This window comes from Myripristis murdjan, chromosome 14 (assembly GCF_902150065.1).
Source record: "Myripristis murdjan chromosome 14, fMyrMur1.1, whole genome shotgun sequence".
NCBI lineage: Eukaryota > Metazoa > Chordata > Actinopteri > Holocentriformes > Holocentridae > Myripristis > Myripristis murdjan.
Window position 1 is genome coordinate 24,903,963 of NC_043993.1, and position 68,861 is coordinate 24,972,823.

The 68,861-nt window shown below is 38.8% G+C and overlaps 3 protein-coding genes and 1 pseudogene across 4 annotated transcripts; 2 read left to right on the forward strand and 2 right to left on the reverse strand.

The window, feature by feature from the left end:
* The first annotated feature begins 617 nt into the window (after positions 1-617).
* On the forward strand, positions 618-28,620 carry kcnip1b (Kv channel interacting protein 1 b). Of its 2 annotated transcripts, XM_030068821.1 has the most exons (8): positions 618-855; positions 22,986-23,110; positions 23,941-24,010; positions 24,116-24,186; positions 24,334-24,441; positions 25,955-26,059; positions 26,576-26,638; positions 27,560-28,620. In XM_030068821.1, exons 1-8 carry the CDS (start codon positions 768-770, stop codon positions 27,605-27,607), a joined length of 678 nt encoding a protein of 225 aa, XP_029924681.1. In that variant the 5' UTR covers positions 618-767; the 3' UTR covers positions 27,608-28,620. The 2 variants fall into 2 exon arrangements, with proteins under 2 accessions (XP_029924681.1, XP_029924680.1); XM_030068820.1 differs by having other exon boundaries at positions 23,941-24,186.
* Positions 28,621-31,326: 2,706 nt separating this feature from the next.
* npm1a (nucleophosmin 1a) lies at positions 31,327-38,344 on the forward strand. The gene is made up of 11 exons (XM_030069419.1): positions 31,327-31,484; positions 33,198-33,277; positions 33,688-33,807; positions 34,425-34,518; positions 35,081-35,196; positions 35,312-35,367; positions 35,484-35,550; positions 35,666-35,746; positions 35,915-36,025; positions 36,136-36,210; positions 36,890-38,344. The coding sequence occupies exons 1-11, from the start codon at positions 31,436-31,438 to the stop codon at positions 36,938-36,940; spliced, it is 900 nt and encodes a 299-aa protein (XP_029925279.1). The 5' UTR covers positions 31,327-31,435; the 3' UTR covers positions 36,941-38,344.
* A 1,893-nt stretch (positions 38,345-40,237) lies between these two features.
* Positions 40,238-43,776, reverse strand: LOC115370996 (T-cell leukemia homeobox protein 3-like; annotated as a pseudogene).
* Positions 43,777-52,943: 9,167 nt separating this feature from the next.
* Positions 52,944-57,616, reverse strand: LOC115371954 (claudin-7-A-like). The gene is made up of 4 exons (XM_030069606.1): positions 57,106-57,616; positions 54,395-54,559; positions 54,201-54,285; positions 52,944-54,041 (listed from the first exon to the last, which is right to left on the reverse strand). Exons 1-4 carry the CDS (start codon positions 57,326-57,328, stop codon positions 53,891-53,893), a joined length of 624 nt encoding a protein of 207 aa, XP_029925466.1. The 5' UTR covers positions 57,329-57,616; the 3' UTR covers positions 52,944-53,890.
* Positions 57,617-68,861: the final 11,245 nt, after the last annotated feature.

The window sequence follows — 68,861 nt, forward strand, 5'->3', positions numbered from 1 at the left end:
ACAAGGCAAAAAGAGGAGGAGAAGAAAGAAGTGACCGGGCAAACACAGAGCAGAGGTGAGAGGAATCGGACGAGGTACTCAGCATTACCTTGGACAAGCCGAACTTTGAGTGCACGAGGCTCTTCACGTTCTCTTTCTGGAGTCCTTCAATAATTCATCTTCTGCCTCATCTTTGTCTGTGGAACATAACTTTATCTTTTAAAAGTTTGAGGCACAGGTCTGGGTTTTTCTTTCCTACAGACATTTTTGGTGCTGTTTGCGATTATAGTGCGGGTTCAACAGAGCAGCATTTGAACTTCATCAAAGCATTTTGTGTATTTTCTTTTCTTTTTTCTTTTCTTTTTTTGATTGAGTGAGTGAAATGTGTCTGGTGTAATTAGGTAAAAGAGTGTTTGTGTGAGTGAATAAATATACAAATTCATTGCAACAGAGTTTAAAAAAGCTGCGTGACAAAAGGTTCATCTCGTAAGTGACTCCATTGTTTAGCTCAGTTTTTTTCCCTTAAAGGGGCCTTGAGATGTCATATTACAGAGCCTACTGTCCATAATTTGGTTTGCAACAAGGATCACTCCCCGTGTATATTATCTGGAAACGGGCTAAAAAAAAAAAACTTACACACTCAAGCCACATTTTCTGAAGTGACATTACTTTCTGTCCTTGGGAACCTTGCAAGATCAAACCTATTTGGAGACATATTGGAGGATATTGGACTTGCAGTGTTTCTCCAGTGACACCTCGGCCCTGTCTGCCCCTACCCCTACCTCAGGATGGCTGGCTGTACCAGCCGCTGCAGACAGGGGGTGGTCAAATTAATCCAGTCGCTGCAGAGACTGGTCTCGGGAACCCTCACAAAAGGTACTGTGACTTTTTCATTTAATTGCCACTTTCATCTTTCACTTAAAATGTTTGTTTACTCAGTTCATGGCTGCATGTCTCTGGGTGTAGTTCCTATGATACTACAGTGTGTGATTCTGTTAGAAGGCTACACTTAGTATTACAAAAAAGACCCAGAAAGTGGTGAGACTTGTACTCACATAAAATAATGGGAGTTTAAACATTTAAACAGCAGGTGCTTCCATACAATAACACTTTGAGGCTGATAAAATGATGCACTCAGCGTTAAGTGTGCTGAAACCTAAAGCGGTGTTTCAGTATACTGAAAACTTAAAGACGGTAAAACCCACTAACTTGGTATGTCAGAACCACCTGCAAAAGTCATATTTTTCTCTTCCCAGTATACACCAGTTGCATGGGCTCAGGCTTTAGAACCAGTTGGCACCTCTGCTGCAATTGACACACAAACATTGTGGTTAATATCTGACCTATTGTTTGACAAGAAGGTGAAAATTTAATCGCTTCAACAACTAAAGTGTATCCATAAGCACCTTAAGTGTGTATCCATAAGCACCTTAAGTGTGTCTTGTTAAAGTGTCCTTGAACAAATTAAAAAAAAAAAAAAAAATCCAATAACTTTAAGACACCCTGGATAAAATAAATGCAAATTACCTTGCATTTGTTAATGTGATGGCACCCACATGTGATGCAGTTCACAGTCATATAAGAATACAGTACACTTCTTGACTGGCAACCTGTCCAGCCTTCTGCCCAGTGCATGCTGGGATAAGCTTTAACATCCTCGAGTGACTCAATACGAATAAAGGATAAACTGTCCTTGTACAAAACACCCGTTACAGCAGTTTACCTAAGATTGGTACCAATCAGAACATGAATGATGCTACTTGGTGGAATCAGAACTGCTAATTTTCAACATTAGGGCAAGAACTTACAGCTACATAGTATTTGGCTGTTTAATCTGTTTTGGAAGTTAAAATAATTGGGTGAAGTCAAGTATACTGGACCATCGGGTAAAATGGGCTGAGTGTAATTGGAGGATCTTTGCTGTTTAAAATTGAACAGCCAGGATTTTGCATTATTGCTACCACAATATTTGAGCTGTACCAAGGGATTTGACTGGCCAAAGATGGTAACCCTATGGGAAATAAGCCTAGGAAAAAAAAAAAAAAAAAGTCAATTATGATGAATGCTGTAAATACAGATTTTTACTGAATACCCATTGAATTTTATGGCTCTTTTATCTACTGGCACATTTTGCCATAATGAGTAAGACAATGGGCCATTTTGTCTTTCTGCCTAAGTGTGCTGTCATTTAAGTTGTTTAAATTTGACTTCCTCCTCCGACCTACTTTAACCCACACACAAGTTCTATTGCTATTTAAGGTGTATGCTGCAAAGTTGCGGAAGGCTGACTGAATTGACGACCCCTTAGACTCAACAGACAAAAAACACAAAAAAGAAACGTGGAATAAGCATGAATCTATCTGTGTGCCACAGCGATGATGAGGAACGTCTGTACTCCTCAAATGTGCTTATTTCATAATTTTTGTCAGTTGAGTAAAGGGTCTTCAGTTAAATTGGTCATCTGCAATTTTGCATAGTTCACCCCCTAATGGGTTAACTCTTCAATTCATCTTTTTTCATCTTTTCATTTGAAATTAATCATGAGAGTGCCTATTGTGTGTTATGCACCATTTTACTGGCCCATTTAACCTGAGCACCTGGCCCATTTTACCTGAGCTGAGAACAGTGTAATACATTGAAAGGCTGCCTCCTGTTCAACTTCAGCATTAATTCAAATCATAAATATTAAAAAAGGCCTATTAAAACTGATGAGATGAATGGGATCATTTGATCTACATACTGTAGCTCTGTCAGTGGTGTCCTGGCTCATTAAACAAAATATAACTAGCTAGCCCATTATAGCTGATGTCACCCTATGTTTTATTCACCCCACCCCCCACCCCCCACGGGGTTGAGAAATCGAAGTAGAGTTACAGATGGCAAAGCGCTTCTTGTGTGGGTGCAGATGAGGCTTGTTTGAGTCTGTTTTATAACACTGTTAAGGGTTTTAGGGTTTTGGTAAATGTGTTTTCTGAAGCAGTTGTATTGTCAAAGTGTTTTTTTTTTTTTTTTTTTTTTTAATGGTTGATGGAGTCTGTTTATTGGATAAAGCCGGGGATGTTCTGTAGGGATCATGATCTGGGTCACTCTGTCACCTTTGGGAGTTGAATCACGAGTTCAAGTTCAGCGACACTTGCTGCTGTGTCCTCTGTGCCACTCCCCTTAGGCAACAGCTTCAATGTATTTTCAATTGTCCTCCTCCTGTCTGGGCAGCATGGTGGTACAGTGGTTAGCACTCACAGCAAGCAGGTCCTGGGTTCGATGGCCGGCCAGCCAGGGAGTTTGTATGTTCTTCCCATGTCTGTGTGGGCTTCCACCAGGAGTCCCAGTTTCCTCCCACAGTCAAAATACATGCAAGGTGAATTGGACATATTAAATTGCCCCTATGTGTGAATATGTGTGTGAATGTCCTTGTTTGTCTATCTGCCCTGTGATGGACTGGCGACTTATCCAGGGTGTTCCCCCTGCCTTCCACCCAAGGAGTGCTTAGATAGGCTACAAAAAACAAACAAACAAACAAACAGACAAAAAAAAAACCCCTCTATATTCTGAGTTGCCATATCACGTCACAATAGATAAAAAATAACGTGTACTTAATGTTTCCCAAATCTGCTATCCCTCTGTGGGTCTGTGTCTGTAAAACTTTGTGTAGACAAAACTTAAAAGCTGCATACACAAATGTGGGAGCACACTTCTAACACACTTTGTATACAATCCAAACAACATATGTTCCCCATTATCAATCACAGTCACAGCAAACGGAGCTTTATTAAGTTCAGTGGACTTTATGGGACCGCTACACTTTGAATTTAATTTCATATTTCAGTCTCATTCCAGATAAGGACATGAAAAAAGCAAATAGCAGTAGATCAAAATCTATTCAAATAGATTTCAACCAGTAGTCCTAAATCAAAAAGAAAAAAAAAAACACAATAGATCTACTAACACTGGATTGAGTACTTAAGCAGTTGATCTACATTTTAAGAGTGACCAGAAATCACTTATAAGAATGCAAACTGAATTATAATTGCTCTTGCTATAATGCCTGTTGAATGCAGCTTCCCATTCCACACATGAAGTGTATAACACATAACACAACATGTATAAAAACATTTTCTGCAGGTAAAATCATTTTTGTGGTAAAGGCGTGCATGACATGGATAGCCGCTGTACTCCTCAAATGAGACATTATCAGTCAAAGGGATTTAATGCTAGAGCATTTTGTTTTGGACTGTATACACAGATTAGAAACATAACCATTTAACCCGCTCTTCAGACTTTATGTGGATTTATGTCATCAATAACTTAAAGAAACATACATATAAATTTCTGTTCATGTCTGATTTTTCTTTATCAAATAAATAAAACACTATTTAACTATGTGATAATGTGGAGAGTATTCAGCAAACATTCTCAATGAAGACTCTTGGAATACTTTTCAGTGTCATGTTTTACTTGTATTTATTTAAAATTAATCATCACTCATCAATTATCCAGTATTTCAGAGAAACAGAGTAGCATCAGCAAGAAAACACACTCATCCCCCTTTTCTGGTGTGTCTCCCTCATCTCTCTCTCTCAGTACACACACACGCTTGGACTTTGCCTGTTTGTATATCCCCTCATGCTGCTGCTCAATTATGCCATACTCTAATTCTGCGCGATTTTAAAACAAAAGTGACAGCCTTGGACTTGCCTGCCATGGTAGCTTAACAACTGCCCTGCTTCTCTGGCATATGGGTTTTTAGATGACGCTGCTCACAAGCTGTAAACCATTTATGAGCACGTCTGCTGCCATGCATTGATTCTTACGAGTTTGACAGCGCGCACAAATCAGGATCACATCCGGAGGCTGTTTGCAAGGGAGGAGATAGCCACAATATTTAGAAATAGGAGCCTCCGGTAATGCTTACCATTTTTTGTATATTTCACAGAATCTGAAATATGATTTGTCATTTTTTTAACCAAACAAATAAGCTGCACGGCTGTTTGTTAGTACACAGCTAAATAGCCAGCAGCCAGTCGTTTGAGAACTTTATCCTCAAAAATAACCTCCAAAAACACCCAAAGCATGTGTTTTTCAACATATTGACACTCACTCTGAAATGAGATGTGTTTTACCTTTATTGAAAGACAGCTAAATTTCACTATTTACTACACACAAGTCTATGCCGCAGCCCAGACTGACAGGCAGTTGCAGCCAGCCGGCAAAGAGTAAACAAGGACATTCCACAGCGATGGCCAAGGTAGCATTAAAACTGCATGAGAAAGGCATGACTTGGGTTGATTTTTCAAGTTTCCATTGGCTCTACGGACTGTCGTGGAGCGCCGTACACCTAGGCAAACAAGTCATACAGCAAGTGACGCAGAGTCAGAATTGAAAAAATATGTCCTATATATTAATAAAAATGGAAAATTACTGTCCTGGCTGGTGCTATGCTGAAGCCCATCACATAAGGATGAGATTAACCACTTATTTTTAATTTCATGTTCTTGCAGCTGTAATGAAATATAAAGAAACATTATTTGATTTCTATACCTAAGCTGGCAGTGAAACTATGTGGGTTAAATTGGTGGTTTAGTCAGCCGTTGTTCTGTGTTAAGAATAATACAGCCCACTCGTGGCTGCATGGGTTGACAATCTAGGTCATGCTTTGTGGTCGCATTTCTATCTCCCCACCTCCTTGCCTACTTCCAAGACAGTGTCTGAAAACCGCATTAAATGCTGAAGGAGTGGACAGTCTCTTATAGAACAAACTTGTATGCAAACACAACTCCAAATCTACGCCAAGGGGCCAATCCCTGTTTCCCATCCCTTGGCCCTACCTCTAGTTTCGTAGTGCCCTCAACTGGGAAGTGGCCCTTTAGAATGGAGCTATAAGTGGTAGGGGCTGAAATCTTAAATGGGACACCATTTTGTATGTCATCAGTAGCCATAATCCATAGGGAAGTTCTAAGTTTATCATTACAATAGAAGGGAAGTGAGTCTGGTGAAAGATAAATCAAACTAAACAGCACTCTAATGCTTCATTATCGGGCAACTGGTAAAGAAAGTGTATTGACTACTGTATTAAACACAACAGAAGACAGGACAGCATTCCTGTAACCATAGCAACTCACACTGCCCTGCACTGACATTGATTTAAATTTTCACACCTCATTCGCAGGATGTGGAAATAAGTCAAAATGCTGGACCGTCACGCACAGACTGCTGATTAAATGCCATTCCGTTGACACTGTGAATAGCAATTTTTGTGAAATGCTTGTCATAAAGAACCAATTATAAATTTCATTGTAGCTTTATTAAACTAAGACATCCTAAGTGATTTTATGATTTTTGCATGTTAATTTGTGAATAGATACTACATTTATTGGGCATCTTTTCCAGCATTTCTTCCACATCTCTTATACCCCTCCGTTTGCAGCCTGCATCTGGATATGCTCTGTTTAGAGGGCTGGATGACCAATACTCCTCAATCCCTAAAAGAAATGGGACACCCTACCCTTCACGGCAGTTCACAAAATAGAAGAGGGGGGTGGGTGAATACAATGCATCAATGAATGATGCTGAAGTTTGTTAATGCATGAAAGAAACTTGGGAGAGACTAAGAGACTAAGATCATGTAGATGTCGGAAGACGTGCGTGGCAGTATCAAGAGAAAACAGATTACAGATGCTTCCTCTCTTTTTCTGTCTCTGTGCCTCTCTATTTTCTGTCACTGTCATTCTCCTCTGGAAGATAATAATCTGTCCCATCTGTCTTCTTGTCCTCTGTCCCCCTCAAAGGATGAGCTCATGCAATGAAGTGTGAAGTCCACAGAGGCTAAGTTCCCCTGACAGTATGTGTGTGTGTGTGTGTGTGTGTGTGTGTGTGTGTGTGTATACCAGGTATTACTAATGTTGTGGGGACATAAATCTGTTAACACATTCATGATGTGGGGTTAGGATAAGTCTCCAGGAAATGAATGTACATCAATGTAATGTTTTCTGAAATGATGGAGACATGACTGTGTATGTGTGCGCACGCATGTGTGTGTGTGTGTGTGTGTGTGTGTGTGTATGTGTGCGTGGGTTGCGACCTTTATATCTTCTTTGAGTGCTATTTTGTGTTTTTTGGATTGTAACACATGATGCTGACCTTTCATGTCTTAACTCAGTGAGGGTGCAGCTGCCCCGTACAGTGGAGTCACAGAGTTAGAATGCAGTATTTCTGCATATATTCACTATGTAAAAAAAAGTCCAAAAAGTAATGTTGCTGCTGTGTTTGTCAGTCCTTCATCTAAGTACTTAATCACAGGTGCGTATGTGTCTGGAAGAGGCTCAGATCAGGTACAAGTAACACCCCACACTGCATTCACCAGGAGAAAAACAACATTCCTTGTCAGAGGTTTAAGTATAGAAATAAACATTTATTTGTATCACCATGCTCAAATTTCCTATTGCCTCCTTATAAACAGAAGTGCATCATTTCTGTTTGACTAACACTGATGATGACCCTATAATCTAAACGTTTGTCATTTTAATCTCACTGAATACTTTTTTGAGCAAGAAGTTTTTGCCTGGTGAATGCAGTATGTGGGTGTTACTTGCACTTGATATTTCAACAAGTCCTCAAACCCATACAACCACATAGGTTATTTTCTCCAGCCCTCTAATACAACCCAAAGGACCGCAAGCTGGGTTGCAAGCTACCCTGCCAGCCACTGAAAATGCTTGCCTATGGTTAGGAAATGGTTAATGTTGAAGTTAGGGAAAGATTTGCAATTGGCAAAATTGTCCATCTCAGGGAAGTGTATCCTCTGAAACAGTTTGGTGTCAATACATCAAACAGCTTCAGAAATGTGTGCATTAGGAAAAAAAAAAAAAAGTTTCATGATTTGCTATACTGCCCTCTGATGGAATTTTGGTGTAAACTTTTTGGTGGTTTTACAACTCATCAAGAACTGTTGACTGAACTCTCATGTTGATACACTCTTTTTACGTGTTATAATTGCTGCTGCAGTATCTAAAATATTTTTTTGGCATTTCCATCTTAGTGGCAGTAGCCTGGAGGGGTGGGGGGTTGGGAGGGGGTTGCAGCAAAGAGCCCAAGCTATAATCAAACATTGGATGTGCGGAAGCTTGATTCTTTTTGAAAGTTGTTCATCCTGGATGTCCAGCACCTTTTTAAGTTTTCAAAAGTGTAGTAGTTCCCCTCATCTGATGCAGTTAAAATGAATAACAATTAATGTCCTGCAAAGAAAATTAGATAAGGCGTACTGCCAATATTTCATCATGTTCTTCAAGTTCAGAAACTTCTCTCCTCCATTATTAACTTGTAGATCTCTAAGACTGACCAGAGTTTACTGAAGAATGCAATATTGGTCCAACCCATAATGAAGGGTACTTTAAATTTAATTTCCTCCTCTAATTTGAGGAGTTTGATCTCAAACATGTGCAATATCATGTTAGGGCTCTTGGGAAATGTTATATAAAATTTTCACAGTCATGCTTGAACTTTCAATGTCCCCATTTTAAAATCGTGTTTACAACTGGAATGCTGGTTCCCACTGAGAAAAACTGACTGCATAATGAATTAGGGTTACTGTACTGCAATGCATGTTTGTGGATGTGAGTTCAAGTTCAGCTGAAAGACTTTGTTGGCTCTAATGGGAAAATGTGGCTTTCATTTTGTTATACCAGGTATAGAACAGTACATAATCACAACAAACTCATATAGGGACATACAAGGCACATTTAAACAAATGCGAAGTACGTTAACCCCAGGTCAAATAAATGAGAAATATCTTCACCATGTTTCATTATTGTGTTGTTGCTTGAGCAGTCTGACTCTTCCCAGCGTCATCATTATGGGGCTAAGTGTGCATCTCCAGAGAGTTCAGCAGAGGAAAACACCACCTATCATATGCATGGATAGAGGCATGCTAACACGCACAGATCTGTCGTCATTCAAGCAGGCACATCAGGTAACCTGAAAAAATGTGTGAAGTCACATGAAAACATGCAAAGTCCACTATTATGCCCAATAACTGTGAGGTAAATTAAATGGTTTTACAATACAAACTGAACAAAAGATGAACTATAAAACTTACTTATATTACATATTAACCTCTAAAGTGCTTTGTACTTACAACTATGGAAATATATAGGCTACATATTTATCTTTATGCATTTATATTTTGCATACTCCATCTGCACAGTGTATAGAGAGAGGTAACAGAGACTAAAACGTGAAAAGGGTCTCAGGTTGGATTTGAACCCAGGGTGTTGCTTCATCCGACTGAGCAAACTGAGCTACCAGCACAGCCCTTTAATTTCAGTTTTAACAACACTGAAGTGGTTGACTTTGCATGAGGTTGACTTTGAATACAGAGCAAAGAGATTTATAATTCAAAGCACTGAAGCTGCCATATGGGAAATGCACAATGTCAAATTGTTAAGAAATGATGGCAGCGCTAATCAAGGACAGTTCTGAGCATCTAGGCCCAGAAAATCAATAAAACTAATCATACTAGTAGAGTTAATAGTCACAGCCAAAGGCAGTCAATGTTGCCCAACAGTGCCAAAGCAATATGAGAGCATATCGTATTATGAGAAAACAGCACTCAAGCAACAGCAGCAGTTCCATTAATTAAAATAAAAGAAGGATGTCTGCTAACACTGTTGCTCCCAAAACAAGGCACTATATCAAGATGCACAGACCAACATTTTGTTCACACAGACATTCATCAGAGTCTTAATAAATTAAACTAAGACACTTTTCTTCTATTTTCATTTTGGTCATTTGGATTCAAATTTTTACTGTAAAGCAGTTTATGCATAATTGTTATATTTTGGTGCTAATTATAAACAATGACCTTGCAATATGAGTCAGCAATTTCTTCCTTTTCTTTTTTTAATCAGTGATTTCAAAAACAAAATGGTAAGAATTTTAACATGAGGTTTGTTTTCCTGAGCTTTCTTTTGTAATGAGTAAACATCTTGTTTGTATATATGGACTATGTTGCCTCAAGGTTAAGGTCTCATAGAATAAATTATGAGTGCTCAGATGGGGATAGAGGCTTTCACCCCATCCAGCCTCAGACCATTCCTGTCCTTAGTTATTACCCGCCCATCACATTCACTTATTCATGTGTCCTCTAACTAAATAACCTTGCAGTAAGAGTAAAATGGCCTCATACTGCAGTCTTGAGATTTAAATCTATGACCCATGCATCTCTACCGTACCTCTACTACTGTACAACCTCAGCTGTGCAGAATTTGAGTTTTGCATCTTCTTTGTCATAAGCTACCTTTCCCAAATACTCCCCCTTTCTCTGTCTATCCCCCTCTGACGCTTTTCCTCTCTCTTTCTGTAGCAGTAAAAGCATTGGATTGGAGCTGACAGTGTGTGTCTCTGCTTTTAATTTTTAAATCACCCCACCACACACTTTTATGTAACCGCCTTCCTCTCGGTTTATTTTTATCTCTTGCCTCCTCTCATACTCTCCTATTCATTCTCTGCATTAATTCACCCTGTCTCATTGTTCTTCTCTTTATATTTATATCCAGATCGCCTGTGGACACACAGGCACGCCGCAGTGTGTAGTATGGTGTGTGTGGTAAGGTACTGGGTTATGTCTGCATACTGTCCTCTGTTTATCTGATTTCTCCCATCATTTGTGGCCAAAAGCAAAGGCACAGGGCTCTGATTGTATTGAGGACAATTGTACTATGCTGCCACCTGTTGTTCAACAAGTAGCACCACAAGCTTACATACATGCTGAAATGAAACAGGTTAAATATGAAAGTCGTGTGCTTGCCCACATAACCCAAGGAAGCCCATTAAATATATTTGCATTATTATGAATATTGCAGCTGTCTTGTCTCAGCTGACTCAGCTCAGTTTTAGGTTCAACTGAAATGGTATATTTCAACTTTTTGGTACATAACACACTGCTGTAAGCCTTTTCTGCTCAGACCACTACGTAGTGACAACTTCATATATATATATATATATATATATATATATATACATATATTTGCCCCCAACATGGTTGTGGCGGTCTGGTGAAGTCAGTTCTGTTAGATAAGGTGCCTGGCTACTGCAGATGTACTTTAATGGCTGCTTGTGAAAGCAGAACTATTTAAATCAGTGCAATGGCTTTCCAGATTAAGTTTGACAATAAAATCTTGTTTCACTGCTATTTTTTTTTTTTTTTTCCAGTTTAACAGAAACTTAATCTTAAAATTTTCCTTTAAAAATGCTAACCTGCATACTTTGTCCTGAAAGAGAACATAGAGCCATTATTAGGCTTACCTCTACTCTGGCCTTCCTGTCCACTTTTCATTATTTAGAGCTCATTGCTTTTAGAGTTGTTATTGATAATGTGCGCTTAATGGTGTGAAAAGGGGTAATGATCCATATCCAAAAGCTACCAGATAGGCTTATTGTTAAATTTCATTCAGCTAACCATGACTTGTATTCAGTGCAGTTTTTATGTGAACTCCGAAAATTACCTTTTCTCGTTGATAGTGCTTAGAATAAATGAATGCATTAAATAAATGAATGCAATAAATAAATGAGTGCATTTTAAAATATGCACTTTTTGCATATATCAAGCCAGGGTAAAAGGTTAAGAGGGGTGGTGGTGACTGTTTTGAGTGGCTGTATATCCATAATTCATATATTCAAGAAGGCTTTATATATAACTTTATACATTCATTCATCATAGCCTGGATTTCCCCCTGTCTAGTAGATCTAATATGGAGTGTGCAGATGACAGGGCATAAGAGATCAACAATGGGTACTGTTGTGTAAGCCTACGGGAGAGCCACTGCTTGTTAACCCTTTGGCTCTGAAGCTGTCCCAGGCAACAGAGGAGTAAAAACTGGTATTTTCCCCTTGATCTCCAGGCTGTGGAGCTGCATCATACTTCTGCTTTTTCTCCCTCTTCTTATCTTTGATTTCACAAAGGCACTATTTTCATGCTGTTCCAACTACCAACAATAAAGAAATCCTTTTAAGGGAAACAGAGCTGAAAATGCTGCCTCAGATATTGCCGGCTTACCTCAAATTAAAGACAAATGAATAAAGGGACTTCTCTCACTACCAACCCTGTAGCGTTTTGTTATGCATTCCTCAAAACTGCAAAAAAGGCAATAGGTAAATTCAGAGGTGGCAACAAAAATGGATATTTAGAAAAAAACAAAAAGGAAAAAACATGTCAGTAATGCAAAAGTAAGGATCAAGCAACTATGAAACAAATAAAATGCTCACTTTGTCAATAATAATTGGAGTGAAATCCAACAATGGAAAATGTGAGTAGAAAAAGATTGGAGATACCTATTGAATGAATATATCTTGCGATGCACCTGGACACATCATCACTGATATCATCTGAGGTCATCGGGTGTTTCAGGTCTTTCAGCATCATGCGCATTTGCCCAGGTGATCCAGTCAATGTGACTAAGTTTCAGCCTCTGTCTAGGCAGTGCTATTCACCAGTGGATCGCTTCTCCTGGTCTACAGTGGCCCTCTTAGCTGCCTTGGTGGTGGTCTTGATGTCTCTCTGCCTGCTTGCCCCTGTAATGACCCTACAAGGGGATTGGCCTGCAATCCTCCTTCAGTTATCTCCAGCAGTTAACCTTTTTCGGTCATTAGCTTTCTCAGTGTGGTGTTCCCATGGGGTGGTGAGTTACAGGATGACCCGCTTGGGGACTTCTTGTCTGGGTTCAGAAATGTTGTCATGATGGCTTCAGGGAACTTAAGCTGCTTCCTAAAATCTGTTTTCAGCTTCCAGTCTTGTGCAGTTACAAGCAGGCCACTGGACTTGGTTCTAGCAGAAGAGATGATCTTATTTCCTGGATGGGGGTACTTGCAATGCCTGATCCCACAACACAGTGAACTCTGAGACAGCTGACTTCTGTTTGATATCTCCTGAGAGATGACCAGGAGTGGAAATAGGCTAGAACACACCCCAACAGGATGTTCTGGGAGTAAAGTTTGAGGGGGAACAGAATTTGGTTCAGGTAGTCTATATTTCCCTTCAATTCTGTCTCTGTGCAGCTCAGTACAAGGCTGTGTACTGCAGTAACAAACGTAAGTCTAACTAACAAAAGTATAGTGCCACAGCATGTCAACAAGTTTGTTTAGCACTGGCTTATCTTTTTCCACCATGGACTGAATTTGAGCTACTCTTGCTGCTGCTGCTGCTGCTGCTGCTGCTGCTGTTGCTGTGCTGCACCACTGCTCAGTGTGGGTCCATGATGTAAAGCAGCAGCACTCCTGTTTTGGTGAATTTCACTGGCTTATCCAGGAGCTGCATCTCGGTGATGATCAGTTACTGGATTTACTGGAATTCAGTTTCATGGTTAAGGTAAGGAGCATTGTCAAACAACTTTTTTGAGTGAGCTGAACATTTTTCAGTAATAGCTACCTAACATTTCCTGCCGTGACAAAGTCGCCCAGAATGAGAGACACATAAAACTGCAGGCACTGAAAATCACCACAATTTTAGACCAGCAGTTTTAGACAGAGTGGTAAATAGCTTTGAAGCTGTTAAATTATTTACAACAAGCCCAGGATCCTTACCCTAACCTTAACCTAAGCAAACCCATGCCTGAACTTAACCATCTCCAACCAGTTTAATAGTGCTGCTCTAAAACTGTGGCTGGTCCAGATTTGTTGGCCTGTTGTCAGTCCATTATTTCAGCAGCTGACCTTTTAAATTGTTCTTTTTTTTTTCTTTTTTTTTTTTTTTGTAATCTTATTTGAGGTTGTAACAAGTTAAAAGGGTAATTTTATAATTCCTCCTAAAGTAGCTGAGATATGTTTGAGAATAGATGTTCAGCATAAGGATGATCAAGGGGTCAACCTGTATATTTCCGTACTCTTATGTAGTATTTCTGTATATCGTCTCTGCAGAGATGGAAGTAACTAATTACGTTTTCTCATTTTACTGTAATTGAATAGATTTTTGTGTACTGCTAGCAAATAAAGTCTTTAATTTTACTTTTACTTAAGTTTCACTTGAGTTTTATACTTCACTACATTTTAAATCATATCCATTACAGAGAACAAATGATCAATGACAGATTGTGGAACCTTTGACAATGAATGCTCAGTCAAGGGATGGGATGACCATTTCTCACTCAGCTGGCAAAATATGTAAAATAAGTATAGAGGAAAGAGGAATTATATCAGTGAACTCACCTGGTGATGAGAACCATGTAGACTCACCCAACATGTTATGTGCTTATTCCACATTTGTCAGCTGAGTCTACAGGGTCCTCACTTCAGTCAACCCAGGGCAGTTTTGCACAATGCACCTTTAAAAGGATCTAGCTTGAACTGTGTTCTCTCCTCCTTTTCTACCTGCATGGAAAAGATCACACCTAACCGAGCTACTACTTCAAAAAAGTAACTCCATAAGTTTTACTCTGAATACATTTTAAATGATCCGCTTTTTGCTGTTACTTTAGATTTTAACAGCAGCACCTTTACTTCTACTTAAGTAAATTATCAGCAAAGTAACAGTACTTGTACTTGTGTATCAACTTGTCGTACCTCTTCTTCTCTATGAGAACACAACCAGTGCTGCAAATATATTCAACAAAAAGAAAGATGTTTTATTTTCACTTAATTCATTTTATGAGGAAAAAGCATACTGACTGGTATTGTGCATACTGTATGTGAGATTTCTATAGGTGATAATGCCAAGGATCCCATGGTAGGAGTGTCACTCCAGTAAGATCTGGCCATTTTCAGCACTGGTGATGACATCTATGTAGCTGATAAACTGCAGAGAAAAGGAAGAGATGACAAAGTTTTCCATTTAGATTGCTTGATGCTTGGCAAAGGCCACTGTGAGGCTGATTTGGGGGAAAATGACATTTTCACATAGTACCATTTGTCATCTAGTTAAGAGCAGCTTTCTTATCTGTTAGTGCTTGTGTGTGCTTGCGTGTTTGTGTGGATGTATGTCTGTGCATGCATACATGCATGTGTTAAGTTATATAGAAACTTCTGAATGTAATTTGAGGAAGGCTTTCCATCATTACTTACAGCAGCATGGGTTTTATGTGTCAGAGGCGGCATCACAGTGCTATTTAATTAAGTTTTTAAATGAAGAAACAAGAAAGTGAAGAAACTAAGAAGCCACAGAGAAAGGAGAATGACTGTGAACATTTATTGTGCAGAAGGAGAACTGCTTACTGTGAGAGAGGGGGATAGTAATCAGAATTATTCATAACTTGATGTTTAATTAATCACTGCATGCTACGTTTTCATCCTAGCTCTACCTGGGCAATCACAAGACTGACCTCTTCACAAACCACAAACCACACTCCCACACACACCCACCCACCCACCCACACACACACACACACACACACACACACACACACACACACACACACAAACACACACACAAACACTTATTAACTAATTTGGTTGAAAACAATTACATTATGTAAGGATAATTCTTCTCAGCTGGGGACGTATTTCTTGTTGTTTGCTGCTATACAAACAGGAATAATTATCATTAACAAACAACACTGCAACAAAAAGAAAAGCATGAAAGGTTTTGTGAAAATAAACACTACATTTGCAAATGATTAGAGAATATAAGGAATTGAACTCATGATGTAATATGCCACAGGCTCACTCGTGCTGCTGTGTTTTCTTGTCTTTATCCTCGTACGTCTTCCACAAGCCTTCCGGTCTTATTACTGCTCACTCAGAAAAGAAAACGAGGCGGAACGCAACTTTCAAGAAAAGGGAACGCCGAAATGGCATAGAAAAAAGGGAGCACATGAATTTTTTAAGCCACGAGAATATTTTCTGAAGCAACCACACATATACACAGAGAGAGAGAGAAAGAGAGAGAGAGAGAGAGAGAGAGAGAGAGAGAGAGAGTACATTTACATTTACATTTTAGGTCTGAATTACAAAAAAAGGGAGAAAAAAAGCCATTAATTTTATCTGCCACTATGCCTCCTGCCTTCCCTAAATTGCACTTCACTCACACCAAAGCAACCACTTTATAGTCTGAATGTCATTTCGTACATCAGGTGATTGTCAGTTTTAATCCCCAGCTGTGAACAACCTGTTCCCTCTGGCATGTAACACACTGAAACAGATTACAGATCAAATCCTATGACAGACTAAAACTGTGTCCAGGGTGTGTTTTTGCACATCTGATGCCTTTTACAACAACAAACAGCACTGTTAAAGTAGAAAAAGCTGAACATCATTCTGTATGCAGGTCCCACTGCTTCTCTAATGCTCATAGTGTAATTTTATTTGATTGCAGCTGCTTGATGAATACCAATTGACACAATTAAGCGTGATAATGTTGTCTGTTTGTGCTAACCTGCAACAGAAAAAAAAAAAAAAAATCACAAAGTCTCTGTTTTCTGCAGAGTAGGATATGGTTGAGTGAGTTTTTCCATGGAGATAGAGATTTAGTTGTATTTCCTCCCAGTTTATGACAGGTACTGCTGTGGCTTTACAATTTGATTGCTTTATTTGTTTTCTCTTCATCTCTTCATTTCCATTTCTCTCTCTCCCTCTCTCTCCCTCCCTGTTTATCTGCTTCTGTCTTTTGCACACCTCTGTCTCTCTCTTGTCTCTATAGTAGGGTCATCCCAATGAGGCAGTGGCAAATCAATAATAAGCTATTGTACACACAACACCAGGCTGCCGTCACAGTTAACAGGTTTCTACATTTCCATTATGGTGCAAAATGAGCTCAGGGACCAGGTGATTAATCTGAGGATATGTTAGACTGATAAGCCAGTATTTTTTTTTTTTTTTTTTTTTTTTTTGTGTTGGTGTTGAGTGAAATAGTATAAAATATGCATTGTAATGCATACAGTGTGCCTCAGTTTTCAATCCTCAGTGTTTTTTTCATCTGCTTCCATTTCCTACTGTGGAGTGTGTGTAATGCATCAGGTACTGACACTTTATAACAACGGGGCACAGAGAGGCAGGGAGAAAGAAAGAGAGGGAAAAGGCAGAGATGAGTACTGAGGAAGGGAGGGAGTGGCGTGGAAAGGCAGGAGCAGCGCGCGCGTGTGTGTGTTTGGAGAAGGGGACCAGAAAACCCAGAGAAACGGCTGAGAGAAGAGGGTCTTCCATCAGTGACAGATCTCAACACCAGCGAGGAAGAGATAACAGGGTCAAATGTCCCTTTAAGATACAGAGCAGTAGAGGGAGATAAAAGAAGAACGACAGGCTGACACACACACACAAAAAAAAAAAAAAAAAAAAAATCTGTGAAACAAACAGGGGACGACTCTCTGGGTTGTTTGAACAGGCTGGTTTCCACGGTGACAACATGGGTGCAGTGGTGGGCACTTTGACCATGCAAACCAAGCAGAGGAAACCATCCAGAGGTACGTCAACATCAGTCAGAAAGAGACGGAGAGGAGGCAGAAGAGAGGGGGACAGATAGACCAAACTAACAGAGAAGGGGATCAATTAAATAGCCAGAGAGATTATTTTCTTTCATATAATTATAACATTCATATAATCATTTCAGCAAGTGGCACAGATTGTTTATTATGTTGTTTCTATGGGGGCACATGCGCAACATCTGTGTATTTAAATGCTATTAAATTTGTGCCCTAGCATATTGTGTATCGACTGTCTATTTCCTTCTGCTGTCGTAATGAGATTTTTGGGACTTTAAGTCTGTTTAGTGCACAAATAAATTCATGTTTTATTCATTTGCATATATTCCAGCAGCTCCATCTCTTGTTTTTGCCATAGCATATTCACTTTAGTGACATTTCCATGGAATAACAATAAATTATTTAAGCAGGAAGTTGCACAGTCAGAGACAAGAAAAGGCAAAGTAATGCATTCAAATAAATACCCTGACATACCAGTTTCCTATGTATGTGAAGAGCCCATAGCATTGTTGCGGAACTGTTTGACGAGAAACAAATATAGGAAATATAGGGAATAAGCAACAATGAGTGAAAGTGACTGTGTAAACTGGTTGTTGGATAAAAATAAAGATTTCATGCAAAGAAGTGTGTGGCATCAGGCGAGGAGGTGAGGTGCGAGGCAGAACGCATGTGCCACGATCATGACTGAGGGGGTACAGGATGCCATAAATCTGGATGCCCTTGTGCAAGACGGGATCAAATTCAGTGCCTGTGACTCCACATTAATTCCTGTGTTTGTGCGTGTGTGTGTGTGTGTGTGTGTGTGTGCGCGCGTGTGTTTGTGTATGTGAGTGTGAGTGTGCACGGATAAGAATGAGTGAACGAAAGAGAAAGCGTATTGGATGTGTGTTTGTGCAGGAGCATGTGCATTAACACGCAGCTCACATATCATACCTCTCCCTGGCCTTATGCTTGAGAAGCCCGTTGTCATGGAGACTGGGTTGTGGGGCATAAGAGGAGAATGAGAACAATGCTCAGCTGTGCCTGTTGGATGAATGATAAAGTTGTAGCTCCTTGATGAAGGAGCAAAGTCGACACACCAGGAAACAAAGCAGTGACTCACTGTCCGATATTAGTTGTAGCACCCCACCAGATGAGAGTCATGTTTTGTGTTTGCTTTTACAAAGCTGGAAAATGTTGTTGATGTCAGATTAAAAAAACTCCTATTTTGTTGATTTTCATGTTTTAGCTTATATTGGAGCAGTACATCGTTCATCTTCTAAATTTCATTAAATGGAGTTAAGAAAATAAAATAACTCCAATCTATTAAAAATCTCTCAAAACTATGTGGGTTAATAAAAAAAAGTGTGATGGTCAAGCTTAAAAACAAAGCTTTTTTCTTAGTTCATGAAAACTTAACATTTTGAAGATGTATTTCACTCAGCAGAAATATATAATTTTGTAGTGAAATCTAGTTCTTGTGCCAGTTAACTGATATTTAATGTTTACAAAGATCTGTATCTCACATGATATATAGATGCAAATGGTCATGAGTTGAAACACTTTTGCTTAGTATTATGTAAGTGCTGTAAAATACAATTTTGCACTGGTGATGACGATGCTACAAGGGCAGATACTGAATATTCAGTGTAGCAGTTAACCACTGAAAGCGGATGAGTGAAGAGTCACTGAAAGTCCCTTGTGTACGGGCCATTAATCACATGGATTGATCTATGTGTTTTTCTCCTTTAATAATTAAAACTGGCTGTGGTTTTGAATAGCATTTTATAATTTATGGATGAGTAGATCATTTATGTTGAGAGGTGTCTCAAAAATTGCCTCTTCACAGGATCTGATATGGCTGTCTCTCATGCCATGATTGCACACCATTACATTTACTGGATCCACCCCCTCTGCACCTGCTCCTGCGGCTGATCGAAGCTCGCCATGTCTCTACATAGACAACACCGATCTGCCGTTGTCAGAACCTCCTTCTCCATCTTTGGCTTGAAGCTACCTCCATATTAAAACCATGTCTTCTTTCATCGCATACAAGCCATTTTCATTTGCAGTGTGGCAGTATGAATGGTGGCTTGTCAGCTGTGAAATCACCACCTGACACAGCCTTGTAATTATCACCACCACTTCATCACACAACACTTCTCTCCCAATAGATGCTGATGAGTGTTTATCTGCCAAGCAGCTGTTGCATCATTTACATGTCCATCCCAAGATGCCTTTTTTGAATGATGGTCCATAAATGGTTGATTCAGCTGGACCAGACTCATAGCAGACATTGATACAGCTTAGCATTACTGCCAGATGTATTTCATGACATTGTTGCCATGGGACTTGACAGTCAGCTTTGGTAATGTAGGTATGGTGCCTGAAACATCTCCATGAGAGAATCCCACACAAGTAAATCTCATAATTCAGATCTGGTAATCTGGTAATTTTGCCATTAAGCTGATCTTAAGCCCATGTCGTTGGTGTGTGGAAAGTGTAGCCCTAACATTAAAATGTTGGCTACATTAAAATGTTGATGCCCATCATTTACATAGCACAACCTTGCTGCTAGCTTTGTGGTGAATCATTTATCTCTCTGCTGCAGCTTCAGTTTCTAGCCTTTAACATAGTCTACCAATGCACTCATGTTCACCCTCAAAAAACGTATGAAAAATGGTTGGAAACAGTCGTTCTTAACAGGTTTTATAAGGTCAGCTCATGATGCATTCATTTGAACTCAGACCTCAGAATTGCTACCCTCTAAATTTCCAAAAAAAAAAAAATCTTCCTTTGAGTTTCTTTGTCTTGTGACCTTTCATTTATCCTGAGCTTGCATGGTGATTGCAAAGTTGTTGCAGGTTGGAAATTTAGAAGGTAAAGAGAGGAGAGCAGGACAATTATAAGTTGAGGTGAATGCAACATTAGCCAACTGTACATTCACACTGCAGAAGGGTGTGGATGCATACTGGTCAATGTAACACCTAATCATAAATGCCCAGAAAAAAACCCAAAACAAAACAAAACAAAAAAAAAAAACATTGGCATTTTCCGTTTCTGCAAACTGCAAATACACTGCAATTTGTATGTTTCTGAACCATAAAAAAAAAAGAAAGTTTCATGTGAACATGTAAACTTTAGCCAATGTGGTTGAGGTCGGGTCCACATCACTTGATTATGAAGTTCGATTCAATAGTAGTATTCATTTTAGCAAGCTTACACTAGCTAGCTGATATTAATGAACATTAGCTAATGTTTCCTAACCTTAACCATGACCTTTTTCCTAACCTTAAACACTGGTCTACTTTGAAAAACACCAAACCTATTCTTTGAAGATTTTGCATCAAGAGCTATGCATGTGTTCAAGCAGTTTCTATGGGCATACCCTAAATTTCAATGAGTGTCCCCATTCCTCATCCTGCCTCCCAGATAAATGGCCTATTTTCCCCGTTAATATCTAAAATATCCAGTTTTGCCACTTGTGCCACATTGTGACGCATCTACCATGTGGTGCTGTTCTCCTCTTACTCCCACAACATTTTTTTTTCACTCTGCCACCTCCTTCTTTCTCTCTTCCTGCTTCCCCACAGCTCCCTCTCCCACTTCCTCTCCTCTAATCAGCACCTCTGCCTCCTCTCTTCCCTCACTTTCATTTTCTGCCTCTACATTTATGATTACGCGATGATTAAAAGTCTTTAGGAATAAATATTTTATACTGAGCGGGTGAACCACAGGGGGAAAAAATGTACAAATTGTGCTTGACACCTTTTTATTCAATCCGGTCGATCCACGAATGCTCATGCATATCATGACTGTCTCCAGGACGTCTCCATGACAACGGCACCCGGTGAGATCGCAGCTGGAGCTCAGGGGAAGATGGAGGGGAGATTGAAAGGAAGCACATGGCACCCAAAGAACAATAGGTTTCAGATGATAACTGTACATTTGCATGGCCTGACTTCATTGATCATCAATATTCCAGATGTAACTAGAATCAGCAAAAACCTCAACATACAAGATAAAATCAGGCGAAAAGGAAACAGGTCACTAAAAAGGGCAAAATACCTTTTTCGGAATTATACATTTTTATGATAATTTGCTTAATCTATGGCTCATATCTACCATGTGAAAGACTGCTTTCAGATTCACACCTTGTTGTCTCTCGTTTGATCGTGGTTAACAGATATTAACCTCTCTGGATAAGAATATTGACTATACTCATGTTCTAGCGATATTCTAGGGACTTTTTTTTTTTTAATGTGGATTGAAAGTGAAATGTAATAAATTAAAGTGAGGATCCACATGAGTATGATTAACTAGATTTTTGAGCTAGAGGCAATTACTGCAGACAGAAATAAATGCAGCCAAGTATTTTAGGATCACTGACTTATCATCACATGCATGGTTCTGGGAACTGCAAAAAAAAAAAAAAAAAAAAAAAAAAAAATGAATGGCCAACAGGATCTTTGATAAAGGGGAAATGACTCAGACTTAGGGTGTCTGTAGAAGATGAAAAAAAAAAAAAGAAATACAAGAGAGCACTGCGGTGTTGAGGATTTCTCCTGATACCTTTTGTAGAATGAGTCACCGTTATTGAAAAGCAGCAGTATCCCCGGTGTTTTGATCTATTTCTATTTCTGAGTGAAAATGATGCTGACACAGCCCCAGTGGCACCCTACTAGGACTGTGTCTGTTTGGCATTGGTTGTCTCTGTTTCACTTTAATCTATCTGGGGCTCATTGCCAAGTCATCATGATATTGCTAATCAGCTTTCACTGTGCAGTTGGGGTTTTATGGAGTTTCGAACTTGTGTATTTGCACATTGTCACTGAATTGATTTTTTCAAGGATGCCTCATGTGATATCAGTTTGTCTTTGAGAAAAACGAAAACAGAAAAAGATGATTAGTATCTCATAGACCAAATGACTAAGCAACCACTTAGCCTCTGTTTATGTTAATGAGCTCTTATAGACGTACACATATAATTTTACATGTTAAAAATTTGTATAAAGTGAATTGTGCCTCCTCAACTCTTCTTCAAAGGACCTGAGGCTGCCAGTAAACTTAGATGTGTGTTTGTGCACTTGAGCATGTGTGTGTGTAAGTGTGTGTGTTGTGTCCACAGAGTGGTTTCTGGAGCATTGTATTCCCTTATACCTGCAGACAGTCTTAGTGATACACACTTGCCACGGCATCATTACCCACCATTTATTTCTACAGCACAAAATACCAAGCACAGTGTCGCCATCAGAAGAGTCCCTCAGTTCCTGGGGGAAAATCCAATTTGTCATCCTGTTCTGTTCAAATCCATCTGTTCCCCTCTCTCTACTGCCTTTGTGATCCCTCAAACACAATCTCACCTTTCCTCCCCCCTTATCTCCCCCTAATGTTGCCATCAATAAAGTCCCTCAGCTCCTTAGGGGAAATCCAATTTGTCAACTTGTTCCTCCCGTATCCATCTTCTTCCACTCTCAGCCTCCTTTGTGATACACTTCTGAAACATTTTTCTTGTCCTGTTATCATCTTTTTGAGACTATTTCTGAAACAAGGGCCGTAGGAGTTTTCAGATAACACACTGTACTGACATAACAATCTTTCTCTCCGTCTGTTTTTTCCCTGTCCCTGTAGATAGGACAGATGACGAGCTGGAGATGACCATGGTGTCTCACAGGCCGGAGGGTCTGGAGCAATTAGAGGCCCAGACAAATTTCTCCAAACAGGAGCTACAGATCCTCTACCGTGGTTTCAAGAATGTAAGTCTCTCTCTCTCTCTCGTTATCTTTGCTTTGGTATACTCAGTACTTTATCTTCCTTATTGTTAACTAAAGGTTCAACTACATAAAGCTGCTGAAGGTCTATTTAAGTGAAGACCCTTCAGACTCAACTGAAAAAAGAAAAAATGTAACAAGCATGCAATTTGTTGGTTGAGTCTACATGTCTCTCAGTATCAGCCCGACTCACTGATAACTTACATGGTTATTCCACATTTTTTGTCAGATCAGTCTCAAGGTTTTCACTTAAATCAGCCCCAAGCAATTTTTGTTATGCGTTCTGTCCTACATAATGGCAGCCAGGAACAGAAACAGTGAAGCAATAAATGCATGTTTCCTCGCCTGTCAGAACCATAAAACGGGTTTATTTTGTTGAATACATTGTTATTTATTTTCTCTCTCTCTGTCTCTCCCTGTGCCACAAATACATTTAACCTCTATCCGGCACTAATGGAAAGACTGTGGGACTTCATTCCAAAATGAGATTTTAAAAACTGTGACATGTTGCAACATATTATTAATATGAAAGCAAATTTAATTATAGATTGTCCTGAAAAAAATATATTGCTGGCTTTGGTTATGAAATGTTTTTTTTTTTTTTTTCTTCTTTTATCTGAATTAAGCATGCAAATTCTTCCTTCATATGCACCAATATGATCATGCACCCACAGGACACAGAATACTCAAATTCTCTGAAGACAAAACTGCTTTAAAACACTCATAGGTTGTCTTATCACATGTTTGTATTTTGGTCAAATTAATTTGTGTTAATGAGAAAAACTGTGTAGTTAGCAGTGTGCTGATTTCCACAGGAGTGTCCAAGCGGAGTGGTGAATGAGGAGACATTTAAACACATCTACGCACAGTTCTTCCCTCACGGAGGTAAAAAAGGAAACATCACCGTATCTCTTTTGCTGGTGTTAAACAAGCTTTTTAAAATCATAAGACCTTGTATATTTACTTGTTGTTATTCCTCTTTTATTGCAGATGCAAGCATGTATGCGCATTATCTATTCAATGCATTTGACACCACAAACAACGGATCCATTAAGTTTGAGGTAAAACCAAACATTCTCCCTTTTAATTCAGTTGCATGTCAATGAATATTCAGTTTCTACTCTTTTCTCTTCTTCAGGTCTGATAACTTTCCTTAAATATTTTTGTGCTTGCTGTCCTCTTGTTCTGTTTCCATGTGTTGCTGGCAGGACTTTGTAATGGGACTGTCTACGCTCCTGCGGGGAACACTGAGGGAAAAACTGGAGTGGACTTTTCACCTTTATGACATTAACAGAGACGGATACATAAACAGAGAGGTCAGTATGCACTCTCAATTTACCACACTTTGTGCGACATGAATAGGAATTGGCTGTCTGGTGCAGACTGCCATGAAGGTCATGGGTATTAAAGAACACCAGTCCCTCCAATCGATATCTGATCACACAAATGCAGAAAACACTGTCCAGTCCATCTCATATTCCTCAGCTGCTACCCGATGGCATTGAGCCCCTTACTGTGAACATAATTTCTTCAAGTAAGATTCTGAACAGCGGCAGTGGTTTTCAACCTTTTTTTCAATAATGTACCCCTTTAGAAATATTTTTTGAGCCAAGTACCCTCTGGCCAGTGCAAAAAAATATGTGGAGAAACAAATGTCCTCGCTCCATGACCTTGGCAGCAGATTTAAACCACAAACACACACATATGACACCTTCGGGAAACCTGGAGGGAATACCAACTTTAAAATGTGCTTTATAAAAAAAAAATATATACATTTTTTTTTAAAACTTATAGCATTGGCTATTCTTTATGGTTTTTTTTGTTTGTTTTGTTTTGTTTTACTATGCATGACTGACATTTTGTAAATTAACATGTTGAAAAAAAAAAAAAAAAAAAAAAAAAAAAACTCACGTATCCCCTGCAGTACTCCAGTGTACCCCTAGGGGTACGTGTGCCCCCATTTGAGAACCAGTGTCTTAGGACATAGGGAATCTTACTATCAGGTTGCTGTTTCAGACACTGATGGAGCTTGGTTGGACCTCTGCATGGAGGATTCTTTTGAGAACCACTGTCCTAAGACATAACATCTCTGTTTTTAGAACCTATAAATCATGTTTGACACCTTAGTATGTTCTTGGATTTGTCATTTAGTCATTTAGAAGAGTATCAAAAGCAGAATATGTGTTTGCACAACCTCAGCTCTGCAACCTGAACAAAAACCTTTAATCAAGAGCGGCGGACCAGACTGTGGTCGCTCATTGAAAAGCCTGTGTGTTTGACCCACTCGCCCCCTTTAGACTACATCATGTTACTGCTCCTTAACACAACCGCGTACTTTTGATACTGGGCTGGTTATTGAATAGCTTGTCCAGCAGACTGCATTTTTTACAATACTTCGTACAACATGAGTTGTCAAAGCAGTATATCACAGCTGATCAGATTGTGGCGTGGCTGTAAAACATAAACTGTAAAACATTAAGCCTCCAGTAGATATCGTATTGGCAAATATTTGATTGCGAAATTTGAGGATATCTTGCTTTGAGTGTGTTTTTATGTGTAAAAAATATTGCTAAACAAGTAGTTATCAGACGTTTTGTACTTATAAATATCAATATTGATACTGGCCTGAAAAACCCATTGATACAGCTCTATTACTGTAGGCATATGCATGTTTGTCTCATGTTTGATTAGATAATGATACTATGTCTGCTTTTTGTAAATAGGCTGTCATCCAGGCCCAGACAGTTTTCCCCATGGGGACAGTAAGGTTTATGTTACTGTTTCTAACATGTGCCTCTAACCACAGTGTGAATCCTTCTGCTTTTTCAGGAGATGACAGAGATTGTGAGGGCCATCTATGACATGATGGGCAAGTACACCTACCCTGCAATTAAGGGAGATGTCCCGCAGCAACACGTGGATGCATTTTTCCAGGTTAATTCATCTGCACATAATATACAGTATAAGATAAAATAAGCTTAGCATAGCATAACATCACATAACATTAAAGCCAACAACCCAACATTAAAAGATGCTTAAATGACGCTTTCCCTCCAGATTCCTCATAATGTTCAAACAGTAGGGGGTAAAACAACCTTGTTGCCTCTTATCACACCCCAGTAACTTCTCCAGCGAATGTTTCTGCTTTTACAGAGTAACAAGCTTTGTGCTATTGCTGTATCCATTTTCCCCATGGGCAATTGCAGTTTTGCAATTATGCAAATGAACTATTCTCAGTAAATATAGCAAGAGAGTGGTGTTTAGTCTTGCTGCCAAACTGTTACTGCAGAAAAGCTCTCACAAATGACGAGGACCATGTTTTGTTCAGTTTACTGTCACACTGTGTTGTTTAAGTTGCTATAATCACATTTCCACAATGCCAATGTGATGAAATACATCCTGAAATTCATTAATGTAAATTATGTGTTGTGATGATTTGTTTTTCCACAGAAAATGGACAAAAACAAAGATGGGGTTGTGACTTTAGAGGAGTTTATTGTAGCGTGCCAGGAGGTACGTAGTTTTCTGCATCGTTATTGCTGAAAAAATTATTGCATGACGGCGCGCGCACACACACACACACACACACACACACACACACACACACACACACACACCTTGATGGCCAGCTTCTTTTACACAATCTTGTCCTGCCCCCTGAGGATTTCATTGTCTGCCATGAAGAGCAAGGATAACATTGCCAGCAGTTTTAACACATTAAATAGACAGCAGCAGTGGGGAGTAGTGGAGGGGAATAGATCACTAATATTTATGAATTTACTTACACCTGGCTTTTTCAGGGTGTCATTAATAGGATCAGTCACTGATTAAAATCTAAATTACTAAATACGAATTTAGTAATTCAATACAAGCAGATATTTAGGTGTTCATAAGGTAAATACAAGCAGATATTTAGGTGTTCATAAGTGTTTGCCAATGTAAGTATTTATGAGATGTATTCACAAAGCATCCAGAGGTCAACATCTGCTTAAAGAAGTTTAGAAACTAGGTGCATGTTGGCTCTGTAGAATAAGGACAAAGGAAGGTCATATCTAAAGCTGCCATTTTTATGCACCTTGTACATACGGCTGGGCTTACAATACACTGAAAAAAATCCCCATTTTAACCAGACATTTAGTCCCATAATCAGTGTTTAAATCAAGAAGTGAAAAACTTGGCCAGTGGGATGAAATAAGCACACTTGTTTCCAATGTAGATTCAGGATTTTTTTTTTTTTTTTTTTTTGTAATTGATTAGCATTGGAAATAACTTGCATTATACTAAATTTTTCCACTTGTTTGGAGAACAAACAAGGTTTTAACACTGAATAGGGGACTAAATGACTTGATGGAGAAACTAAAATGGAGATCGCTTGCACAACTGTTCCCTCACTGTATCGCTCTTCCGTAATTATTTTTCTTATCTTCTCTGCAGGATGAAATGATGATGAGATCCATGCAGCTCTTTGAGAATGTGATGTAGGGCAAGAGAAGATGACGGAGACAGAGGAAGAAGTGGAAAATGAGAGAGCTTGGCGTGTGTGCGTGTGTGTGGATGCATATGTGCAATACATCCAATCTCTCCTCCTCCTCCTCCCATTTTGTCCAGCACTGGTCTGGATGCAGCCAGAATCCCCATTAACAACATGAATGAAGGGACTGGGAGAATGACTGATCACTCTTTTGAACTGGGATTATGCTTGTAGCCTTCTTGTGGAGTTTTTTTCTTCCCCACAACACACCAGGACTCATATCAGGCTTTGATCTAAGAACAGTGTTGTCAGTCCTGTCTTGGAGATGGGCCTGGTAAAGACAGACATACTCCTTCAGAAGGCTCCTCCCGCCCAGCGAAGAGCTACAGTTCAACCAGCAGAACCGTTTCTTTTTTCTGCCAAAAGATGCTCTTTTGTGCCAAAATAAAATGCATGCTTTAGCCAGAGGTTTTGAATTATCTCCAAAAGTTTGCCAGATTTGTCAGAGGACTTGGGCCATAAGAGCCTCAATATTTATCTCATGCATCCAGTGGTGAACAGATATGACATATGCTGGAGTGTCATGTTTTGTTTTCACTGATGCAACAAGCCTGTACTTTTGTTTTGGCCTTGCTGTCGCTTGCTTGTCTAGTATGTTTGATGCTAGTTATAATGCTGAAGAAATGCAAAAAGAGTACATGTCATGGGTATTACATATAATGAGGTTGTGTATTTGCGTGTGTGTGTGTGTGTGTGTGTATGTGTGTGTATGCATCTGTACGTCTATTTTCTGTCTGTGGGTCAGTCTGTACCAAGGTTTTATTGAAATGAAAAGAGAAAAAAAAAAATAGATTTTGATTCTATTACATTTTCACCTTATGCTTTGCTTATTGTGGTCAAATAGATGTGCTGTCTAAAACTAAAAATGCATTGTGGAAAGTGTGCAATTAATTTTCAGTTTTCAAGTTGAAGTGCCAGTGAAACAAAGATGCTGTCATATGAATTCGTCAGGAATAGGCTTGTTTATGATATAAGCAACACCTTTTTTTTCGAGATTTTTTTTTTTTTTTTTTTTTTCGAGATCGAGATTCAACATAAACTTTATTGTCCACAATGAGAAACTTGCCTTGGACATGCATAGCTGCTACATAAAGAGAGGACAACAGACCGCGGACAATAAACTGTATTGTTGGTCTTAATGACATGTGGGTCTTGCTCCTATTCATATCATAATCTAATGACAGTCAGATAATAATAACTGAGTGAAACATTTCACGCTGGAAACCGGGAAAAACATGTAAGGAATCAAAACATTTCTGTTTGTGTGCAGCGGACATTTGCACCACTAAGAGTATCAGATAATAAAACAGTTTTAAATGGGAATACCAGTGAATGTCAGCTTTGGAATGTGCTCTGCTGATGCCATCAAGGACAGCTCCATCTGCATCTGCACCAGTGAACATTTGGTACTGCCTCTTCTATCCAAACCAGATCTGCCATGTCACTCTGATGTACTGATACAGGCAGAATAAAGTGGAACGGCTGACTCCTGCAGTATCAAGAATCACCCTGTCAATCACAACATATTAGTCATTTAGAACAAAGATCATGGTCATAAAACAAAACTCACCTGGCTGCATTTCTGGGTGAAATGGTTTACGGCCATATGTGAATGTCCTATTTGAGTTCTGAGAATAAAGACAGAATTTTGAGCTTAATCTCTTCTGAGATTAAAGCCAGAGGTCAAATTAAAATCCTCCGCCACAGCTCAGACACGACAATCCCATTCAATCTTTGATTCGCTGTCAGAGGAACAACTCTGTGCTGTGCGGTACATCAATGTGACATCACAGGGTCTTGGTTTCCTGATGTCGTGTTTTGGAACAGAATTGTTAAATCTCACAAATTCCAATTAAATGATTCTAAGCCATAATAATTATTATGTGAATTCTTACACAGAGTTGTTTCAGCCATAGCCTTTTTGTGTGTGTGTGTGTTTGCATACACATGTGACTGAGGAATGCCCTGTTTTTTTTTCTTCCATATCATGCAGGTGCAAGTGACTGACAAAAATGCCCAAGCCTATACAAAATCTGTCCAAGCATCAGGCAAACACTGCATGCATTACCACACACACCAGCTTTTAGCCTGCAGACAGAGATCCAAGTTGGACTGCTACCAATAAAAGCTATATGAGCTATGTGCCAAGAATGCAGGCTTTTACTCTCCTCCACAATAAACTTATTTCTGACAAAAAGATCTGACTCCCTCTGAAAGGTCAATACCATAAAGATTCCAGTCAAAAATAGAAATACACTATTCTCAGAATACATACAACAAAATACAGAGTGTTTGAAAAATTGCAGCCAAATGCAGCTATGGATAATATTTTTTCTTTTCTTTTCTTGTTACATATCACCTATAGTTTTCAAGTTGCATTTTAGGTATAAGTACAAATAAGGAGTTTAATCTCTTTAAGGACAATTTGCATCACCCTTTCACTTCTGCGCTGAAAAACAATTGATGTGGAGTTGAGCCGTGAAGTCCAAAATCTGGCTGCCTACTGCATGATTTCACTGGGTCATTGGGAAACATGTTTTCACATGATTTCACACAAAACATTATTCACGCTGCACTGCATAAGGGTTATCTGACATGCTCTTCTTTTCATTTAATCAGTCTCATTCACCCAGCTGCACAAAGGGCACATGGGTGTGTGCCTACGCTATACAGTGCACATCAGTTATGTCTATAGGATGAGGTGTGGAGTTGCCATGGCAACCGCTGGATTGTGCTATTGTGCCATGCCAGAGATAAGCACATAATATTGTCCAGTGATGAGGATATCTGCAGCAGATTAGCATGCCATAAGTATTTGAATTATTTTGAGCACAAAGTATATAAACAGTTATTTTGACATACATCAGTGTAGAGATTGTATTCAGTTCAAACACCTAAGAATGTACTTCTCAATATCTAACTTGAATAAAGGTTTTTTGTCCAGTGTGGAGAAATGTTTTGCATAGACATTGTTTCTGGCTGGTAATCCCTTTTTTAAATAGACCACTGTATGGTAAGAGGTAAGAACACCACAATTTAATTTCTGTTTTGTTCTCCAGACCTTTAGAATAACTTATTTCTTCTGTGTTATTTAATTTATGCAGATATAGCAACTTCAGCACTCAGGTTGCCCTCTCTTAGAAATTTGCCGGTGTATGCAACATTTTGATTGCTTTTGCAGTGGTTCAAAATTTAGAAAGATTCTTTGTTGTTTTATGAGAGTAAATAGTGACATCTGGCTGTCAGATCTTACACACAATATCTATCTCTGCATTGGTAAACTTGTTAAATTTTTAGGCTGGAGCATGCACACTGCCACTTTCAGGTGGGCCACATACAGTATTTTGTCCTGGGGATGCACTTTCCTACACAAGAATATCCATCTTAATAAGACATAGTCTCATAGTACACAAGCCAATAAACTTGGTCATAGAAAACAAGATTTTAAGAATCAATATCAGACTTAAAGGATTTATTATTGCAATACATATCCATCTTTACAAGCCATCTGGAGGGACTAAGTCGTGGGTAAATAAATTTGTTAACATGAAACCAGATTTATAGTCAGCACCACAGCTCAGCATCAGATTTAAATGATTGAGGTGTCGTACACAGTGTAGGACAGCAGGTGGCGGTGTGAGTCTTTGCTGTGATTTGCCACCCACCAAAAGCACAGAAGAAGCGAGGGGGCAAGTAGTCACGTTAGTCGTGGTTAGTAGTAGGTAGTTGGTAGTAATTGCTGAACAGGAGACAGTGTGCCTCCACTTTAGTCCAAAAAAATGAACGGCTTAGACGAAGAACAAATGGCACCGCAGAACTTCCTTTATGGTAAGATAATTCCTGCGTTTCTTGTCACTTTCAGGCTACTTCTTAACATTGCCTGCCCCTCGTCTCATTGAGTTATCACGTTAGCTGCTACTCCACCAGCTCGTCGTGGCCGTGGAGTGGAAATTTACACTTTATATTTCTAGAAACGCCGCCAGAACAAACTGTTAAAAAAGCTGCGTGATTGAAATTTAGTGATATTTTCCGCATTGAAAGCGCACAGTTGCCGGTTGACGGCGTGGGTCCACTTCAGCCTTGATTTGCTAAAACACGTGTTTGCCTATCATCATGGCGGCGCCCATAGTCTGCAGTTTTCAGGAAAATGTTAGATATTTGCGCCAAGCGGGATCTTCCAGTCTCGTTCCAGCTTGCATCTTATTTTTCTTCCTAACATGAAGCAAATTTGTGAAGTGACACTTTTAGCTCGGCGAGTGGCTGGGGAAACCTTCATCTCAACGTGGGTTCATCCACATGGGGACCTTAGATGACCCCACTGCGTCCCCGTTACCTTGGATTGGCCTACTTTCGCATTTAGGAATTTCACGAAATCGTAGCACGTTACCATTTTATCATTATTAACCCTTCTTAGTTTTTATCTTCATGCTCTCAAGTGGAAATATTCAAAATACATCCACTTTCCTGTGGTAGTTCATACTTTTCCTTGCCATGCCTCCCTTTTGCTTGTTTGATCATGTAGACATGAATATATTTCTTAAGTAATGTATTGAGGCATTGTACTATAATCATCATGTACATCCAGGTATAAGTTTTTGGCCATTCCTTCTTTGGGCTACATGTTGACTGCAGCTCCACATTTTAAGATGAGGTGGGAGTCAGAATGTAGGGAAGCAACGTGAACTTGTTCTTACTTGATTTGGTGGTACAATTATATTCAAATGTGCCTGATGTCTGATACAATTCTTGCTGTTTATTCGCTGCAAGGTGAGTTATTGTTTTTACTCAAGAGATTGTACATGTAGTTGCAGATCCATCTACCGTTGAATTTTGAGAAGTTTATTCCGCACATGGACCGTCAGCAAACATGACTTCTTTTCTGAAAAAGACAATTCCCCACACAGGAATATAGCTGTAATATAATACCCCAAGTTGTAGAAAGTTGTGTTAAAAATAATTCAATTTTACATACAGTTGATGGCAGGGGATCTGTCCTCTCTTAGCAGTGGCTGGAATTACAGGGCTGTTTTAAACACTTTTTCAAAAGGCGACACAAATTTATACTATTTGTTAGACTTGAAATCAGTCAGTCAGTATTTGCATGTGCCATTGTTGCAACACTTATGTCATATAACTCACGGTAGTGATAACACGTGTGGACCACTTCAAGACGTTGCCAGTTTAACTCGTTTCATTTCAGTGAAATGCTCCCACACAGAACTGTGTCTCTGCTCTTTCACCTGTCTCCACTGAGGGGATTTCCTCTGCTTGTGCCATGTGGAAATGTTCCCAGCAGTAGTTTGTATGGCCCCCTCTTGTGTGCATTTGAGATATAACACTTTACCCCACAAGTACTGCTTATCTCTGGAGGGACACACGGCAGTGAGCGAAGTCAGTTTCTGTATCACGATTATTTTAATTCGTTGAGCCTAATCAGTATGACTAACCAAGGTGGCTATTAAATCCGTGGAACTGCTGCATTTTGCTTCATTTTGCTTCAATCACTGAATTAATATTTGATTTATTTATTTTTGCCCACAGGGTGCGTACTGGAATCTGGAAAAGATGTTGTATTCAATCCTGAAGATGATGACTTTGAACATCAGCTGGATCTAAGGATGGTAAGTGCCCTGAGAGCCAAGGTGCTCAGGTGGTCTTTGAAAACACTTTATTTTAATGTCTGTGAAAGGTTTCTTGAAGCTAATTTTGACTTTGTGTAGTTGTCTGTATTACAGTTTCAGTTACAAAACTCATAGGGTTTTTAGAGCTAGAATGTCATAATTTTGTGAAAGTGCAGAACTTAAGTTGTGTTTAAACAAAGCCTGCACAATATGAGGAGATTGTGCTATGGCATTGTTCAGTATTGCAGTGGTGATATGACTTGCAGTCAGTGACAGGCAGTCTTTTGCATGGTGTTTAATATGTATGTTCATATTGCAATGACGAGACAATTTATTGGTCAGCACTAGTTTAAACTAGAATTATTGGCAGTTATCATATAAATGTATCTGATCATTTTTGCCCTCTTCAGGCTTGTGTGGACCCCAGTACCAAAGATGAACTTCACACGGTCGAGGTGGAAGGACAGGACCTCGAGGGTCAGAAAGTTAAAGCTGTACTGGTTTCACTTAAGCCCTCTACCCTGCCGAGTGTGAGTAAACATAACCTCTTTTAACGTGTTAATGGACAGATACATAAAAACTAACATAAATGTCTCACAAAGTGTTCAGTTGTGTTTTTTCTCATTAGTCTACACATGCTTGAAAATGGCTAAAGTCATTGATTCAGTCTTGTCAATCTTGTGGAACCCTCAAAGGCTGTTCAAAGAAGCTCTAACTGTTTCTTCACTGAGTTCATACAGACACCATTTATTTTTTAGAGCTAGTTTAAGTAGCATTTTAACAGGAATGAACAAAACATAAATTTTGAGACCTTTATCAAATGAGGCCATCACCATAGATGCAACAGCAACTTTTTTTCACAGGATGCGGCGGTGTTTGTGGTTAATGTGGTCTGAGAAACACTACAACTGACGGCAACAATACCACCGATTTGAGGCAGACGCCATGAAATGTCAACTGCAGTCTTATTTGTTAAGAGTAAATTAAACCATTGTGCCACAGTTGAGTTGACAGTGATTTACTGATGTTGTAATCATGCCACATGCTGCTGTACCAGTTAAACTTAAACTCCAGAGTCCTAATTTGCAAAGAGCACTCCCTCCACTTTATTCACACCATTATTTGGTGATTTGATTGTTTGATGCAGGTGTGTCTTGGTGGTTTCAACATCACTCCTCCAGCTGTGTTCCGCCTAAAGGCCGGCTCTGGACCGATTCACATCAGTGGACAGCACCTTGTCAGTGAGTATTGATCGTTACTAGAACTATAAGTATGTGGAGGTGCCTCTGCAGTGGACAGAAAGCCATGCCATTACCTTATCATGGTTGTCATGGTTAGTTTAGAACCTGTGTGTTAAATGTCAGGTCAGTTATTGCAGGCGGTTACGGTGATCAAAATTGACTTTAGATATAAATCCAGATTAAGAAACATGCAGATTCATTTTCAGGTCTATGAAGAAGAGTCGTCAGATCAGACATAAAATCATCAGAGGCTACTAATTTATTCTACTTAATTTTGTTGTAAATTGCATGATCCAATCAGAGTGAGTTCCATTTGCATAGGAGTAGAATTGAATTTAATAATGTGATGGAATGGTTTCATTAATGGAGAAGTGCTAAAACTCCATTTTGAGACATGACTGAAATGTTAGAGTAGTATGGAGAAATTCCATAAATACGCTCCATTTAAAGCATGAAATACACTAACATATTTTTGGGAAGTATTACTGAGGGCAAAAGTACATTTTGCTGGTACAGGCAATTGGGTGTTAATTGTCATTGACTTAACTTTTTTTTCTGCCAGTGATGGAAGCTGATCAGTCTTTTGATGAAGAAGATGATGAAGATGAAGAAGAAGAGGAAGAAACACTCAAGACTTCAAAGAAAAGACCTGCTTCCTCTCCTGCTGTCAAGTCCCAGGTTTGCTGCACACACATACTTGGCAGTTTCTTAGTTGTAAATTAAAAATAACGAGTTAATGCTTTGTAACTTAGTTGGCAGCTAAATTACCATACTCTTCTTTTCTCCCTCACAGAAAAAAATGAAGATGGACATGGAAGATGATGATGAGGATGATGATGATGATGATGAGTGAGTATAGAACTTAACTGTTTAGACAATGGTTGAACCCGATTCATTTTTTAAAATTCTGGTTCTTAATCTAATTTGTTGTTTGTTTGTTTTTTGTCTGTTTGTTGTTTTTCTAGGGATGATGAAGAGGAGGATGATGACGATGATGAGGAAGAGAGTGAGGCAGAGGAATCGCCTGTTAAGGCAAGTCTTGTTCTTGTTGTTTATAGAATATGGCAGTTCAGCTGAATTTGAATGAGAAGGTCTTTACCTGTTGATCTCGCCATGCCTCCTCACCAACAGCTGCTCTCTCTTACAGGCGAAGGTGACGCCGCCCGAGGCACAAACACCCGCTCAAAATGGCAAGAGCTCGAAACCTGGCACACCAGGTGCAAAGCAGGTAAGAACAATGGTAAACAAACCTTTAGCAGTGCCTAGTATTATCACTGATTATAAGTCCTTGCAGTCTTTTTACATTTGAGCTTGTCCATATTCAGGTGCAGAGGCACAATGCACAAGAATATCTCTGCTGTCATTCTTGCACCCACACATTTTCTGCTCCTTACAGGCCAAAACCCCCAACAAGAAGGGTGAGAAGTCACCCAAAACCCCACCAACTCCCAAGGCACCTTTAACCATTCCTGAGATTAAAGCCAAGATGATGGAGTCGATGAAAAAGGTTCATGTCATGCTGTGTTTTCCTTCCTCCTGTTGAAAAACAAAATGTTTTGTTATGATTAAAGAACACTGGATGTTTTATATTCATCTCACTTTTTCCCATTGTTACAGGGCATAACATTGCCTAAAGTCCAGCCCAAGTTTGAGAACTTTGCAAAACACGGCTACAAAGTCTCAGACCCCAAGGTACTGTTTATATTTGTTTATATTTATATTTTTACCTTTCATGCTTACAATTAGTTCAAAGGGCAGCTGCCAGACTTTTAACTTGTACAGGTAGAGGAGAACGCATTACTCCAAGTTTAGCATCCCTTCACTGGTTACCCTTTTGGTTTAGAATTGATTTTAAGGTTTTATTGATCACCATTAAAGCACAGTTTGGCCTTGTCCCATCTTACACTGCTGACCTTTTAACCCCCTACGTGCCAGAGTGCAGCGGACAAGTTACTGTCTTGCTAGTATAAATTTGCGCTAGACATGTTAATGTCTGTTTGGACCTCTTGTCAAAAAGTAGGTTTTAAGTCCTAACCCTAACCCTAGCCTTGTGAACTAGTGACCTGGTGCCCACCTCAAGATTTTGATCAGAAAACACAAAAATAATCTGTCATTAGACAAATGTTGCATCTTGGTTTTGAAGTATAATATTTTTTAAATTATGTTTCTTCAAGGATTAATGGTGTTAAAATGCTACATTCCCTCTGTGTAGAGGAGCAGAAAGAAAGACCTCATAATTTCTAGAGGATATGAATGATTATGTCATAATTAGATAAATTAGTTACTGACTGGCCCAAAGGGTTTACTTCAGTTTGCTTGGGACACAATATTAATTCTTGGCTTGTTTTCCTTCCTTCCTTTTTCTCTTTAGGTTATTATGGAGCTGTGGAAGTGGAGACAGACGGTGAAAGATGCTAAATAACAGCCTCAGTATTCTTTTTTTAAAGTTCCCTGTTTACCCCCATCCCTCCTTGTAAACCTTCTGGAGTCTAACTTGGTGCCTAACACTTTTCCATAAATTCATCAAAGCGTGTAGTTGTGCTCCAACTGTCCTGCTGTATCAAGAGACTGGAGAGGAAGTGATGTGTGTATGAGGACAGCGCACGGTGGCTTTACCCTGTCTGCACCACCATCACACTCTCAGGGTGGATGTATGGCGTGGATAATATTACATGTTTGATGGATATGGACAGACCTGGGAGAACCAACCTGCAAATTTACATTTTTGTAAATGTGTAAAGAAAATCTTTCCTAGATTGTTGATGGCACCTGAGAAAATATGGAGGTTATCTTCCCTTGTTCTTATATTTTGATTAAAAGTTGATTTGGCCTCATGCAGGAACCATGTGCATGTACAGATTGTATCATTAGAAGATCCTAAGTAAGCATGCATTCATACCCCAAACAGTTAAAAAAAAAAAAAACTGTTATTTGTATGTCTGTTTTCAACAGCCAGTTGAAAAGCAGATGCTGACCATGGTCACATTTGTCAGTCTGGAAAAACTGGGCAATTGTTGCATTTTTGAGTGACATCACCCACTATAACCCAACATAACCATGTGTACCCTTGCTTTACTTTGCTGCCACACCAATTTGACAATTAGACAGTAGCTCTGCCATGTGATTACAAAGTAGGTTGCTTGTCAATGTTCTCATTGAACCAGTTGTTTGCAGGCACAAAATGTTGGCACCATTTGTGGACACACAAACAATGATATGCTTTTACTATTCTGAACACACATGCTTTTTGAATCTTAATGAAACTACACCAGACTCCCGAAATGAAGATACATTTTGGAGAAAAATAGTTATTGCTTCTGCCTGTAGCACTACACTGTCCACCACTGTTTGTACCAAATCCAGTGTATCAGTAAATTCAGTATTTTCCTGTTTTGCATGCATTTTGCCGTCCAAAAGCTTCAATCAGTATAAAGCAACAACCTGTACTTTTCATCTTAAGTAAAGGAGCCATTTTTAGACATGACCTTGCAGGTGTGATGGATTCAGCAGTAATGTTACGAAAACATATTTCCAAGTTTAACAGTTCTTGTCTGTGTGCAACAGTTTAGATTGATCAAGATGTTCATGCATGAGGCCTGTTGTTAGAGAAGGCCATTCCATGTTCTCAAGAAGCTGTCCATTTAAATATGTTGGGTTGCTTGACAGACTGAATACTTTGGATCAGTTCTGATCATTTTATTACTTATTAGTTTGAAACTGCTAATTGAAACGATGTTAAATGCAACTTTTTTTTTTTTTTTTAAGATATATATGTGCAACTGTCCACTTAATATTACAATAAAGGTTCTTCTAGGATGTAAAATTCTGACTGTCTGATGTGGTATTCCTTTGAATCATGGTGCCCTGAAGTCAGATGTGTAAAACATTTGATATGTAACTACTCATTCACTTCATTCTTTTCTAAGATGTGAAATGGTAAATATCAGAAGGCTGTGGGGAAATAAGGTTTTGCTTATGAATTTGACCATTTAGAAAAAGGCATTGTCAATGTCAAGGTTTGAAATGCTGTTGTGAAGCTAGTAAAAACTTGGGTTTAACCACCAGAAGCAGCACATCATAAAGCATGAAAATGAGAAATGGTAAATATTGCTATTCCTCAGAAAGAAGAAAGAAAGAAGACTTTTGCCTGCATAGTGAAAGATGGCAGTAATGATGAAAGGAAAGACCGGAGTCAGCAGTGACAATGCAATCAAGGAAAGCTGAACAAGTTGCTGGCATTTATTCAGTTACTCATAGATGCACTGTGATCTTTAGGAAGACCTATATGAAATTATTGCGAGCATTAATGATGATGATATAGTACTTTGAGGAAATTCCTTTTGCCCCTTACATGAGGACGTAACACAGGACCAGTTACAGCACAGCAGCTTAGATGGCTGTTGAAATGGCAAGTTCATACTATACACCCTGTGTACTAATATTTGCTGTTAATACACATAAGCATGCTGGATTAGTGATTAACAACAGCCTATGTACTCCTACAAACTTATTAAAACTGGTGACTTTTTGCACATATTTTGTGAAGTTTCTTAATATGGAAAACTACGGATAAAGTATGAAAAGTCTGCTTGTCTATTCAAAGACCCTAAGGTTGACCGTAACACTGACAGCACAGTCGCCACAGTAGCCAAGCAACTAAAATAGCCCTGCTGTCAGAATTTGTTCATCTAAGTACATAACCTTTGCTTTATGCTTTGACATAAAATGCAGAAGCACTCAGTTTAAAAAAATTATGTGTCATTTATATTACTGGTCTGATGAGTGTTAACATGGACAACTGTCCCAGAGTGACAGAACAGTCACTCACAGATTCAAAGCTTGATTCTGTATTTCAAAATGACTGAAAGGACCCAGGGTAATTGCTTTTGAACTGATTATTACTCTGCAATCAGTCCTCCCGGCATAAAATGTCAATCATTCCGTCCATCCACAAATATTAGATCCAGTGTACTGTACTAATATCTGATTTATTGTATTTAAGATTCCGATTGTTAATGACATTGCAGGTTCATCAAGCCATCCTCCCCATAACTGTTAGATAAACATGCCAATATACTAGGAATAGCTCCACATAAATCCAGCAATTCAGTAACAGTGCTTTATAAAATAAAAATAAATGAATTTGGGCATCCATTCATTACTTTTTTCATATATTATGTGTGGATAAATGTTGTACATTTTGTCCGGTCTGAGACAATTGAGTAGAAAGAGGGTTTTTTTCTTTTTGTTTGTTTTTGACAGCTAGGAAGCATATTTGCCAAGTCTCTTGACTAAACAGACAAAGTAAAACATGATAAAGTATCAAAACATAGTCCTCCATATTCGTACACCTATGGGCCTGTACATTTCTCCACTGATCTGTGCATTTATTTTGGTTTTGTCTGCAACTGATCATTAGTTATTGCACTGCTGAGTGAAATTTAGAAGGCAATGCTGTTGTGTTTGCAGATCATATTGGTGTTTTGGGCTTTCTGTTACATGGTTATGAGTTCTAAATTACTGTAGTCAATATTCCAGTTGATAATATTGGGCCTGGCTCTAAAACAAGCATTACAAGTGCTACAACACCACATGCTGTCTCCCTGAGTGTCTCTTCTAAGAGTCTAGCAAAAAAACAAAAGCCAGGTCCTCTTTCATCAACCTACAATGTATAGAGGATTTCCCCATTTGTTATGAGTTGTCCATAGTGCCAGCCGTATCACACAAGAGCTCCAGCACTAGCCAGCTCGCCCCTCTTCTCCTCTGATCTTCATGGCTGCAGAGCACAGAGGGAGGAGCTGTGGAAGTACAGTGGGTCGGCAGGAATACAGTCGCTCAGGGTTTTCTGCAGGGCATTGCGCTGTAGCTGTACCATCAACCTGTTGGCCTGCTGGCGCTCAGCCTCTCTCTCCTCTGCTGTCTGACGCCTTGCAACATCCAAGGAACGGATGGGAGAAAGGAGGAGGACATTAATGTCAATAATGAATAGCCACAAGTTAACTGACAATGGACGTTACACAACATACTAGCACCACAAAGAAATAGCATTCTTTTGGATGTGAAATCTCAAACGTTTGGTGTTCAGTCTCTATTTGTCACCCCAACATACAGAGAAAAAGATGAAATATAAAAATTATTTACAACTCAAAAACTAGAAGTCATTGCAACAAGATTTAACAGGCCTACAGCTGCTGGCTTTATGAGTACCATATTCATGAAGTATTTGATGATAAGGATGGATGGTAAGACATCACTGGCCAAAATGTAAAATTACTTAAAATGTTCAAATGCACTAAAGCCCCTTTCACATTCTGCTTACAGTTGTTTCACTCTTATAACTTTCCATGTGTGATATATTCCCAAGCTTACTCCAGTGTGAATCAAGATTAAAACAAAAGCAATGGGACATTTGCTGTCCAGTCAAAATGATGCGAGAAACATTATGAGAACATTAACCCTGGGCTTTTATTTTCAGATGGGAATCCTTAAGGCGGAGCATACTGTAAAGCACAAATGAAAGTACAAATGTGAACTGAAGCTATCTTCAACCCTGGTTTTACTTCATGGCCAGGTGAGCCCAGGTCTAAGAAATTCAAGTGTGGAGAGGTTTTAAGAGCTACTGAACCTCCCACATCACAGTAACACACACTAGAGACCTGAATGCTTTTTCAGTGCCCTCGTTGACCCTGCCTTCAGTGCTCGTGGTGGTAACAACACTGTGGTATTTTTGTTGAGCCACCTGGGATTTTACCTCACAACCCTTGTCTACAAAGGTACTTGACCTTGTACCACAAGGTCTACAAGGAAGTATCACCTCTGTTGTATGAGTTATCATATGCATAGCTTGTAAAACTGATGTATTTTAGTGATGTTTGGGGTCTTCATATCAAAGAATATCTTTTGCCACTGATTTCATCAAATTTGCTCAAACAAAGCAGGTAGTGAAAATAAGGAATTGCAATAGAACTGAACTGTTTTTGTCAAGATGACAGCCTGCAATATACAGTAATTCTCTGCTCACTCCTTTGCATGGATCTACTGCAAACCTGCAGAAAACATGCAAACTCTGAATGGTGGTGGCTGCAGGCCACAGTCTTACTGCTATGAAGGAATCACAAGAACCACTGGATTCAAATTCACAATCTCGCAGCTGAACCTCAACCACTGACTCTGACGATCAGATTGATCTTATTGTACTGTCTATATTATTAAATCATTACAGGACAAAAAATATATAACAATATAGATATAGAACTCCTCCAATGTGGTAATTCATTTTAGAAAGAACTAAATTGTCCATTCATTCAGTCCTTTGCTTTATTTTGGCTTCATGATACATCAGTAACCAGATGTGGGTGTTTATTTTATTTTATTTACTTATTTATTTTTATGTTGTATATCACATACACAGTAATCACTGCACTGGAGGTGAACTCTCTCTATTCCCTCTACTTCCTGTGTCCCACTCATGTCCGTACCTCCACTTGGTCCTGCGGTTCTGAAACCAGGTTTTCACCTGGGCATCGGTCATCTTCAGCGTCTTGGCGAGTGCTGCCCTCTCAGCACTGGCCAGATACTTCTGGCTAAAGAAACGCTTCTCTAGTTCACAGATTTGTATCCTGGAAAAGGAAGTGCGAGGCTTCTTCCTCTTCGGCGGCGTGCGGTTCTGATAGGGATGACCAACCCGCCGAGCCACAGTGAAGGGTGTCAAAGCTGTTGAGAGAGAGAGAGAGAGAGAGAGAGAGAGAGAGAGAGAGAGAGAGAGAGAGAGAGAGAGAGAGAGAGAGAGAGAGAGTTGAGAGAGAGAGAGTTGAGAGAAACGGATTATTATTAGTTTATTATTTTATTATTAGTAGTAGTAGCATAGTAGTATTAGTATTAGCATTATTATCATGTAATAATGACCTGCTGAAAGCACAAGATTTTCAACAAAGTCATTAAAAAAACATTATTGTGTTCCATATGAATTTAAGATGTTTTTGTGAACAACAGTACAATACGTACATCATCCAAATATATGAACCAGGTACAGCTCACCCTACATGAAAACAGATCACAGTATATAACTGAATAAATGAATAATTGGCATCATATTCCCAAAAATATTTCCACAAGCAACTTTGATTTGTGATAATTGTTTTTGTTGTGCCCATTCTATAAGCAGAACAAATTCTAACCCTATAAAAACTTTGGTAAAATGCCCTCTTATGATTGATTTTGATGTTTCACTGTCCACATCTGTTTTGCAGCAGCAACAACAAATTGTGCACAGATTACACACAAATCACCTGTAACTGCAGTATTGAGTCCTCTCATATGCACAACAGTTTTCAATGTAAGTGAAATATTATCGTTTAATTTTACAAATCTAAGTCAGTTACACAAGAATAACATCCACTGTAATTTTCAGATGATTTTGGACTGAAATTTGTCTAAAACGTTTCAGTTGTTTTTACTTATTATTTATTTATTTAGCGGTCCAGCAGTATAGGCTACATTTGGAAAGTCTGAAATCAAAACTATTTTAAATGAGTTTCTCATCTGAAATTAGGTCTACATGTTGTCAGCAAAACACACTAAATCGAGTTAATTTCAGTCAGCTCCGGTATGACAACATGTATCATATGTCATATTTCATAGTAAAAAACAAATTTAGAATATAACTCATTACGCAATCTTACAGAAATAGAGGCTAGTTAGACTTATATTCTCTTTTTTCTAACTGCTGAATTTCTCTCGTTTTAAGTCGACTGAAACGTCTGCAGACTACTTTATTTTTCCAATAAACTGATCATAACACTGTGCATATTTTGCTCATCCCAGTGTACCCCACTGACTCTGATCTCTCCTATAAAAATGTATCACACCAGTCTAATTTCGTTAATAAAAGGCTGTACCTGCCAATCTGTCCTTTGCAAATCGCTGGCTGCCCTCCATCCAGGGGAGGATGCTGCTCAGTCCAGCCGGGGTGACAGCTGCAGCCAGCGGCCTGTGCGCCGGGACGCACAGCGGTCCTACCGGGGACAGCGCCACGTCCGCCCCGTGCAACTTTGACTCAGTATGTGTTGGTCTTGACGCCACATGGTAAGTGTTTCCATCTGAGCAGACTCCCGGCGCAGAGCGGCACCTGATGCTGCTGTTATTTCGGGAAACCTCTGTGTCTGTGCCACCGAGGATCTGGTCAATGCCGAAAGGGATTGAGGCAGCTTGTGGCTGGAGTTTTAGGCCCCCAGGGCTTCCGCTGCTGCTGGCACTCATTTCATTTATTGCCCCCTCATTTAGCCGGTGGTGGGCTCCAGAGGACTACAGAGAGACAAGAATATCTGGTGCATAAAATATGTCTTCATAAAGTTGAAGGCAGACTTCTTTATTTAGCCCCCTCTGTTTTTTTTCCACTGTCTTGTCTCTTCATCTTCGCCCTGCTGAAGAGCTTTCTCTTGATGCTGGTTTGATGGTTCAAGTAGCCTATAAGATTGATCTTTATCTGGAAATGCAAAGATGGGATTCTCTCTCTCTCTCTCTCTCTCTCTCTCTCTCTCTCTCTCTCTATTTCTCTCTCCTAGCACACACACACTCTCATCCTCACATTATGTGTGTTGATGGGGTCATATGACCAACCTGTAAGGAGTTTCAATATTTCAAAGGAGGAGGAGATTGTGCTCTACATGTGTGTTGTTCAAAGTGTGGTTTTCTAGACCCCAAAGGGTCCTTGGACGACTTACATGCGGTCCTCTGCAAAATGAGACATTAGGTTTTAAATATCTCCACATCAAATCAGTTTCGCAGTGTTCAGATCCCTAAATCATTCAAATTCAAATCCAAATGATCTTTTTTTAATATCACTGTTCCAATTAAAAACACTTCACATGAGGCTCTGTGGCTTAATGAATGTCAACCTCGTGATCAGATTCATGCAAAATTTCTAAAATCTCTGCACTGTATTGCCTGGCTTGTGAAACCAAAGTTTAAAGAGCTAAAACACAGGGGGAAAATGGAGAAATTTTCAAATGCAGTAAGCTTGGATTTTCATGTAAATTTAATGCAATATCTCAAAGAGGTAAATAAAAGAAACTATAAAAGTGTGACAGAGCAGGTTATTTTATTAAGATGCCGTGCTCCTCTGCTGTTGTAATTCACATATATCCCTCTTTCTCACTCCAACATCTCTGCATCCTGTGCTATTTTCAGATATAAAGTTAATAAAACCACACTATAATATTTTTAAGAGAACTATTACTTAAGCTTTTTCATACCGAGGCATAATGTGCGTTTCAGATCCACTATAAAAGAGCATAAGTTATGACTGAGAAACAGCAGGTTTTATTTATATATTTATGTGTATTGTCTGCTGATGTGCTTAGTTGCCCAGCTGCCAGGCTTTTCTTTTCTCCATGTTAAGTGAAATTAATAAAGGTAGACACATGCAATAAAAACATCGCCACGGGCTATGATGTGGTTATGCATTTTTTTTTTTTCATTTGCAGATAACAAGAGACATGTCTAGTCTTCTATTAATTTTGTAATTAAAAGTTGGGGTGATTTCATGTTGTATATTTATTTGAAGCACTCTATTGATTTGCTTGCTGGGCTTTCAAAGTTACAGTCATGTTAAAATTTTAAACTACAGAACATGAAATAAAAGCCTCAGTTAATTTAAAGGAATCTCTCAGTGACACATATATACACCACATGTAAATATATGCATCCATGTAAATATGTACACACACACACACACACACACACACACACACACACACACACACACACACACACACACACACACACACAGACACGTATTAAAATCTGTATATTTTGAACAAAAAGAAGGTCACAATATAATGTCGGGTGATTTGCATGCACAGTGATAGTCATTGTGGCTGAACAGACCTGCAGAAACTTGATCAACAGAAAATGCACGTGAGAAGCACTGAGCACAGTGTTCTACAGGGGATCTCTGGGGTGCAGAGCAGAAAAAGCACAGCTGTATACGCTTAGCACCGAAGATGTTAGAGAAAAAAAATGTGGCATATGTATATGAAAGTAATTTTTAGTGGGGTTACATTTGCTACTGCGGAATAAAGGATAGTTGGTAGAAACTGAATGTTGTTATTTCTTAATAGAGATCACATGGAATACTTGTTGAGCGCATGGCTGCTTAAGAGGGAGGAAAACAGGGATCACAAGACAATAGTGAGGTGCTGGTGGTGGTGGGATTGTGTGTTTTTTGCATTCTTGTGTGCATTATATAATTGTTAGAGGTTACATTTGTACAAAGGCTACTGGTGTGAATGGGACTGTGTGCTCACTCATCCATGGCCAAGTGGTGTCTTTGTAGTGCTGGTGTGCCTTTAACACTCAATAAAAGCCAACTATCTACTCCCCCCTGTGCCAACCTTTGTCTCACTAATGACTGCCCTTTGACCCTGTCCCCCAGCTGGATTAGGGGTCCGGGTGCCTGGAGCATCAGGGGTCTCTGTGTCTGTGCTGGTAGCAGTGCTCTATTGAGCCACCAGCCTCCTCTGTTGCCCCACCTGCCCCACCTGAGGACAGTAGCCCAGTCAGTAGCGCCTGGCCCGGGGCGCTCCACTCCACTCATCATCCTGCCTTATTTCACCCCCGCCTCGGTCTCCTCATTTCATCCTTCTAATTCAGGCTCATAATGTTCTCTATTCAATTCTTCTTGGAACTTTGTTAATCTGTGAAAGCACCCATCCATCTCTTTCTCTCGTTTCACTTCTCCTCTATATTCCATCGTTCGCTTGTGCTTGAAGTGCACTTTTTCAAAATGATTAATAGACAAAGGGAATATTATCTTTCCTACCAAACATTACATTTAGAATATTTCATTCTGTGTGTATTGTCACCGAAAAGAGCAGAGAAGATGTTACTTCAGCTGGTGGACACTGAATATTATTGGAGGGGTTCCTTACTATTAAATGTTGGTTTATTGTTAATTTCCATAAGTATTTTGATTCACCTATAAACAACTGGAAATATGCCTCAATGAAAAAGTCCTCTGATATGAGCTGATAAATTGTGCACAATGTGCACAAATAAATATTAAACACATGCCCAGAACCATCTGCTTTTGGAAGGTCATTCTAGTAACTTATCTGTTCTCTCACTCCTAACCTAACTGCTATAATCCTTTTCTGTTCATGTGAAGACAAAAGAGTGAACCCCACAACACTGTACAAAACCACCACACACAAGCATTCAACACACAGACTTTCATGAGTCTCTTACCCTCCCTCTCACATAAATGTGATGGATGTTTCTCAAACACACACGTTATGAGTTCTGGATTTATTTGAAGTCAGTCAGATCTCTACAGCAGGCAGAGGGAGGGAAAATATTTTTTAGTTGCTTCTTTTTGAGACTGTCCTCTGGCAAAAAAAATGACCCGATAAGTCGTTAACACAGCAGCTTATAATGACCAACAGTTACCTCTGGTGGTCCTGAAAATAATGACATTGTAGTGTAGCACTAAGGGAGCGACAAAATCCACATTTTAAGGCTGGTGGTGTGGTGGATGGGTTGATTAACATTGTTTTCAGTTAGATAACTGGACTTCCAAGCGAGGCCACTGTTTGTTCTTAGGTACCTAATATTAGCAAACGTTCACTAATATTAGCTATCATAACCATATCCCTTACCTTTTCCTAACCTTAATCATAACTGAGCCTTTCTCTAACCTTAACAAAAATGTTTTCCTAACCTTAACCATAACTAAGCATTTCTCTAACCTTGACAAAAATGTCTTACTAACCTTAACCAAATATTTTTTAGTGACTAGCAAGATGCCTAGCTACCTAGCTCACTCAGGAAACAGTGCTTTGGATTGTATTAAAGGGTTGGAAGAAACAACCTGTATTGGTCGTATTGAGTTGGAAGATTTGTTTTACATATTTAAACTAATCCCACTGAGAAAAAAAAGATCTCTCTCACCAAAGACAGTGATATCAAATTCAGCAACATACTGAACAAAAACTATTATAGAAACTATTATAATATTAACAGACAAAGAGAGAGAGGAACACCGCCACTGTCCTCATTCAACCTAAATCAATGCATGAGCAATTTCCAAAGAATTTTTTTTTTTTTTCAAACTCATCAAGAGTACTCCCAGACTTTTTGGCTTTTTTATTCAGTTCCTTCAGTTCATTCAGGAGGAAGAGATGATGAATGTTTACACACTATAGCAGACTTTATTTCTAATATAAATGCACTTTATACAAAATAAAATGTAGCCTACAATGATGAGTGAGGAGCTCAAAAATTGTGACAAAGATCGACACACTGATCATAAGTAGGATATAAGTGTAGATATTGAGTTGCTCAAATGGGCTATTTTTTTTTTTTTTTTTTTTAATTTATTTAGCCTTTATTTAGCCAGGAAAAGTCCCATTGAGATTAAAAATCTCTTTTTCAAGAGAGACCTGGCCAAGACCAGCAGCCGTGCAATCCTGAACACAAAGTTACTGAAACACAGAAACAGCAACTGATAAAGAAACAACATAACACATACAACAAAAATGCATTCATTCAATAGAAATACATTTTACACACAAGCCACTTCACTAAATTAAAAACATAAGCAGACTGTTAAATCAACCTCTAAAACCTTCAACATGGATTTAAAAACAACAAGTGAGATCCGCTCCTCAACTTTTAAATCATTTTGCAACATATTCCAGGCTGACAGAGCTGAAAAACTGAAAGCCATTTCTGTTCTAACTTTAGGAACAGATAGCAGTAAGATATCCTATGACCTCAAAGAATACTGCTATAAAGGAAGAGTCCACTCAAACTCTATCAAACTACCTAAGTTAAGTGGGTCATATTTTTTAGACCTCAAATAAATAAATAAATAAATAAATAAAATGAAATAAAATGTCTATCAGATTTCAGATATCAGTCCAGCATTTACCTACAGTATTTAACTCCACTTTTTACCTCATTATTTCTCATATAGTTAATATTATTTATACTTGTATTATTGTGTTAACACTGGTAGATATAAGCTCAAAGACCCACAATTAAAAACTGTGCCACTGGTGTCATGTGTCACTCTGCCTTCTCCCCTTAACCTCATGCCCTCTTTTTGCCATGATTAATGCCTGGAGGACTGGAAGGAAAAAACAAAACACAAAAAAAACCCAGCAAATCCAGGATGCACTGAATGAATGCCATTTATCATTCATTTTCCTGTCAATACATGAAAAGCCTGTGGCCTTTCCCTGTTTCCCTGGAACTCAATTGTGCTGTGAGAAAATGCAATTAGTGAGAGAAGAATGAGAGAGCGCAATCTCAAAATACGTCACCGTCTCTCCTGCAAAACTACGTGCTGTTTGCTTGCCATAATAGTTCACAAATAGAAATCATGTTGACAATGCTTTCTAACTACTCCAAAATAATTTACCCCTGCTGATCAACATTAGTGATCAAGTTTAGACCAAGTGTGAAAGCTCACTTTCATAATCTAATGCTTGGGAAATTACTTGCAACAATTTAGGAGTATCAGCAATCCACTGAAATGCTAAAACTCAATAATACTTACAGGTTTTTCTGAGTTACTTCACTTCAAAAATCCATAGATTATGCAGATACACAAGTTATTTCAGTTTACAGACTCTTCGTCTGCAACATTCAAACTGTAAGATGAGGTGAGATAATCTCACAATATGAATGCTTTTTTCCCCTTCAAACAAGTTGAGTTTGAGTTTTTCAGTTATCACCTGTTTTAGCATTAGTGCACTCATTTTAGGTAACCACTGATGTTGATGCTGTTATTTTGTTTGGGATTAAATTACTCTCACTCCACTGAACTCCTTTTCTGTGTGTCAGCCACAAATTACTTTGTTTTACACTCTCCTTTTCTCTTTCCTGTTTTTTTCCCCCTTTGTCCCACTGAATATTAGTCCTGACATACTGTCACAGAAATGATAAAAAAGACCATAGCAGTGATTGCATACACTGAGGTATAATGCAACTTTTGAACAATTTCTTACATCAAAAGACTTAACATTTTAAACTTTTTAAGGCTTAAGCTTAAACTTATCAAAAATGTAATCTTTTTTTCAGTTTGATCATTTTGATCACTTTATACCACAGGAAACGGATGAGACAGGTAAAAATTGATTACTGATTAAGTCCAGCTTTCTCTGGACAGAGCACCAGCTTGATTCTGTCTTGGAGAGATGCTTTGCATTTTGCTGTATGTTTCAACACCAGATGTTCATTTGGGTAAACAAGGCTGACCTGTGGGCTCTCAGTAATGCTATATGGGACATTCTTCCCCATTGCAGTCCTAATTTCTGGTTTGAACTGGCATGATTGGTGCATTTTTACATAGAAATCATGCCTAGTGTTACTCATAAGAACATGAGCCTCTTAATAAGCCTCCAGTCACTCAAGAACTTGTGTGTGTGCGTGTGTGTATGTATGCAGTATGTCATCTGTAAATAATTTACTGGCATGGCAATAAAGGCCAGTTAGAAAGCATTATTTAAAAAAAAAAAAAAGTGTCAAAAAGGAAAGAAAAGAGTGAAGATTGAAAAATATTGGCCCTTTTTGGCTCATTTTTTGTCTTAAGTTGTTAAAATGACCGCTTAAATTGGGTAGTTCATCATTGCTGCTCTGGACACCTATAATTCATCATTTTGGTGATTTGATAGCTCAGAAATGTATTAAAATAATAAAAAGAAGACTGAAATGCCCTGGATTTACAGTGATAAATAGCCCACCCGGTCCTGATTAGATTAGGAGAGCTAACAGATATATTGCGGTCAGGATTTACGGAGGCATGCGATTGTTTTCCAATAAAAAGTTGCATATTAAATTCCAACAGGGAAGCAGCTCTTTCATCAGCATCCTGAGAGAGAGAGAGTCACATCACAATCTAAGGGGACTGGCACAGACAAATTGTCCTCAAACCTATCACGAAAATGTTGATGTGTTCATTTAATTAACATGTTTGTGAAAGTATGGAATTAAACCATATTATTTATCGTTGCCTACATCAGGGAGGGATTTGTTTGTCCCAAAGCAAACAATGTTCCCATAACCGAGTGCGCCAGAGAAAACATGTAATGTGCAGCTCCTAATTAGGGGATTTCTAAAACCTTGGGTACATATAAAAAATAATGTCTACTAATATGAAGAAAATAGCTGGTACAGTCATGAGTGTGTGTGTGTGTGTGTGTGCCTGTGTGTGCATTTGTGTGTGTGTGTGTGTGTGTGTGTGTGTGTGTGTGTGTGTGTGTATGTGTGTGTTTTCAGTCAGAAGTGCTGGCCACTTAGGAGTTAAATCATTTTCATTATTACTTCTAAGATCTGGCCTGAGGGGAAGAAAGAATAACCGATTAGAGAATGGCAGGGAGGATGAGAAAAGAGGAGGAGGAGAATTAGAGCAGGACACTGGTGGGTCTTATAAATCATAACAATCATAACCTCGGGACACATAATGACAAAGTGAGGGAGGTGATGAGAGACAGTGCAGACAGAGAGGACAAAAAAAAAAAAAAAAAGAACTGCAAGCAGTGAAAGGGAACTGAGGCCACCAGCAGGCCCAGTGGCCCACAAAGGAAGAGAAAATACGGACTACAGATAACATAGGTAAATGCTTTTCTCCTGGTGTCATCACATTATCAAATCTTTATCGTAGGTATGGCCATTTAGTTGGCTGAAAATGTTTGCATGAGGCCTTTCTGTGGAGAAATACATGCACAGATGCATTGTGTGATTATGGAAAATTCTTTCTTTTTGAGTTAAAACTGCTAAAACTGAAGAGTTTCACAGCAGCCTTTGAGCTTCTTTCTACAGCTTTGTGTTTGTGTCAAATAAGATCTGAAATTCTTATGACCCTTCTCTTTAATTGTATATTTGTTTTACAGTCTGTCTTGCCACTGAATACCTGTATATTTCAAAAACCTACAGAGATATTGGAGATTTTAGATTTTATTAGCAGACTGTCAGGCTCATAATGTTTGAGAGGTTAAACAGAAGAGGGCGCTGTTGTTCTACACTTTAAGACTTTTTGCAATTGCAGATGATTGGAAAAATATCTTCCAACATGTTTATGAAAGAAAAGAAAAGAAAAGAAAAGAAACAACAAGGACAAGTAGCAGCATCTTCTTAGACACAGGAAATCGCTGGGTTTATGTGAAAGTACTTTTAATTTTGAAAAATACTGAAATAGAAGCTACAAAACTCAACTCTGTCGTCATGAGAACATTGATCACACTAAAATATTACAGTTCTTTTGACAATTGTATATTGATATATAAATGTAAATATAAACCTTTTTACCTTTATGTTGCATTTTTGTCCTTCATTAAATAGCCTGGCATGTCTGTGTACTGACTCTCAATGCCTTCAGCTGGTTTTCTGGGAGCATGACATGCTGATGCACACAGCATTACCCAGTTGAAATGGTTAAATATGAATATGTGTAATTATATCATGAGTCATATAAGGTATGCTGTGGCAAATGAAAGAAAACATAGCAAGCCTCATAATGAGGTCATGTTAGTCAAATAAGAAGACATATTGAAGCTATATGCCAGCTTTTTTCTGGCTGGAGAAGAGGAGAGAGGAGCCAGCAGGAGCCAAATGAGTGACATTACAAAAGAGTCAATACTGCTAATTGAGCTGGAAGTGAAAATGATCCGCTTTAGTGAAATACTGCTTTCAGACACACTTCTCCCACAAAGCTTAAAATGAATACCAAAAGGAACATCCATAATGATGTTTATTTATTTATTTATTATTATTATTTTTTTGTAATTGAAAATTACAGCGTATAACATACTGTACATAGATACATGGTTTAACAGTTCATCGAAAATGCTGCAGTTATACACATACACCACAAGATGGCAGTGAAGCCAAAGGAAACACAGTCATCTTTCATTACCCTGCCATGGTTACTCTGTGCCCATCTAACCAAAGCAAGATGGCCTCCTGCCAGAAACAAGCATGTCCCTGTTGGTGTCTGACAGTACAGACTCCTGCTTCATCTGAGGTGCAAAGAAGAAAAATCATCTCCTCAGCTCAAGTCCTGTTGCCTCATACAAAACTGTTAACCTGGATACAGCAAAGGTTTCTATCCATTAAGTCTTTTCAGTGCCAATATGTTGCTTTTAATGGATTATTAGTTTTCCATAAATGCAGGGTCATACCTGTGCAATTACAATTAATGCTCTGCCAAGTGCCATTATTTCACAGAGGAACATACTCTGCTCCAAGCTGTAAGCTGTTTCACATACCACAAACTTTCCTTTCACATTTCCAGAGAACAAACTACACGCAAGTTTAATAAAATGATCATGAGGCAGAGTGTCAGAGTTAATTCTTTCAATTGTTACTTCCTCTTTTGGCAAAAGGTGTGTATGTATATCCTCTACAGCATTTCCACAACCAAAAACAATGCAACTTCTGATTTTATTTTATGTACATGATGAAAATTGCACACCATACACATGCACACAGAACATATTTAAAAGGGAAACTGGTTAGTGTGGCAACAGTAACTGTGAAACTACCAGCAGCAGCATCAAGAAACCCCAAGCCCTTTCACTGACACGCATAATTACGACAAAGCAGGAGGAAACAAGTGGCTCACCACATCGGTCATGCTGTGTATTAGACGGCATCAACTTTGGCAATTTGAATTACAGGAGGCTGTTTTATTGTAAAGCACAATGGAGAGTTCCCATCTGGTTCAAGCACTTGATTAAAACAGTCTACCGTGGGAATTAATTGTACGGTTCATATAAATAAAGCACCGCTGCATGGACCCAATGGTGGGAATATTGCACCATGCCAACTGATTAAGTCTGAATTATGTAACTGGCCTGTCCATCAGTATGAGAGCTGTCTTTTTCCGTGATTACAATTCAGAGCATATACAATCCTTACAATATACCAGCCATACTGTACACTGGAGCATGAAGCATATGAAAAAATGTGTAATGAATACATAAAATCACATGCCACTGCAGGTAGTTTCACATTAATTTCCAGTTAGTATATTATACATGTCAACTAAGCTGATTTGAAGTCAGTATACTAAAACAGAGTACAAATCAGCAGGCACTGCACACAAATCAGACTAGCATGTCTTTGTGATCTGCTCTTCTTTAGACAGAGGTAAACATGAGCCATTATCTAAAACTTTAATGCTTTTATGTTTAAAATAATAATCTTACATATCAACAACGCGGGGTAGGCGTCTTTAATGAAAAAAATTAAAAACATGAAGTAAAAAACAAACAAACAGATAAACCTTGCAGCAATATTACTTTGTGCTGGACCAAGTACAAATGTGAACGCGTTCCTTCAAGCAAGTGGACAGTGGGTCCCGTCCTGCTCAGACGTACTCCTTGCTGCTGGGGGGTCTGGAGATGGGGTACTTTGGTGTGGGTTTGCTCTTGGGACAGGATGCTGCAAGCATGCCACCCCCGACTACATCCAAGAAGGCTCCAGCCCAGGCGATGAAGATGGCCGCGCCAAACTCATACCTTAAAAAAAGAGAGAAGTTGCTTAGTTTAAGTATAGAGCAAAGCAGTATCAGCAAGACTTCAAGTTGTATTGTGCCTCATTTTAAACAGTTACAAAAAAATGTGAATGAACATTTGGGAGAATTTGATGCAATTCATTGAGAACTGTCCTGTACTTACTTGGTGTTGACAGGGGTGAATGGGTTGTAGAATGCTTGGATGATGTTGTGGGCAAACCAAGAGCAAGCAACTATGGCACACAAGGCTAAGGGAAAGTGGAAAAAAAATATATTATTGAGACTGAATCCGAAGAAATCAAATTTGAAAAAAAAAAGAAAAAAAGAAAAAGAAATCAAGATCAGATGGCATCTTACCTCCAATCAGAAGGATGACGCCACCCGCCATGGCAATGCGAGACTTGCGTGTCTTGTCATCTCCTCCACAGTTGGTGCACTTCATTCCCATGCAGGCTACACCCAGTCCAGCCGCTGTTACGATGATACCTACAATCATGAGGGCGCGAGTCGCCTGGAGGGCACCTGGATAGGAGGGGGAGGACAGGGTGCATTTATTAGGACAAAAATCAAACACTTTCACAGTCAACAAATAGGCTCAGGGATGCGGTCTGCTTAACAAGCTTTTCCGGGATTAAAAAAAATAAAGAAATAAAATAAACCCCTGCCTTCATTGCCATTTGAAATACCTTACATTCCTAAGTCTAGCACGTTCATAAAAAGCTCCAACTTAATTACAGAGATATATTTTTGTGCTTTAAAGACTAAACACACATTGCTCACGTAAAATATACAATAACAGATATAGTGCTGATGTCAAACAGACTCCTGTCTCTTGCGTATCACTGCCACTCCCTTCACAACAAGCCACAGAAACTAGCTCTAACCGGAAGCTCTGAAAAACTCTCGAGGGGATGGGGGTGTGTGTGTGTGTGTGTGTGTGTCTGTGTAGTCAGTATAGGAACAGGTCTAACCAGGTTTCAGGTTTCATTATGAGGAAGACACTCCCTGTTTCAGCTTCTCACAGTCTGCCCTTTCAGCAGGTGGATATTTCTTAGCCCGAAAACTAGCATTCAAAGAACAACGCAGGCTTTCCGTGTATTAAATAAGCCGGTGCTGAAGGTCAATAATGTTATTCATTATGGTGCCATAGCAACAGCATCCAAACATAATTAAGCTGTTGCACAAAAATCCCACAGTTTGCCAGTTTTGTTTCATATCACCCCTAAAGCGAAGTTGTTAGTATTAGTTGATTTTCAACTGATTAAATACGGAGCCATTGCTGATTCACATGCATATCTGACCGCTACTTTAATCACACCATGTTTATCAAAGCTGGCTTGTGCTCATGTTTGAACAGGTGATAAGATACATTGTTTTACAGGCATCTTATCAAGTGTTTTGATAAAATGGTTTACAGCCACTAAAACATAGTCATACAAACAGTCTGGACTGTTTTGTGCGCTGTTAGCTCTCAAGTCAACAGTTAACACACACACACACATCGAACAAATTTAAGGCACTCAATAAGACAGCCATGCACTACCCACACTACCGTGACTACACAAGGAAGCTTTCTTATGAAAAAGAATGAGGGTCGACTGAATCTTGAATACATAATATCGTCTACTGCAATTGCTATGCAAAGATCAATTGAGCTGCCACTAATAAATGAATGAGCCATGTAGACAATGACAGTACGCATGATCTTAAGAATACTTTGTTTTAAGCCAAATAATCATTTTATCAAAACATATTTTAATAAAAGGAAATGTGATGGATGCTCCTACTTATTCATTTAGCAATAGAGCTCGTTTAATGGCATTAAAAGGTCTATTTACATTAACCGGTCAAACAATCCCAGATCAGAACCACTCCACAGCTACATAAGACAACCAGGAAGTGAGGCCTACACATTAATGCTTTGTCCTGTGCTATAAAGCGCCATGTTAAAAAAAAAACAAAAGTCTCTTTTCATCTACATTTTCAAAACCTTTCGGAGGACTAAGATGCAAAGGCAACAATCCTGATCGAAACTCTAGGTTGACAAAAACTCTCCATTTGAAATTGATGCAAGGTGGTTCAACTGTTTTGCAGGCCCACTATGAAGAAATGTTGACTAAACAGATGACTGTGATGATGGTGTTTTGCCTGCAACTATCCATGCAATACAGGACCATTCAAGAGGGTTTTTTTCCTCCTTACAGGAAGAGGAGGAGCACCTGCAGTGTTAGAAAAATGGCAGGATAATCATTGTCTAGGTGGAAAAGTCAATGCAAGACTACCTATCAGGTTAAAAAAAAAAAAAAAAAAAAAAAAAAGGGTTTCCGGGGGTTTTCTGCCATTCATGAAAAGTGGCACTGTGCCAGCTGGTCAGTCAGGTCACCCACTGACATTTACATAAGAAACTTTACGTGGGACTTGATGGGCCTGCAGTTTTAGGAGGAGAAGCCAACATTTGGAGTTAACAAAAAGGGGGAGTTAATAAGTGACAGAACAGGTTGGGCACAGCAGAAAATGAAGCAGGCCTTCAGGCTCTGCATGGGTGGAAAATTATTTGGCTTAAGTTGGAAAACCCCTTTAACAGGAAAAAAAAAAAAAAAAAAACATTTAAATAAATATACACCAAATTAAAAAAAAAAAAAAAGAGGTGAATATGGTATAAATGAATGAAATGTCAGTCTCAGTGTAGTGCAGCAACAGGTGCAGGTAATTTGGTAGGCCTAAACAATTTCCTGATGCAGGACAGGTTTCAGCACGTCACACTTAAGACTTTAAGACCTGTTCAATGCAGACTCAAACAGTTTAAGACCAATTTGATGGGCCTGGTCATGGAAAGTAAAACACACACAAACACACACATTAACCTATAAGCAACAACTTATGAGCAACCTTATACACAAGACCTATGGGACACTGGGATGGCAACAATAACGTTGAAGGCTTTCAGGGCCTTAAATTAAGCTTTGGTAAATTTTAAACACCTTTTCATCTTGGTTAGGAGGCTAAAGTTTTGTTGTTGTTGTTGTTTAAGCCATTTTCCTTTGGACACAGACTAAAGAGAGACTTACTGTCCAGCTGCAGGATTGAGTCGTAGACTTTGCACTGGATCTGGCCTGTGCTCTGGAATGCGCACGACATCCACAGTCCCTGGTACATGGCCACCGCTGTGATGATGTTGTCCCCGACATACGCAGACATCTTCCACTGGGGCATAATGGTGCCAACTATCAGTCCAATTAAGCCTATTAGGGAAAGGACGAAGCCCAAAATCTGCAAACCCGAGTTGGCCATTTCAAAGTCCTTGAGCGATGTGATTGGAGTCAACAAAGGCGACGACGTCCACCTGCCACTAAAACAGAAATCCTTCTCTCCTCAAAATCTGACGGCTTTGGTTGCAAACTTTTTGGTTGCTTCCAAAGGAGATGGCTCGATTATTAATAAATTCACTCAGGAAGTGGTGTTTCTTCACCCCCTAAAATAAGTTAGTAGAGTATAATGCTTTGTTATCTTCTCTGGGGTCTCTCAGGTATTCCTCACGCACCTGTTCCTTGGCCGCACCTTGAGTGGGGAGGGATAAGCGGGGACGAGCATTTTTAGGCGGTTTCTGTTACAAGTGGGCGGGGACGCGCACGCAGTTTCGAGTCATCAGACGCAGCGTCACGGACTCCCAAGTTTCGTGATGTGGGTGTTTACCTGAAATAAACACAAACTTCCACAATCTGTTGTGGACTGATAGATCAGTAGAATAAGATAGACAGAAAACGTCAATATGAGCTTAGAATGAAAAAATTCTATAATAAATCTGATAATACTATACAACTGCCACATTAAAAGTAGGCAAACTGTACAGCTTTTGTCACAAAATTATATTACAGAGAATCTAATAGGCATACAGCAATACCACAGGTCTTAAATATGACTACAATATTTTTGTTTGCTTTAGTTGTAAGGGTAACAAAAATATATATATTTGCACTCTGGATATTCAGCACATAAATTTGTCAGAGTAAGCAGTAAACAAAATAGAAGGCATTCAGGTAATGCTGCCATCAGACATTGAGGTAAATATGATGTGGCACCATCTAAGAAATGATCAGACTGTGGTGTTGATGTGTTGATTTGACATTTAGCATATTGTTTCAGTCAGTGCTACACAATGTAACGTGTGTCAAAAAGTCTCAGCACGTTGAAAGGGATAAACACTAGCTGTGTCATAAGCAGTTTATATTCTATTACGACATTTTTTACCCCCCATAAGAATTGAATTGGTTTACATTTTGGTTGACATTTTTCAAGTCATGTCAATTAATTTATAACTACATTTAAAAACAACCAATGGTGGCCAAAGTACAATTAAAACTGAATAAATACATTAAAAATAATAAAATGAAATAAAACTAAATAAAATGAAAATGTAGATGAGATGTACTTAACTTTGGAGCAGCAACAGCAGAGCTCAGATTTTATTTATTTATTTATTTTATTTATTTATTTATTTATTTATTTTTTAGGTTTAAAGTGGTAATAAGCACAGTGAATCATGTAGTCCCATTATTTGACAATAGGCCACAAAGCTGAGCCTCTGTCATAAGCCATATTAGAATTAGTCAAAGCACACACCCATAAATGTTATATTAAGAGGCTTGGTATAAGCAGAAAACACAAAAAGGTTTAGTAGTCATTCCCAAATGTTTGCTTAGGTTAGCAGCTCACTGAGTTCAAGTGAGGCGGACTGAATAATGCCATTTTTAACTGTGATAACAGTTACACAAAAAAAAGACAAAAAAAAAAAAAAAAAGTAAAGGTAAAGGTAAAGAGGAAAAATGCTGTTTGAATAGGCATCTTATCCAAAATGGGAAACAGTGTCCACATAAATGGAAGTTGTGTGAGAAATCAAGTTCCAAGTTTAGTTTGTGTATTAGAAGATGTCAGATGTTTATTGTTAAATCTTCCTCAAATCCATTAAAGAGGGGGGTTATATTACCATGCTATGCTGTGACACTTGCAGAAGTCACATAATTATCAACTTCAATTTTGCAAATGGCTCATCATATCATGTATTGTGCTATGATTACATATGATTACATTCAATTGGTTGCTTTAGTCTTTTAAAGGTAACACCTCAGGTATCACCTTGCACAGTAAACTCTTGATTTCCATGCAACATGAAAATATTGGATGTGTGTGCATGTGTGTTAATGTGTAAGCCCATCTTTTTTAATTTAGAAAAAAATTCACAGGATAAAATATGAGGATATACAAGACACCAAATTGTTGCGCTCATTTTTTTGTTGTTGTTGTTGTTAACAGTATAAAACAATGTATATATGGATTTGGTTGGCATATCCAGGAATAGCAACTCACTGCAGCAGCAGAAGCTACCTGGCTCCAGCACTCAACTAATGAAACTCAATTACAAGTGAAACACCACATTAGGTACCATATGTTGCAGTTAACATTATGAAAGTTATGTTCGCAGTATTTATCAACCGCTTATTTTTGCTTAATCTCTGTCAGCTTCTGTGCCCTGCAAAAATAGATTCACCCTCTGCTCATGTTGTTAATTTGTTTTAATGACGTCTAGCTTGTGCTGATTTGTGTGTGTGCAGCTTTGTTGCTTCTGTGCCATTGATTTTATTATGCAGCTCTGTCTCACTCTGGAAGATCTTGTTTTCATGTGTAATTGTCAGTATGCATGTGCAGTATATACTAACTGTGAGCAGGTTTTTCCCCTTGGGGACAATAAATCAACTTCAGAACTAAGTGAGTCCTGGGTTCGATTCCCACCCAAGGTCCTTTCTGTGTGGAGTTTGCATGTTCTCCCCGTGTCTGCGTGGGTTTCCTCCGGGCACTCCGGTTTCCTCCCACCGTCCAAAGACATGCAGGTTAGGTGAATTGGAGAAGCTAAATTGCCCCTAGGTATGACTGTGTGTGTGAATGTCAGTGTTTGTCTGTCTGCCCTGTGATGGACTGGCGACCTGTCCAGGGTGTTTCCTTGCCTTCGCCCTATGTGCGCTGGGATAGGCTCCAGCACCCCCCCGCGACCCTAGTGAGGATAAGCGGTTTAGAAGATGAATGAATGAATGAACTAACTGAATGACTGAGATCTTTGCTTGTCATTTTTGCCATGAGCAATAATATGTCAGTGACAACAGCTCAAAAAGCATATAAAATATATAGACATCCATCCATCTCTGCTGCAAGCTACTGAGAGAAATGCTGTCCTCTAGAAACCCTTAAGCTTGCTGATAGCGTTTTTCCATGCAAATGACCTTCATCTTGGTAAAAGAAAACTCATTATATTTATTTCTATACAAATATATGGAATTTCTGTATTTATTCTTTTGTTTTATTCCAGAGAACATCAATCAACAAATCATACAAGCAGGTTAATGCACAGGTGATATTGGCTTTTGTTATTTAAAAATGTTTTTCCCATTGAGATGGACTTTATTTTGTTTTTGCTAATGGACTGTTCTGACAAAATTATTCTTGGGTGGCCAAATCGTTTCATAGACACACTGTACATGTAACAGCTTTTTGAACACCTTAAACTGAATCTGTGTGAACTCGTGCCTGGAAAAACAGGCCTTCGAAAGTGAGAGATACATGCTCTCCTATGTCACAACTGCTCTTTCATCACTGCAGGGCAACTGGGCAAAGGCATTTCACCCTAACCACACCTGTGGTTCAATAAGGTGATTGTACTGACCAGCGCCCAGCTACAAATGAATGTGTGTATTATCCCTCACTTCACCCTCAATTACTCAACTGTGTTTGCGTAAGAACAGTATTTTTTTTATTCTTTGTTTTTTTTCTTTCCATTGGCTCTTTTTCTTTTTATGTTTCCCCACCTTTGGTTCCTCCTTTTCAAACTGCTTTAATCTTAATATATACCTGATGATTTCTGTATACTCAAAAACTCTCATGCTCTCCCTCCCGCGTAATTTTATTTGGATGCTTGATCAGAGTAAATTCCAATCCCCTAAGGTAGCTGAAGGCAGAGATTTCATAAATGATCCAGACCTTCTGACTGACTCGAGGGTTTTATTTTGAGGTGTGTTGTGCCCTTAGGGTGAACTGCTTTCAAATGGCAGTTTGCTCGAACCAGTTCGCTGTAACAGCATGGAAGTAGGGCAGGAAGTCCATGGGCATTGTGATTAATGTCGCCTTTTAATTTCAGTTCAGCGCCATTATCCGATGTGCACTGGCTTCTTGTAAATTGGATGTGTGCATTTAACGTTGGATTTTGCGCATATTTGAGTGCAGGTAAGATGGTGAAGATTTACATAACATCTGATCTGAATGAAGGCTACCATTTGTTTTAATTATTTTTTCTCTTGTTGAGTGAAGCTTTTCAGTATTCATTTTCTGTAACATGTCCACTGTTTTCTGTGTTGTATACCGTATGTGGAAACTCCTGCTCACTGTTACTTCAAAAAAAAAAAAAACAAAAAAAAAAACAGGAGTTGAAGCAGTTAACCTAATGCAACCAGTCAAACAGGTTTACTGAACAACCAGCTGTCACTTTATCACAATGTCTAAGAAATATCCAAGAAACCAGAAACAGTTAAAAAAAAATCGTTTTTTAAGTGTGAAAAGGTGAAGATATACATGCGTTCTGCCGTACATTATCACCAGGTTTCGACTCATGGTACTTGCACAACATTGGGATATTTCACAGTAACACAAACATTCAAAACATTCCTGACTCATCTTATAGGTAAGGCTTGGGGGAGGGGTGTGTGTGTGTTTGTGTGTGTATGTGTGTGTGTGTGTGTGTGTGTGTGTGTGTGTGTGTGTGTGTGTGTGTGTGTAAGGGAGGGCAGGGGAGGGGTGTGTGTGTGAGGGGGGTAATCCAAAATTACTTTTTGTTTGTTTGTCATGAGTTTCAGTCATGATGACTCATCTTAAGAGAAATAAAAATGACATAGCGTCTTTCTATTTTTAACCTGTTTCTCAGAGGTTAAGTGCGCTACAGGTTTACTATCTTAAGTCTTTTTAAACAATTTTCTAATGGTGCTCTGAAAGTCAGATACGAGATCAGTAACTCTAAAATTTTGACTAACATAGGCCAGAATATTGTACTTTTACTTTCTCAGAAGAGTTTTGCTGACCCCATGAGGGCCTCAAGAAACTTCAGACAGCCAAACTAAACTTTACTCCATTGTTTGAACAGTTTTATTCCAAGATATGATTAGGAAAAATGACTTTTCCTCCCAAGAACATCTGACATGAAGGTTAATCTTGCTGAACAATGTAAGTTATTAGCTACCTGAAAATCTTTCCCTACGAAAATCTTTTGACATATGAAGCCATGAATTTTAGGTAGAAAAAAAAATGTAATTGATGCTTTGCAATTTGGAATTAAACCCTTCATCTGACCCTGTTCTGTTAATATCACGGTGATGACTCACGGTAATCCGGTGAGTCTGGGTGTTCATGTTGTACCATCATGTTAGGGAGCAGTAATAGGCTTTAGGACAAAAGGTTACATCAGGGTAAATGGCACAAATAAAACAATAGCTCCATGCTGCCATCTAGTGAGGAATATGAAGAAGCAACCAGCTGTAGATTTTTTGGGCACTGCAGTGGCAGCCATGTTAGCTCCTGCGCAGCTCTTTCTGAGGTACTTACACCATCATATTTATCATGGCACCAAAGCATTCTTCTGTTTATTCAAACTCTGCAGTTTGTATTTGCCAGTATGTGTGTCCTTGCACCACACGCTCTCTATATTAGGAGTGCACAGTACTTAGATTCACATCATTATTTAATCCAAAGCTGAATAGCACATAATTGTGCTGGCAGAAACCTTGAATACTGAAAAAAAGTAAGAACATTTGAACAAATACTGCATAATGGATACGTACGTGACAAGAGTTTTAAAGTCGTTGCGTTGAGACAACCATGAAACAACCTGAAATATGAGACATGGAAGTCATAAAACAGACACTGAAAAGCATCATTTGGTATGTAAAAATCATGGAGCTGAATTGAATAAGGTAGATTTGTTTTTTTCTTCCCCCTGTAGTTTGTTTGGAGTTTTTGTTGCATTTTTTTGCTTAACCTGGTCGATTGTGAACATAATATTGTAAATCAAATATCAAGAACTCAAATTATGAGTGAGAAGCTACTGAAGAAAGTGCAGTGTATGTCCTCTAATTCATAGCCATTTCCAAATTACAGATATGCAGATGTAGTAGTGGATGAGGTAGCTATCAACTGTAATAAACTGTGGATCTAAACGATGAATTAATCTGTAGTCAGCTGTGTGAGATAAATAATCAAATATGATAATGTCATTATGATCAGTAATCCCATATACTGTATGTCGTAATTTTTTTCAAATCAAACTCATATAAACTTCCACATAATCCTCTAGCTGCACTGAAGTTAAAATACTCATAGTGCTTTGCATGCAGAAGGCACTTGTCTGATATTGACATATTGATTGTGTGCGATATTAACTGTCTCTAACAGAAAATATGGCTTTATTCCTTCATTCATGGGTAAAATGTGTGTCTCAAGCTCCAAAACCCTATGCCTGGTGCTGAAGAGAATGATGACCAACAAGGAAGAAGAGGAGGAGGAGGATGATGTACCTGCATGCCTTTGGTGCAGGAAATAAACTGTAATGAAGAGCTTGTTCTGATGGGCCCTGTGGTTTAACTGTAGCATTAGAAGACATTAAGCTCTGTGTAGTTTTATCTCATTGAAAACAGATTCTTATAAGTAGCGATTTGAGTTTTTTTTTTTTTTTTTTTTTGTTCCTTTTCTTAAATGTCAAATCTTCTTTCATCTGTGACCTTTTGTTGAAACTACAATCGGCACACGGTATCTGATCTGATCTTCAAACTGAGACAAGAGTTTCCTCAAATTTGTAAGCCTTGTCAAGGCTCATTTTTGAACATGTCATTCATCTTTTCCTTCCACCTGATGCGATGTTTCAACTGATGGACACTTTGCAATCCAAATCCAAAACTGAACTTCATGTGTGACCCCTTTTGTATGGCTGCTTTTGGTGGATCAGCAACAAAAAAAGAGATGTCACAATTTTTAATTTTTTATGTTTTTTTTTTCATGCTAATAACGTGCTGCCTTCCAGAGCAGCATCAATATTATTAATGTTGACTGGAGCAATAACTTCTAGTTATTGAAGAAATTGGTGAAAACCAGGAAGAACTGTGTGCAGAGAGAAGCATTCAGTGCTGGAAAAATATCATCAAATGCAACTGAAATAAATCCTCCAAGGTCAAGACAAGTTTCCCACACTTCAAATGTTGCAGATAAATGCTTATAACTGACAACATGCGCCTGCTAAAGGTAATTGCTTCCTCCAGCTATCGTGAGAACTATATTGGGATTAATGCCTTAATCCATATTTGCTGCATTAAGAAATATAAAGCTCCATTCAGTCTGAGTGCAGGCTGCTTCGCTCTGTGTGGGTTACAGAGAATAATCTCATATAAATGGGTGAGAGTCATGCTTCCATGAGATTTCGCCCCAATAAAGCTTGAGAGGGATCAGAGGAGGAGAGGCAGAGGGGCTGACCCCGACCGAGGTCATGTCTCAAAGGGGGGCTCATTGTGCGAGTCAACGACAACTCTTAACACGCAGTAATCCAGCAGATCAGATACTGCACAACCCCAACTTGTGCTTGCATGTGCCTTGCAGCATAATTACCATCTTCCATCATCCATTTGCCATGGTTATCACTGCCAGATTGTAATATCTAAATGACTCCTGAGTGGTGAAGGAGAACCAATTCCTGCTAGTCATCCATCTGATACATTTCAGTTAAATAATCTTGGTGATTATATGGTAAATATTACAGACATGAGTTTGTCTTTGATCTCAGCTCAGAGGCATATCTTTGGCCAAATGTTTGTGAAGGGCTTTTTTCATCCACAACGTCAAATTTACATTGATTCCCTCATACCGTATCATGTTAGTTTGCCCCATTACACATGTACATGTTGCAAAATGTTTGCATTGAAAAACTTAAATTGAAGCTGTCAAGATATACATAGTTTGATCTTGGCATGTTTAGCCTTTGATGATATTTGTAAGGCTTTAATGAGAATTTAGATAAGTGGGGTAGAGGTTCAAAGAAAAGAGAGGACTCAGAGGTCAGAACTCCAACCTGGACATTTCCGACTTTACACTTCATTGCATTCATGCTGCAGAGTAACGCAGGAGAAAACATGGATGCCTGAAGGAAGTTTAGTGGGAAGTTAGTGGGAAGTTCATTTTAAACAACTTGGAACCTTTTTTTCTGATTTACGAGTTGTCTTCAACACAGCATAAGAACCCGGTACTGCAAGCATGACATGAGCCACAAGACCACTTTGTTTACTGTGATTAGTTTTGATTAGATTTGCCAATGAAAACGATGCATAATCATGATAAGTATCATGATGTGGAGGTTACAGTGGTTTTTGTGCATGATGTTTGAGAAGGCTGTATTGAACTCCAGGACAGCTACAGATTGAGATTATGTGAAATTACATTTACACACATAAGAAACAGAGAGAAATAGGGAATTGGCCAGTTCAGCTGGGATTCACCTGACTCTCTCTGCACACCTGGAAGCTCCAGCAGTGTGCTTTAGAAATGCTGACATATGTCTTGGTAGCTATCATAGTGTTTACATGGACATAATGGCCTTCCCAAAAATCTTTCCTACTTCTGAGTTGTGATGTAGATCAGACTAGTGGTTTTCAAAGTGGGTGTTGGGGACCTCCAAGGCTCCCTGAGGGGTTACCAGGGAGTCCCCAACAAAATAAGGAACAGTTTAATTTCAGTCTATTTTAATTCTCAAGAAATGGATATGACACCCCAAAATGTATGAGTAATTTTTTAAGCTCAGTACTTCTCAGTCTATTTCTCAATGATCAAATAAGACATCACAAGAATTTAATGCTTAAGATAAACCAAAATGTGTTTCCTCAGGTAAAATCATTTCACATCAGGTGGTGTGTGTGTGTGGCATATCTGTGTGGCTCAAGCTGGGGTCATGAATATTTATCTCACTGTCATTTGATTCAACAAGAGAACATCATCAGTATTCCACACATGTTCACCAATTAAACTTAACTTTAAGCCCATTGTATCAGTGGACTTACGGTAATCAGTGGGTTAAACTGTAAACTATAGGAGGACATTTGAGGGAACTGAAAAACACAAAAATCACCAAAGGGACAGCACTTACAATCATACAAATATATGTTATTTTATTGAATAATATTCCAGAATAAGACATCTACCTTCAATTCAGGTAGGAGTTATTGTAGAAATGTACACAGGTCTGATGGCAAACTTGGAGAGAGGGTGAACTGAGGGCTCATGTGTCTCTAGATACTGAGAGGGAGTCATCCCTTATGGATGAACAAAGACATATGCATGCTTTGCAAAAGAAAAAAAAATCCCATGTCAATCTAGACAGTTAGAAGTTGTTATTGCAGACCACTGATTGTCTTTGTAGCCTGCAAACCCTTCCTGTTGTTTGTTCGCCTGTTGAAAATTTCCCTTCCTTGAGTGCAGGCTGGTACAGTAGTTCTTGTTATATATTGCTGGTCTTCATTCCTGCATTGTTGTTGACTGGAGCGGTCACAAAACTGTATGTCCCTGTTGCTTCCTTTGGCTCTGTTATCATAAGGAGTCCAGCATGTATCCAAAGTCCCTGGTAACACTCGGGTGGGGCCTGAGGATTCAATCAGTGCCAAGACCCACTTTATTATGTATGGCTTTTTTTCTTTTTTTCTTATATATATATATATTTTTTGTTTGTTTGTTTTTTGGAAAATGTCTTTTAGTTTTGGAAGACAATAAGACTGGACTGAGATTAACCAAGAGTCCACAAGAGAAGGGAAAGGGGGTTGTGGGAACTCTCTGGAAGACTTGCGCAAGTGTAACTCTGAGACCAACCAAGGTCGCTGCTGGGATTTACAGGACACACGTTGGCGCTGGAAGTGGTTATCCTGCTGTTTTCACTCAAATATATCGAACTGTCACACACAAACAGAACTCAGTCACACAGTGGGATTCAGGTTGGGCGAAGTTCACGCACAGTGGGGCCACATTAGTGTGGATACAACAGTGCCGATCAAAGACAAAAACACATCAAATAGGAGGGAGACGTTTGGCGGGAAGTGATTACCTGCCTCCCTCTGAGGAATATGCATTAGAATAGAAACATGACAAAATAGAACAAAGATAATAAGACATTAAAAAAGCTGCATCACTGATAATTAAAGATGCTCTCAGAACAACAACAAAAAAAATATCTATACAAGACCTCACATACTTCAGATATACAAATTTTTCATATTATTGACATTGCATACATAAAAGCTGACAGCATTCCGCACACTGAGGCCATCCAAACAGGTTTTGCATTGAAGCGTGCTGCTGCTGAGTGAATATAGATCAAAGTGGAGTTTTCCTCCCCTCTGATTTTTAGTTTTGAGACCAATAGTTTGTTTGCTTTTATTGTTTAAACAGGAGGAAAATAGCTGTTTGTCATCTTATATTCATTATACTCACAAACAATTTCAAGACAGGCTATGAGTTTGATATTTTCACCCCCTGTCTAATTATTAGAAATAGATTTTACAAATAAAGCTTTTGCAACAAAGCTGTAAACAGGATAAATTTTCCATTATATTAACTGCTGTTTTGTTTATCTGTTTGGCTGTTATTTTTTGTGGTTAAATATCACCTCGACGGAATACTGTCATGTACCATCAATAACCATCAGTTGAATTTTAGTCAAAACAAATAAAAACAATTAGAAGAGCACCAGTGCAAAGGAAGGTGCAGCTACAACTTGAAGTGATGTTCGTATAGCAAAACAAGGCATCAAAATCACATTATGAGGACAGGTGAATTACAACCACAGTCAAACGGCATCATTTAAACAGCCTAATCTCATACCAATTCTGCTTTTTTTAATTCTGTGTGAATGGGAAAATTACACAACCTCAGCATCTTTAAGAAAACATCTTTGAATCTAATTGGCTGGGAAAAGACAGATGGTTGAAAATTAGCCTGTAATACCAAAGTTGGCCAGTGTTACCATTTTCATGTTGTCATTACAAGGAGCTGGTTATGCATATTTTTTTTCTTTTGTTTACCAACATAGGAAGAACAGGTTGAGATAACACAGAGCAGTTATTTTTTTTAACCATGTACTGTCTTTTGCGAAGACACAGGCGCTATTAAAGTGCCAACAACTGCAGTATTCAACTTATTTTTTAACAGACATATGGATGCAGCTGCTTTCCCTTTTTTGTGCGTGACTTGTGGTTAGGCACTTCCGCTCATTGTCAAATGAGCTATACATCATCCATGAGTCAAGCTATTTAGCAGGGAAATGATCAAATGGAAGTGCGGCACAAAATCAGAAATTATTTCCACATTCCAAAGTAAGGTGGATGTGAGAAGATCCCTCTTGGTTTGAGCTGTGTTTAGACTGTTATGTTTATTATTCAAAAGGGTCTTTATTTCTCCTGGGTGACAATTGTGAATAGGTGAAACTGAGCAAAAGCTTATCACTTTCTGTGTAATTTGAAGAATTGGACTTACTAGTTATATATGTAGGCTATACTGCATGTTTGAAAATTGAAATTAATCTCACAGCTCAGATCTCACAGAAATACTGTACTGTGTGTTCATCTGATTTTCCTTTCTACTTTCTTAACAGATCAAGCAATTTACAGTTGAAAGAGGGTCGATATTTTCCTCACATCAGGTATTTCTACCATTTAAAATTAAGACCTTTGTAGAAAATAATTTCAACATTTTCACATTTTTTTTAACC

What these genes read in the sequence shown, in the direction of transcription:
- kcnip1b (XM_030068820.1), top strand. Translation starts at nt 768, where the DNA reads ATGGCTGGCTGTACCAGCCGCTGCAGACAGGGGGTGGTCAAATTAATC. An exon ending in ACGGATACATAAACAGAGAG is followed by an intron (nt 24,442 to 25,954) that starts GTCAGTATGCAC and finishes CTGCTTTTTCAG; the next exon opens with GAGATGACAGAGATTGTGAG. An exon ending in TTATTGTAGCGTGCCAGGAG is followed by an intron (nt 26,639 to 27,559) that starts GTACGTAGTTTT and finishes TCTTCTCTGCAG; the next exon opens with GATGAAATGATGATGAGATC.
- npm1a (XM_030069419.1), top strand. Translation starts at nt 31,436, where the DNA reads ATGAACGGCTTAGACGAAGAACAAATGGCACCGCAGAACTTCCTTTAT. An exon ending in ACCGCAGAACTTCCTTTATG is followed by an intron (nt 31,485 to 33,197) that starts GTAAGATAATTC and finishes TTTTGCCCACAG; the next exon opens with GGTGCGTACTGGAATCTGGA. An exon ending in CTCCTGCTGTCAAGTCCCAG is followed by an intron (nt 35,197 to 35,311) that starts GTTTGCTGCACA and finishes TCTCCCTCACAG; the next exon opens with AAAAAAATGAAGATGGACAT.
- LOC115371954 (XM_030069606.1), bottom strand. Translation starts at nt 57,328, where the DNA reads ATGGCCAACTCGGGTTTGCAGATTTTGGGCTTCGTCCTTTCCCTAATA. An exon ending in CGTCATCCTTCTGATTGGAG is followed by an intron (nt 54,286 to 54,394) that starts GTAAGATGCCAT and finishes ACTTTCCCTTAG; the next exon opens with CCTTGTGTGCCATAGTTGCT. An exon ending in TTCACCCCTGTCAACACCAA is followed by an intron (nt 54,042 to 54,200) that starts GTAAGTACAGGA and finishes TCTTTTTTTAAG; the next exon opens with GTATGAGTTTGGCGCGGCCA.